This window comes from Perca fluviatilis, chromosome 21 (genome assembly GCF_010015445.1).
Source record: "Perca fluviatilis chromosome 21, GENO_Pfluv_1.0, whole genome shotgun sequence".
Lineage (NCBI taxonomy): Eukaryota > Metazoa > Chordata > Actinopteri > Perciformes > Percidae > Perca > Perca fluviatilis.
In genome coordinates, this window is record NC_053132.1 from 2584917 (window position 1) to 2654960 (window position 70044).

The window sequence follows — 70044 nt, forward strand, 5'->3', positions numbered from 1 at the left end:
CCCTTTTTGAATTTTATATATTCTACCTTTTGTTGAATTACTTTAGGGAACCCAACAATGCCGAGCCACTTTTGGGTTTTCTGGGTTTGCTTTGCATTAGTCTCGCATTGCCAGACCTTCCTCCACAGCGCCGCGGAGGAAGGTCTAGGAAGGTCTGACTAGTCCACAAAGCATTCCTGGATGGGAGAAAAAAAAATTATTGTACATTAATGAGTCCTTTTACGTTTTTTTATGTCTTAACATGAATCCAACATATTATTAACAAATATAAATCCCCACTGTTTACTAACCTATAGGTAAGGTAGTCACTAAGATAGCCATCCACAGATACAGTTCATCCTAAGCATTCACTGTGTGTATGTTTAAGTTATGTATAAAGGCTTTAGGCTGCCCTACACATTATTGTAGGCCTATTTTAATACGCAACTTAATTGTATACAATATATGTAGTAGGGGGTCCCTGCTCCATCTCTCTTTCAGTTAAGGGGGTCCTTGGCTTAAAAAAACGTTGAAGACCCCTGCTTTAAACCAATCACAATCGTCGTGGGCAGGGCTAAGCTCCAGACGGCGCCACGGTGCCTCTGCTAAATAGTCTCAGGAAGGAACTCGTTTTGGTGGAACGTGTGTACGTTCAAAAGTAGTTTTAGTCGTACAACAGAAAACTCCGATTGGACAGATAGTCTAGCTAGCTGTCTGGATTTACCCTGCAGAGATCTGAGGAGCAGTTAGACAGACAGACAGACAGACAGACAGACAGACAAGCTGTTTTCTGAGTCAAACTTTTAAATGAAAAACCTTTTATCAACGTTTTGGTCGTCTTTCTCGACACTTTTGTGGCTTTCCCCGATGTTGTCATTTTTTTCATCGTATGACGACTTTTTCTCGGCCTTTTGATGTTTTTGTGGTTTTTTCCCCCCAAACTTTTAAAGATATATATATTTTTTTTTACATTTGTCACTTTTGACAGTTTTGTGACTTTTTTGTCACTTTTTTTGACATTTTTATAACTATTATGACAGTTTTGTCACTTTCATTGGCCTTTTATTGACATTTAAGTCACTTTTGACAGTTTTGTAACATTTTTGTAACTGACATTTGTCACTTTTTTTGATGTTTGTCACTTTCTCTAAGTTCTTTAATCAATAGTTTTTTCTTCAAATGTTATATAATTGACTTAAACACTCAAATTCAATGAAAGTAGTGAACTGATCATTTATTTAACTTGTTAAGAGTGTTGTAGGGAACCATCCACATTATTTACGTAAAAACCCAAATTTCTGATGTAGAAACTTTATGAAAATGGGTCAAATTTGACCTGAGGACAACAGGAGGGTTAAAAAAAGAGAGAGAGAGAACTTACTTCTGGTCTTCCTCTGGCTTTCAGGAGACTCAAATGATGCTGCTAACTGTTGATCATGTGACTGGGGGCATGTCCCATAGTTTCAGAGGGGAGGGAGTCGGGGGGGAACCTGAGGACACAACTACAATCAGTTCAGAGTTAAATGTGATCTGCTATGTTTGGCTGTACAAAAACACAATGGCGTTAAACCTTGTAGCAGCACACAACCAACAGCTTGATTAAAGCCGCTGACACACCTGGCCCATAGTCAGCCGTGGGACAGTCTGGCGAGGTCGGTGACTCGAGTCTGTTCGGTGTGTCCCGTGCTGTCGTCCGTCCGAGGGGCTGTCGGCCTTCATTTTGGCCGATTTGACATGTATAATCGGCGGGGCGGGCCCTGCCGGCAGTTGGACTCAAATGACCAATCTGATTGGTGGAGAGCTAACCTGGAAATGGGGAGCGGGATGAGCGTGACTAGAGTCTCTCAAAATCTGAGGAAGATCTTTTAAACTGACCTTTGTTGATCTGAAATGAAGACAGATTCAGCAACTGCACACACACACACACACACACACACACACACACACACACACACACACACACACACACACACACACACACACACACACACACACACACACACACACACACACACACACACACACACACACACACACACACACACACACAGCCTATTTCTCTCTTCAAATGTTTCCAGAAACATTTCGGTGAACCATTTTAGTCCAATATGAGATCGTATTCTGAACGAGACGCCATGAAAGTCTGGCTTTGAATTTCCGGAGAAAACAAACCCATGTGACGCGTTCGTCCAATCTGCTGCCGGTTTTCATTTATTTGGGCAACAATCCAGATGAGCGCCGCCTGCTGCTATGGAGACGTATTAAGTCTCGTCTCTTCGGTGTGTTCTCAGGAACTTTTTGGACCACCTCGGGGAGACCGATCAGTCTGACTGGCTCTACTCCGTGTGTCTGGGCCTTTAGAGCAACGTGTCAAATTAAAATCCTTGAGTGTCACAAAGTGGGTGATGCACTCACCACTGGTCCCTTGTGCTTATGTACATTTGTCCATATTTATTTGACACATTGCACATTTTCTAGTCATTTTATATGGTATTTATTTCATACACAACCACAGTTTAGTTTCAGTAAGCCAGTCCTTCCAGAAGTTTTTTTTTGTGAAAATCCTTGATTATGCAGCATGTTTTCTTAAAAAATGCGATGGAATATGCGGGATATTTATGCAATTTTATGTGATGAAATTGCGGGAACTTTGAGCAAATTGAGCAAAAACTGCAAAAAAGTGATTTCTGTAATTATGTCACTTCATAACATTCCCATGGCAACAGGAGCTAAATGGCTGCTCTTGTGTGAAGTAAACGCAACATTTTTCAACTTTCTGCTAAGATATATTATGGAACTTTTTTGCAACGAAAATTTGAAATCATGCAAGCCCCGCATATTTTGCGCGGAAATCGGCAACTTTTGCAGCGAAAGTGCGCCGTATTTGAAAAAAATGTTTTTCTGGAGGGAATGGTTAGATTTATTAAGTTGCAGGTTTGAACAGTTCATTGTTTGGTCTTTATACTCTACCTTTTCTCTGGTCTTATGTTTGGTCCACTGTGCAGATATGTTTGGGGAGGGCCCCCCAGCAGCATGGTGTAGTTATGGTTATAGGCTCGTTGGAGATGAACTGCACCTTGCCTGTAAAGTGGACGACAGCAGGCAGCAACAGCAGAGGGCGGTGACAAAAATCCACTCTCAAGTTGGACAGCTTTCAACTGTTTCCAGCAGCCTTCAGGCTGAACAGGAAGACACAGAAACATCCTGTTAGGTCTGATTCTGATTTGATGAAATGAGCATGGGCCGGTCTCGGTCATCCCCTACCATTATATCACTATGTCTGCTGTACACCTGACTGTCTTATAGGCTGTATTAGCCTTCCTACACAATCTGGACTGTGGTCACAACATCTACTTCTTATAACTTATTCCCTGTCATGTATTATTCTTAAAGTATATCATTTCTTTTCTTGTTTGTCAAGCAATTCTTTTATGCATGTGAGCTATATGTGTGTGTATTTGTTGTGTTATGGTTATCTAAGCTACTGGATGCCTTAAAGTTCCATCAGGATGAATAAAGTATCTATCTATCTACTGTATCTATCTATCTATCTATCAAATATCAGCTTGTACACAGTCTCCAGTCGTTTTTATTAAGAAAGAGTAGCTGTTAAAATGCTCTACATGTGATATCTTGCTAACGTTAATTCTCTCTCTCTCTCTCTCTCTCTCTCTCTCTCTCTCTCTCTCTCTCTCTCTCTCTCTCTGAGCTCTTGTTTTCAGGAGACTCGCGCAGGAAGAAGAAGATCTCGTCTGTCCCTTCATGCGATCAAAACAAAAGCATGCCATCGCTGCATTTAATTATTTATTCATGAGTCTTTGGGACAAATACAGACAGATCTATATAGGAGACGGTTTGGGCTGCAGCAGAAAGGGAGGAGGGACTGAGAAGTTGAGCTGAAGATCTTTTGCCCGAACCCGACAGGACCCGATCTGGACCCGATGGGTTCGGTCGGGTTTGGTCTTAATTTCTATTATTTTACACGGCTCTGGCCGGGCTCGGGCTTGCGCTTTGGGTTGCATGGTAAATGAGCGGTCAGCTGATGCGTTTCGATTAGCGTGAAAATGGATCCTGAGGAGGTGAAACGGAGGCTGGTCTCTGGAGGACTTAGCCGGTTTTTTTGTTCCAACTTCCAAGTGGCCGATAGCCTCCGTTAGTCATGAATAAATGATGTTAAAACATGTATAAATGACTCATTATTTACGAAAGACAAAAGGAGCTTTGTGCGTGCGGCGCAGTCTCTTTTTTCTTTCTCTCCCTTTTCCGGCGAGTGGTGCGTGTGCCCGCTCGCGGTGTGAAGCGCGTGTCCGCGCTATTCTCCGACACTAATGATGCTGATAGACGGCCTTTTGTACAGTCGGGCTGTAAACGGGTTCGGGCTTTTAAAAAGCTGTCACTCAAAATGTACTTGTCGGGCTCGGGCCTTTTCGGGCCGTACTTTGTAAGGCCCGATTACAGCTCTACTGAGAAGTTTTCGATGTTCAAATTTGTTGGCAAAGTCCTGGCTCTTCACAATCTTACCTACTGCAGCTTTAAGACTTGTGGTGTGAACGTAGAGAAGCTAAACAACAGCAAAGAGTTTGTTCCAGTTTCACTTTGACTCTCTGTTTAAGTCTTTAGACACCGACAGAGAAAACTAGGAGAAGAGTGAAGCAAAGGAAAGTTAAAACAAGTCAGTTCAAGTGATGATTTAGACACAAAAAACAGCTGTTTCCAAAAGAATGAAATAAAAAATGAAAGATCTTTTGGTGAGAGTACAGACAGCGTGACGCTGACTGAAGCCAGTGGGAGAGACGCGAGTAAATCTTCGGAGGAGAGAGGAACCAAGGAACCAAGGAAATGTGTTTTAGAGAGATGAGACGTCCTTTCCTCTGAAGCATCACATGAATACATCAGCTGTTTGGGCAGAGATAGCAACTCCTTCAGCTGCACGGCTTCCAGGAAGCAAAATTACGACTCTTAATACTATAGCCACGCCAATACCCGCCCTTCAATCACTACTATTGGCCAGGCGTCCATGCTTGGTAACATAACCCCATTTGTTCAGGTCCTATCCCCTGAACAATCTATCCTAACCTTAAAGGTCCCATGACATGGTGATCTTTGGATGCTTTTATATAGGTGGAGGGTGGGGGTGTGGCCTTGACCAACTGCCACTTTGCTCGTTTGAAAGCCATGATGTCTCTCTCTCTCTCATGGGTGGGCCAAATTCTCTGGGCGGGCAAAGCAGAGAAAGGGGAGGTAACCTTTCCCCTTATGACCTCATAAGGAGAAGATTCCTGATTGGCCCATCTGAGCTTTCATTTTCTCAAAAGGCAGAGCAGGATACCCAGGGCTCGGTTTACACCTATCACCATTTCTAGCCACTGGGGGGCCATAGGCAGGCTGGGGGGACTCATATTAATGTTAAAACACCTTATAAAGAGAAATTTTCATGCCATGGGACCTTTAACCACTCAAGGAGAAACGCCTAACCCCAACCAATCAAGCTGTTTCGTAGGGTGGGTCTTGGCATGGCCACAGTAGGATTCGTAATTTTGCTTCCAGGAAGGCTGCTCTAGCGTTTCTTCACCTATAGACATGGTCGGCATTACTGGGAACGCCGACTAAAACACTGGAACACTGACACTGGGATTTCCCATTTTTTTGGGATCTAAAACGTAATTTCCGTTTATGCCGTGGGGGAATTAAAGAGCTTAGACCTGGTTAGCGGTTGATCTTTACTCTTTGTCATGTCTACGATTGTTTTTTTGGTTAGTACAATGCCGAGAAGTTGCTGTGTGGCATTCTGCACCTCTAATAAGTTAAAAAATCCTGATCTTAAGTTTTGTATCCTGCTGAATAGACGGACGGAGCCGGTGTTAATGCCACCAACGTCGCTGCTACAGTCCGAACTGTAACGGTTACATGAGAACAGTGAAGCAAAGGAAAGCAGCTGTTTCCAAAAGAAGGAAATAAAAAATGAAAGATCTTTTGGTGAGCGTACAGACAGCGTGACACTGACTGAAGCCGGCGTGTGTCCAAACAATCTGAGCGGCTGTCAGTCGGTCCTGACAACGCCTGCTGCAGCCAATGAGACGACAGCTTGACACTCGGGTGGTAAACGGGAGAACAGACTGTCAGAAAACACACGGAGAGGCTTTTAACGTTCAGTAATAAAGATGTCAGTATATCACAGCTCGACAGCAGGATGCTCAGATCTGAGATGATTTAATGCACTCATTATGCTCATTTTCAGGTTCATAATTGTATTTTAAGGTTGTACCAGAATAGGTTTACATGGTTTAATTATCAAAAAACACCATATTTTAGTTGTACTGCACATTGCTGCAGCTCCTCTTTTCACCCTGTGTTCAGAGGTCCGTTCCAGGAAGGACGTTTAACAAACTCTGAGTGTAACCCTGATGTCTGAGTTGATTTACCCTGAGATGGAAACTCTGAGTTTTCGGTTCCAGAACAGCTGATTTGAGTTGGTTCAATCAACTCGGAGTAGGTTCACTCAGGGTTAAGCGCGTGCACAAAAGGCAGTATGAATGGAGCCATGATTCTTCGATTCACCATGGCAACAACCACAAACAAACGGGTCAGCGGAAATACTCATGCGCACAAACAGCGAGTTTGAACATGCATTTCATTAAAAACGTAAGACAGCGGCTGCTGCTGCAAAAGAGAGAGAATTGGTGTGGGAGAAAATTGCTGCTCGAGTCAATGCGTAGCTACACATTCACAGTGTATTAATTTCATATTTAATCACAGTTAACTTATAATATTACTGGTGAAAACTGGAATTGTATTAGGCTACACCTATAATTTCATTTAGGTGCAATCCTGCAGGCGAAAAGGTAAACCATACTAATCCCATTCTGAGGCTGCAGCACCATGATCATTAACAGAACTAATAATGTATAATGATGTATTTCTTTTTAATGGCTCTACTGTCCAGGGAACACTACAAAAATGTTTAAAAAACGTTTCAGAGCGAGTCACACTTTTCTGACCGCTCTGCATACAGTGGCTTTACTATTACTGTATAATCCGCTACACTGTTGTAAAGAAAACTGCCGTTTGCAAAAAACGTAATGCGATACAAATAATCTGTTGGGATGTTAAAGCCTGTCCACGATGGTTGATGTTAGTGATATGAGGACAGATAAGGTATCTACATATCTAATGTTAGTGATATGAGGACAGATAAGGTATCTACATATCTGATGGACTGTGATAAAAAATACCTCTCAAATCGGTTATGTGGAAATGAAAATACATCTATAGTCGGGACTCAATACCGACGTAAACTCTGTGAAGTAATACAGCTTTGTCATCAATGGGATCGTCGACAAAAGGACATGACATGTTTGAGAAAAAAACGTTTTATAATCTGCCAAATATAAACCAATACGTTTTTTTATTCATGCAGATAAAACTGTATTAAAATGCGCCTGATACAGACTGAATGAATGAATGAGGACATGAGTTTGAGACTGAGAGCAACTCAAGTTTTTTCCCCCGTTTCTTGAAGAAAACCTGCTCCCGACCAGGTTAGGTTCACAGGCTCAGTTACCATAGTAACTGACTCTGAGGTTAAGTTACCTCTCTTTCTGAAACAGAAAACCCAGAGTTTCCCTCATCTCAGAGTTAACAAACTCAGAGTTTTCACTAAACCTGCTTTCTGGAACGGGCCTCTGGTCTCTGTTTTAGCTCCAGAGTGAGACATCTCAACTGCTGTAACATCTTTTGTTGGCAGAAACACATGCTCAGTAGCTAGGTAAGGACTACATGAGCTAGCTAGCTGTTTCTCCAACTTCAGTCAGTACAAGGCAGGATTAGCCGGGAGACTTCTTCTAAACGAGGGCGCACTTCCAATTTAGCGTGGAATACCTGCAGAACAGGGACATGGAAGTAGTTCTTTTGTAGAGTATGGTGAACTGTGTGTGTTGTAGCAGTGCTTTGCCATTCAGAACGAGCTAGCATGCTAACGGTTAGCCAGCTCGTTTCGGCTAGTGATGTAGAAAGCCGTGCAGATTTTGACCAGCTCGCCAGGAGACTGAAGGCAGGACACATTCAGAAACCAGATCTCACTCAGAACACCATGGAGGGATGTTTTTCAAAGTCTGTATGTGTGTGGAAGCACCAGAGACACAAAATAACACCCCAAATCACCAGAAAAAGTGATTTTTTCATAAATGGGCACTTTATTGTCAACAAATTGAGATCGCACAGAGAAATAGCACTTAAACCAGCTTAGTGCGATTCCTTTAATGCCAACTAAATGTTCCAGTCTCTAACAGGATTGTATGGTCAATAGTGTTGAATGCAGCACTAAGATCTAATAAGACAAGTATGGAGACAAGTCCTTTGTCAGCAGCAGTTAGAAGGTCGTTAGTAATTTTCACCAGTGCCGTCTCTGTGCTATGATGCTTTCTAAATCCTGACTGAAAGTCCGCAAATAGACTATTCCTATGTAGAAAGTCACATAATTGATTAGCAATTCTCTTCTCAAGGATTTTGGTGAGAAAGGGAAGGTTAGATATAGGTCTATAGTTGGCTAAGACCTCAGGATTGAGGGTGGGTTTTTTTCAGAATAGGTTTTATCACAGCTACTTTAAATGACTGCAGTACATGACCGGTTAATAAAGACATATTGATCATATCTAGTAATGTAGTTTTAACTACGGGTAGTGCTTCTTTAAGTAGCCTTGTTGGAATGGGGTCTAAGAGACAGGTAGATGGCTTAGCTGAAGAGACCTTTAACATTAATTGTTGAAGGTCTATAAGATAAAAGCAGTAGTATATATCAGGTCTTGTCATTCTCTCCAGCCCTCCTGCGCCCAATGGAGAGCTGTTAGAAGCTGAGGGCAAAAGGTGATGAATTTTATCTCTAATTGTTATAATTTCATCATTAAAGAAGGTCATGAAGTCATCACTACTCAGAGCTAGAGGAATAGATGGCTCAGTAGAGCTGTGACTATCTGTCAGCCTGGCTACAGTGCTGAAAAGAAACCTTGGGTTGTTCTTATTTTCTTCCATTAGTGACGAGTAATAGTCTGATCTGGCCTTTCTTAGGGCCCTCTTGCAATTATCAATTTGGGAGCGACTAAAGTTAACATAAAGGTCCTCTGTTATATTAAGGCATGACATTGAGTTAAATGCTGTTGGAATATATTCCTTATATTTAGCTATAGCACTGTCAGACAGGCATCTAGTGTAGAAACTTATTTAATTTCGTATATTCTGGTAGTAAGAATTCGAAAGTTATTAAAAATGGTCTGATAATAAAAGGATTCTGTGGAAATACTATTAAATCTTCAATTTTGATGCCATATTCTAGCACAAGGTCGAGGGTGTGGTTAAAACAGTGCGTGGCCTCATGCACACTCTGACTGAAACCAATTGAATCTAGGAGTGAGTTGAAAGCAGTAGTAAGGCTATTGCTGTCAACGTCCACATGGATATTAAAATCACTTACAATAAGTACTTTGTCTGATTTTAGTACTACACATGATAAAAACTCTGAGAACTCCGATAAAAATTCAGAATATGGACCTGGTGCTCGGTAGACAACAACAAATATAATTGGCTGTACTGTTTTCCGTGTTGGATGTTGAAGATTAAGAACAAGGCTTTCAAACGAGTTTAGTTTGGGTTTAGGATTCATTAACAGGCTTGAATCAAATCACTCCCCCTCCTCGGCCGGAGCCTCTAGGAATTTGAGTGACTGACTGGGAGGAGTCGCTTCATTTAGACTAAAATATTCTTCATGGCCCAGCCAGGTTTCGGTGAGACAGAATAAATCAATTTTATTATCTGATATCAATTTGTTTACCAATATTGCTTTAGAAGACAGAGATCTAATATTTAATAGTCCACATTTGATTTTCCTATTCTGTTCTGTCAGTGCAGTGGTTGTTTTAATTCCAATTAGGTTGTTGAGTATAGCACCTCTTTTGTTTATGTTTAATTTAATCGATCTCAATCAGGGGACAGACACCGTGGTTATGGGATTATGAATGGGTGATTGCTCCAAAGGAAGCACAGAGGAGCGTGTAGCGCTGTATCTCTGATTACTGAGATTATTGATTATAACTGGAACGACATAGCCGGTCTGTGGGTTAGCAGAGTTATTTGTAAAGGAGTGAGAGCTTTTGGGAGAGTGTGTCTGGGCAGTGTGCTTGTGAGTGTTTACAGAATGCAAACCGTAAATCACAGCTTTGAGTATGTATGCTGAAACTAAACTTTGACATAAATTAACTTCCTAACTATTAATCAAAATACTTCATAATTTCAAATATTTGGTATAATGTCATTTAAATTAGTTTTATTGACCATGAATGAAAAAGTGTTGACAAAAACGTTTAAGAAAGCGCCAAAAAACATGGGAAAAGCGCAAAAAAAAGGTCATTTTCAATTTTGACTCAACAGGAAGACAACACAAGGGTTAAATACATCTTTACATTAGCTCTAATCCTCTTCCCTAAATGTACCATTATTAAAAGGCGTTATTGATTCTGCAGGCGTTATTTACCACTGTTGACTCAACACGCATCGAAGCTCCAAAATAACAAGTTAGATCTTTTTTTTTTTTTTTTTAGACGTCCGATGACAAAAATCTTTCATCCGGTTCAAATATAATCAAAACCACCAAGATCTATAAAGTGAATCCTAAAAATGTGGTGTATAACTGGATGAAAAGTCAATGTAAAACACACAGCGTGAGGAGCTTGTTTCCAAAATGCCACAAGTCCTGCAGTATAGTTTTCATTACAAAGAAGACAAAAGTCACCAAGGGCCTTAAATCGTTTTAAATAGCACCATTTTGTTCCATCAATAGCTTGATTGTAGGGTCGCTGAGATGTTAAGCGTCACATTTTGGATTTAAACTGACAGACAGCTCCACAGCTCCACGCATTAGGGCACAAAACGTCCCCATTAGTGCCCATTAACTTCACATCACAGACGACAGGAGAAAAACACACAGCAGCAGAGCAGTCACAGCACATTTACATGCATGACATCCATTTTTAGTTTTTCCCCCTCGTATGGTTTACGGTCGACTGGAGAGCGAGAATGTGGAGAAGAAAAGCTGCTCTCTGACAAGGTACAAGCTTCAAGCTGCAGTGAAAGGAAAACATTCGGAGAAACAGATCCAATTACTGCTGTGAAAGGTTGAATGGATCTTATTTTAGCCTGGCTGTTAGCCTGGTTAGGAGCAGGCTAGCTGTTAGCCTGGCTGTTATAGGGTGACCAGATTTCCCGGAACCAAAACTGGGACACTTTGCGCGGACCGTAGTGACGGTGCACGCACACGCTTTTTAACGTGAACATGTGCCAGCCCAGGTCAGACATCGACACAGACAGTAACTTCATTATTTTAATCGTATGCTCTTCATCTAATAACTGTTTCTTCCTGTAAAATTAAATTGCAGCAACAGCCTTTTTTTCAGTTTAGTGTGAGATTTTTTTCTAAAAAAATACTTTTTGAAGTGTTATTTATTCCAAAAAGCATTGAACAGGATTACTGTAATTCCCTTTTTACTTGTTTTAACAAATTTTCTCTGAGCCGTCTCCAATTGGTGCAAAATGCAGCAGCCAGGCTTTTAACAGGAACAAACAGAAGGGCACACATTACTCCAATTTTATTTACTCTCCAATGGCTTCCAGTAAAATACAGAATCGATTATAAAATTTTAGTTTTAACTTTTAGAGCACTACATGGACAGACGCCTCAATATATCGCAGACATGTTGACCCCTTTACTCTTCTTTCCACACTCTTCGTTCCTCAGGTCAAAAACCTCCTGATGGTCCCTAAAACCCGCCTTAAAACTCGAGGGACACCTGCTCCTTTCAGGCAGTTGCTCCCAAAATTGTGGAAGGCCCTGCCCCTGTCGCTGCGTGTGGCCGATTCGATTGTTTCTTTTAAAAAACAGCTGAAGACACGACTATTCAGACAAGCTTTCGGGTTGACTGAGCTATCATGTTTTTAGGTTTTGTATGATGTTTTTAAATTGTTAAACTTGCATGCAGCAAGATGGACAGATAGAATCACAAAGTGCTTTACATGCAGTAAAGCACTTTGTGATTCTATCTGTGATAGGTGCTATATAAATAAAGTTTACTTACTATATAAATAAAGTTTACTTAACACTTCATTTCCTGCATTCTGGTGAATTTTTATGCACCCATTTCTACCTTTTTCTGAATCAACGTATGCTGCAAATATCTTAATATAAAGAGAAACAGATTACAATCCAAATATAAAAACATAATGGAATATATTGAAGTAAATCTCTCAGGCATTTTGTATTGCTTTCAACTATTTATTCACCTGTAGATTGACTTTTCTAATTATATCTGAGTCAGCACACATGTAGCCTAGGCATCATTTACTCTGTTTTGTGTCTTCGTGTTGATGGCATCAATGTATTGGACTGGTTTGGCTACGATTCCTCTGAAGATTAAACCTTTCACAGGGCTTTCCTCACGTAGAGACAAAGTTACATTCGGGGCTAGACTCAAAACATTCGGGGCTGAAGCCCCGGCAAAATCGGCAGACGCCACTCCTGGTGTAAACCGGGACATTTTAGCGTCCCGACAGGCTTTTGTCGGGACTCGGGACACGAAATTCAAAATTGGGACTGTCACGGTCAAATCAGTACTGTCCCGGTCAAACCGGGACGTCTGGTCACCCTAGGCTGTTAGTCCGGTTAGGAGCAGGATAGCTGTTAGCCTGGCTGTTAGACTGGTTAGGAACAGGCTAGCTGTTAGCCTGGCTGTTAGCCTGGTCAGGAGCAGGCTAGCTGTTAGCCTGGCTAGGAACAGGATAGCTGTTAGCCTGGCTGTTAGCCTGGTCAGGAGCAGGCTAGCTGTTAGCCTGGCCAGGAGCAGGCTAGCTGTTAGCCTGGTCAGGAGCAGGCTAGCTGTTAGCCTGGCCAGGAGCAGGCTAGCTGTTAGCCTGGTCAGGAGCAGGCTAGCTGTTAGCCTGGCTAGGAACAGGCTAGCTGTTAGCCTGGCTGTTAGCCTGGTCAGGAGCAGGCTAGCTGTTAGCCTGGCCAGGAGCAGACTTGCTGCACAGAATAAATCTTCATGGTAATTTAGGTGCTTTTGCTTTCGTGAAACCGATTCAAGGCTTAAGTCATCCAGGATAACTCAGGCTTTATCTGCTATCTAGGTTTCGTGAAATAGCCCTCAGAGGTCTAACTAACAGACTTTGGTTTGCCGTTAACAATGATATCAGGTTGTCTGGTTTTCAGGGCGACTGTGATCGGGCCTCCAAATGCCCGCCTGACTCCCACAAGATGGAGAGACCGAAAATGTGATGATATGAGATGCTTCATCTGCTCTCCGCATGTCATTTCCCACACTAATAGCACCGCTGATTGCTCGAGTGGACATCTTTTCATGCTGGATTGTGAAGAGCCACTTTTGCATAGTGATTGGTTTCTGCACTCAGACTTTACTCGGACGATTTCCTGAGCACAAGCTCCACTTACATTATACAGCGACTCTCGGGCATCTTGCTCTCTGGTGTTCAAAACCAATCTGCCCTTTAGAAGAGAAAAACTCAAGCTGCAGCGGAAAGAGGTCGCCTCACACTGACTACCAACGTATGTTACACCACAAGGTTTCCGTACGCTTAGGGGGAAAAATATCTGTTTATCCCTCCTGTTGTCCTCCGGTCAAATTTCACCCATTTTCAAAAAGTTTCTAAATCAGAAATGTGAGTTTCTTTCAACCAAATTGTCAAAAGAAATAACTTTTCACAAGTAAATGAAATGTTCAGCTCACTACTTTCATTGAATTTGGGTGTTTTAGTCAATTCTATTAGCCTGGTGAGAGCGTCCTGATCTGGCGAGCTCCAGTTTTCTCCTCTCAGATCAGTCTGGCATCTCGAGATAAAGAAAATTTGGAGCCGTTCGCCAAACGACCGACCAATCAGCGTTGGTTTTGAGGCGGGTTTAGGTGTGACACAACGAGAAGTGACTGTTCAGTCTAAACAACGTGGCGGCTTCCACGGATGAGATGAGCATAGCTATCGCAGCAAGTTTTATCCGAATTAGAAAGTATTCCTAAAAAAAAAAAAAACGGCACTGGAGGCTTTTCTCGGAGAAAAAGATGTTTTTGCTCTTCTCCCGATAGTTTCGGCAAGAGTTTGATCTGATTGGTTGATTTGAATCAATCAAAATTTATTTATATAGCACTTTACAAAAACCAGCAGGTATCCAAAGTGCTTAACATCAGAAACACATGTCATACAATAGAAAGAATGAACATAGAAAACAGTAAAATCAGAAAAGGTTACACAGAAACAAAAGAATGAAATTGCCACACCACTGCTCCGTATTAAAGGCCAGACGGAACAGATACGTTTTGAGTTTGCACCTAAAAAGAGCTGCATCTGTGATAGAGTGAATATCAGGGGGTAACTGGTTCCAGAGTCTCGGGGCAGCAACTGCAAAAGCCTGATCACCCCCCCGTTTATACCTTGACCTCGGCACTTCTAAAACTCGCCGATTTGAAGAACGCAATGACCGGTTGTGCTCCCGCAAAGTGATAGACAGATGGTTTATCCAATCAGCTAACCAGGATTTTCACCCCTTCCCAAAAGATCTCCAACGGAAAGATGGATATGCCGCCGGAGTTAGGTTACAATTTTATGGCATTTGAAAAAAAATTGCTGAAAGAACGTCAGAAAAAGCTCAAAAACAAACAAAAAAAAAAAAAAAAACCCGGCAAAAAAAATCAGAAAAAGTGATAAAAAAAACAACTAAAATGTCAAAATGGTCAAATAAGATAACCAAAACACTGAAAAAAAGTCAAAATTTTTACACAGAAAAGATAAGTAGCACAGTCGACAGGAAGACAACAAGAGTTAAGATTTAGAAATATTTCAGACATCAAAAGTAAATGCTGCTCTTTTCATTTAAATGACGTTCAGATTTTTCCCCCGGTGTTTATCGATCGTTTGAGTTTGATTCTTAATTTCTTATCAATTTAAGTTTAAGGATAAAACAAAGCTAAAACAAAAGAGAAGTGTGTGTTAAAAGATTATTCTGAAGAGACCAGAACTCTCTCTTCCTGTTTTACTCAAAACTAAAAGAAACTCACTCTAAGATTATATACTTTATTATTTCACTCTGTCACGACTTTGAGGAAAAAAATTCAAATGGAGAAAGTGTTATTTCTGTCCTTGAGTAAATAAAGGACACACAATCCTTCACTTTATGCAAAAAAGACGTGGAAAGAAAAATGGGACGACATGATTAATAACGAGTGTCTTTAAGTGCGTGTCTGTCCATGTGTGCTCACTCTGCGGCCCGCCGAGGCACACACACAAAAAAAAAAAAAACACAACACACACACACACACACACACACACACACACACACACACACACACACACACACACACACACACACACACACACACACACACACACACACACACACACCTTGTTCTGCTGCCCTCCAGTGGCCAAAATATATCAATGAATGCAGCTTTAACATTGAACAAAACACAAGTTTAGTTAGAGTTAAGAGGAAATCGTTTTTAATTTTAGATCTCTTTTATTTATTTATGTTCTTCCATTTATGTATGTGATGTTTTTTTTTTTTAAATGTTTTCACTGAACGTAGAGCTCTCCAACTGACAATAGCTGGCTATCTATCTATCTATCTATCTATCTATCTATCTATCTATCTATCTATCTATCTATCTCATTTATCTGTGTATTTTACTGGAATATATCACTTTTCACTGACTATTCTGCGCATGGTGCAGCAGTAATAACCTCTTCCTGAACGTTAACACCAAAAGAAGTGGTTATTGATTTCCGGAGAGGTCCCACCCAGAAACCCCCGCTGACCATCACCCGTGCTGCTGTGGAGAGAGGGAGCAGCACCCAATTCCTGGGGGTGCACATCAGTGAGGACCTCTCCTGTACAACAAACACCGCATCACTGGCCAGGAAGTCTCAGGGGCGCCTCTACTTCCTCCGCAAACTGGAGAGAGCGAGAAATATAAATATATACTGATCTGATTACAGCTAAGACAACGTTGGTAGTATTGACGGCAGAATAGGCTCCAGAATATTTCCTTCTGGATCGACAGGTGAAATATTTGAAAATCGATCATTTATAATTTTTTTCATATTACATTTATATCTCCATTTATGTCAAAACCTCGAGACTTTCAAACATCAACATGTCATTTATTAAATGTATTTGTGTCAAAATGACATATCATATAGACATCTTTTCCTGTTCTATGTTGTCTGGAAACGCTTCCAACACGCTGGCGTGTCGCGTGAAAAATAGGCGTCGGTCCTATTTCTAGCATGCACTCGAGCCGTGCCTGAGACGTGTGTGTCACCAGGCAGTGTGCACGCTCTAACCTGTTAACATGGGAGCCCAAATAAAAACGGACACGCCACGCAGCCAGTGGGCAGGAGGCCTAAGACCCTGCAGCGCATTGTGAAGGCTGCTGGGCGGATCATTGGTGTCCCACTCCCCTCACTCCTGGACATCTACCAAACCCACCTCACCCGCAAAGCAAGCAGCATTGTGGGTTACCTCAGCCCTCACACAGCCTTTTCAGCCTCCTACCATCTGGGAGAAGGTGCCGGAGCCTCAGAGCCTGTTGCACCAGACTGGCAAACAGCTTCATGTTGGTTTTAAACTGTATGTAGTATTCCGTTAAGGGATGATGAAACCAGCCTTCTCTATGACAATAAAACCCAACAATCTTCAACCCAGCGGCCTGTCCCCCTTCTCGCCACACTACACCCCTTGTGCATATACTTTACACAGAGTGAGCAGCAGCATTTGTAAGAAACACGGCCGCTGTAATGAAACAGCGAGAGAAAGCGTGGCAGACGATTGCGGACTGACTGATTGTGTAAGAAGCCTAAAAATATACATTATGTGACCACGACTCTGAACTCAAAAGAAAAGACACACACAAACCTTCATAATTTTAACATTGAAGGAGTAAGGCTACTAATCATTTGCACGCATTAACAGTTGCATATTTTGCACTAAAAGTGGGCAGAATGGTTTCAGTTAAGAGCAGTGGTTCGTATATTTTAGACTATTTAAGAACCTCAGGAAGAATAGCACCTGCAATGCAGGAGCTAATGAGGATCCTAAATAAACAAACAAAAACTATCATTTAGTCTGTTCACTTCCTCCTATATTTGGACAGAAAATAAAGACGCTGAAGAAATTGGACTCTAAAAAAATCTAGAAACTATGAAGATAATTAAGTGAGGAACTCAATGCATAGCCTACTGAAACAACGCAGAGAACCGCAGCAGTAACGAGGGGCATGGGCATAATTTACAGGGGGGTTACACCCCCCCCCCCACCAATAATCAAAACTGTCCAGTTCAACCCCTCCCAAAAACCTACTATCATTTCCTTTACATAAATAGAGACATTTGCACCATAACTTGATGCAGAAAAGGCAAAAATGTTGCAGAAAGATTCACCACAATGCAGACAATGAAGGGTTTGGTGTTCAAAATGTCAATTTGGCTCAAAAGCAGAGATCTCAACCCCCCCAATGTTGAACCCAAAGCTACGCCCTTGGTGAGAGGTATCCCCAGGTGGCAGACTCACAGAGTGAGTGGGGTATAATTGTATGAAGAAAAACTTATTTACAGTCTGCATGTGGCGTCTCCATGCATTCCTTGTGAGACTGGCTGTGACTAACTGTGTGGAGAACTACTGGAGCTGTTATCTTGGGTTACTCACCAGGTAACAAACAGCAAGGATGTGTACATGTCTCATCAATAAACACAATGCAAGAGAGTACACAAGCGCTACATATATAGAGCATCTAATTAGGTTGATTGATTGCACCTGAAGGGGGCGGTTCCTTCCCATGCAGGTGCGTTTAATTTAACCACCCTGCTTCAGGTATAGTCAGGTGGTCTCTGTTTGGGGACTTTTAAAAGGGCTTGACCAATCAGCATTGAGTAATGGTCTTTTCTTGTTCAGGTTTGTTTATTAATTTCAAAACAGCAATACAAAAGCAGTTGAAAAATATATGTATAAAAATAAGTTTCCTTTTTTGCTGACATACACAAAATAAAATAAACAAATCAAAGCAAACCAAAACACAACAACCCCCTTACAGTCAGTAATGAGGATTAAATACAAAAATACATACATACAGCATCCAAATTCAGCAAAACATTACAATAGGTAGTCACCCTAACAAAATAGGACATATTGCCAGGACTAGGCCAATCTAGTCGTAGTCAGAAATATGTGAGAAACTAATATTCTCAAAATATAGAAAGAATGGGCCCAATACCTTCCAACATTTTTGAGAAGAACTCCTTGTAGAAAGTCTAATTTGTTCTAATTGAAGGAATAAAGGACATCCGCCAACCAACGTGCATTACAGGTGGGGGGGGGGGGTTCTTAATTTCAATTTAGTTAAAATTAGTCTTTTCACTAATAAGAAGGCAAAGGCAAAAACATATTTATTAGATTTTGATAGGGAAGGTACAAAAGGAGGAGACACCATCTTTAAATACAGACCAACGCTAAAGGGTAACGTGATGACAAATTTATTTATTTTTTGAGCAGTGCCAGAATAGTTTTTTTATTGGAAAATTGATCTCCAATGTTAAAATATCAAATAAACACATCTGACCTGTAATAAAAACCTGATTCATAGGTTATAATAAATGTTCAATGGAGTTCAGTTCAGGGTGATGCTGTCAGCTTTCAGGCATTTTATTATTGCATTTTATATTACTATTACTATTATTACTATTATTACTATTATTATTATTATTATCATCATCATCATCATCATCATCATCATCATCATCATCATCATCATCATTCTATACAAAATCAATTTACAATATAATTTTTTATTGTAATTTATGATTGTTTTTTCACCGTTAGTAGCAGGCATCTGTGCGTCTCCAAAAAAATGTTTGGTGTAAATTTTCCACACATGACTAAATATGAAAACACATATCCAAATGGAGAATACAGTGCATGCAGATGTGGTTTACAGTATGTAACTTCAGTAACTAACTGATGTGATTTTACAGTTGCTTTATGGCGCCATCTTGTGGTATCATTTGATATTACATCTGCATTACATACTCTGCACTGTACCCTGAAGTAAGAGATGTTGGTTGGGCACATCTTAGTTTAATTTAGGAGTGTATTTGGTAGTTTTAGTTTGAGTTAGTTCTTAGAGTGTGTTTTAAAAATAATTGAAAGTAAACCAACTGGCTTGGGCTGGCTAGGACTTGGCTTCAAGATCGTTTTTTTCAGGTTCGAGTTGGCTTCTAGTTAGTGTTGGCTTTGGTATTTACAGGTTTTGATCGAGTTGGCTTTAGGTTGGTTTAGACTTGGCTCTGTGTTGGCTTTGAGTTGTCAGATGCTGGGCAGTTGTTATGCAACTGGGCAGTTGGTATGCGACTGGGCAGTTGCTGAGTTATAGTTTTGAATTATATGTGCCGAGTAGATCTCCCCTCCTGAGTAGCTCTCCCTTGCTCACTCAGTCCCTGAGGTCTTCACTGGACGAACGTCCCACAGTTTAAAGGACATTCCTGAAAGAGATGTACCAAATTAGTATACCTATACCAAAATACATTATTGGGATGAAAAGAGATGAATGAAAACATAAAATTTGAATAGGTGGACTGACTGACATTTACATCCATACAGCTGCTAAGCTGCTAACACCAATACAAAGTGTTTCTATAGATAAAGACAATTGAAAAATATGTCTGTTGTATGCCAAGGACAAGCTGATCAGATCCTAATGTACAATAGTTTGATGAATGGCGGACATTCTTTCAATACTCACATTTCTGGTGTTTCCAGCCATCGATCCTGTAGAGATGAACACAATCCCAAAAGTTATGGATGCCGTTTAAAATATTTGTTTGTTCTTTGAATTAACCAACTTCAGAGTCCTGACACAAGCCAACTGATCTGATGCGTCATATTTTCTCACTTATTTCTGAACTTGCATTAGAGGAAATAACTAGTCAGTGTGGATCAAGAAAAAAACTAGTTTTCACTGTACTGTAAAATCACACATCTGTTCAAAAATTGCAACTGACTGTAAAATGTTTCTTGCTTTTGCTTTGTCAGATGGCATTTTATTGTTTGTGGAAGAATAAAAAAAAAAAGTAGAAACTGCATTCAATGGTTTAAATCACTCATGTGTTGTGCTAGAAGGTAGAACTGTAGGGAAACTCCAATGTGAGGAACACATTAACCTCCCTGTGTTTATTACAATGCTGCTGAACCAGTATGGACTGAGTCTGACCCCCTACTGACCTCAGAGTCTCCAGTCTACAGCTTGGACTCTCCACAAGATTAGAGAGCAGCTTCACGTCTGAATCCTGAAGCTTGTTGTCACTCAGGTCCAGCTCTCTCAGATGGGAGGGGTTGGCCTTCAGAGCTGAGGCCAGATTATCACAACTGATCTCTGACAATGTGCATTTCCATAATCTGAATAAAGAAGAACAATGATGTAACTCATAAGATTGATAAGAATTTAAAAGTTTTAAAAAGATGGAGACTCCAAACACCTGAACCCAACAGGACGCAAGTTAAAAACTAAAATAACAAAAAAGCTGCTATTAATATTAATGAAAATGAGCTGCTACTTTAATAAATATGTAGTGACTTCAGCTCTTAAACTCTGCCAGCTCCATGTGTGGCTCCATTTATACTAACTCATGTTGTTCAGCCAAACAGAAATTAAAAACTCAGTTCTTCAATCTGAATAAAGAAAGTATGACATAGATAAATATCTATTTATAGTCCAATCTGATGAGCAGATTGACTTTGCCATTATGTATCATCATCGAGTAGACTTTCATTTTAAAACCAATATTAGTTCAGAGGATCTTCTGTATACAGTTGAGACCATTTACCAACAATTATAAACATATAAACACTGATATTTACTTTACCAAGTAACAGTGGACAGTTTCTACAGTTTCTTTAACAAACAACGCTTTTGTGAAACATGAAAATATGAACAAAAGGACATGTAGATGTAAGTAATATTTATACATACACTAGGTTCAAATTATAATAAAACATAAGATCTATAACAGTAACAGAGTCACTGAACTTACTTCAGAGTCTCCAGTCTACAGTTTGAACTCTCCAGAAAATAACACAGATGCTTCACTCCTGAATCCTTCAGCTCGTTGTTACTGAGGTCCAGCTCTCTGAGATGGGAGGGGTTGGAGTTCAAAGCTGTGACCAGAGAAGCACAGCTGATCTCTGACAATATGCAGCTCCCCAATCTGAATAAAGAGTAAAGTAATAAACTTTAGAAGACAATGTTCTGCTTTAAATGATTCAATGTTTTATAGAGCTGATTCAGAGCTGAAGGTTTAGAATGTAGAAGTTTAGTAGATGGACACTTCCAGTGGCAGCTTGTCAATAGAAGGCGCTCGGGCGCCGCCCCCATCAAAATTTCAGAAATATAAATGTATATAAAAATAAAATAAAAAATGAAAAATAAAATAAAATAGTTTACTAGTAAGAGCCTCTGCATTTAATAAAAACTGGCTTTAATCCGTTAACTATTTTCTATGTTTCAATAGGTTTCCTCCGGTTTCTTGGCTGCAGGGACGCCGGCCAAATGGCTGTGTATGTGAGTCCTTAAACTTTTGGCCAGGATGTGACCTGAAGCTGGTCTCTAATTGGTTTCTTAAAGATTCTCCTCCGGACGCACCTCGCTGCGTCCCTGGCGAATCAGAATTGGAGACGTTATTTTATCCAATCTGATTGGTTCTCAACACCTGTCATTCAACTCTTCCCCCGGCCGCTACTGGAGAGAGAACACAATAGTAGCGCCAGCAGGTAGCTCTTGTGTTGTTGAAATGGTCTAACCACTTTGATTAAAGTAGAAAACTAGCAACAATAAACAAGGAGAGATTCTTGAAAGTGTGAAAGAGAAGTTATACAACGTCGTGGATTTTCTCGTTGTTTCCCTACTCCATTCTCTGAGGAGCCAGAATGGCCATTTTACCTGCTAAGGGTGGTGGTAGGAACTTCAGTGCACTCAAACTAACCCTGAAACTGGGTTGAACAAACAAAGACTGATTTAGTATTCCCCTGGTTATCTCTATGAAATGAGAGATCTCAGTTTTTGGTTAATTTGGTTTTATATATTAAATTTTCTTTGTTGGGTTTTTGATATTTAAGTTGTGGTTTGAGTACATTTACTGGATCATTTAGTTTAGCCATGCTAGACTTCTGGTAAAAGATTATTTTGATTAGATTATAGATTTCTTTTTTTTGATTAAGATTATCTCAAGTTGAAAGTAGTACTGGTTGTGGGTGCAATTTGTTTCATGCCCAATGTACGAGTTAAATGAAGACAGGAAAAAAAATAACACTACAGTAAAACAAAGTTACTCTTGTTTAACTGTGACTTACTATGTTTGTAACTTGAATCTTGTATTGTCTTGCTCTTTTTAAATACATAGTTGTTCAAATAAAGTTGTGCTGGTTGTTTTGCCCAGTTTCAAAGTACTGCTTTGTATTTACCGGGCAAACTTAAAAAGAGATGTCATTAAAGTGATTGGAGTATTACTCCAATCACTTTAATGACATCTCTTTTTAAGTTTTGGTCCTTTGCACCATGACCTCGAGCCAAAAAGAACCTCCAGAAGCTTTGTTCAGCTGGGTCAAACACAAGTTAGCGTTATGGGTTGAATAGCTTGGTGCAGGCACTAATGGAACCAACTGTGTATCTCGCCATCACTTTAATATTAATGACAACGAGCTGCTACTTTAATAAAGACATAGTGACTTCACCTCTTAAACTCTACCAGCTCCATCAGGGGATCCATCTATACGAACTCATGTTGTTCAGCCAAACACAAATAAAAACCTACAGAAACTGATTTAAGATCAGCGTCAAGTCAGTTTCCAAACATACAGTAAATGTAATATATAAAATAAGTATATAATTGAGGAAATATAAACAAAACCTATTATATTTGTTCATCATCAGTCCCTCTTTGGTCAGTATCATATATCTTCATAAACATGTTGGAAAATAAAAATACTATATATATTTTTTATTGTCTAACAGTTGAAACAGATTATTTATTCATTAGGGCCTCTGCGCTGACAGTGGTGAAAGCCCTATTGAAGCTGAAGGAATTCTTCTTATCCTGGGTATATGAATCGCCTTTTTCAGGGGCTTAATGTACTCAAAAACCCATGAAAATTTGCAGTCGCATCAAGCCTGGTTAAAATTTACGTATTTTAATGGTTTTGGGAATAGGCGCACAAAAATGGATTTTCAAATTAGGTGAATGTGAGCCTCCCCTTAGAGTAGGTAAGGTCAGCCGAGCCCCCCCCCCAAAATCCTGAGCGCCTGCCCTAACCCACACATGCCTCTGCAGTAAATGCCATCTTTTGTGTTTGATGAACAACTGATAAAATGTACTGTAAATATTTTTTAATATTGTATTTGAAGACATTTTATTTCCACAACTTTTAAAAAAATGCATTCATAAACGATTCTTTGCAACAGCAAATCATTTCCAACTTCATGGAGACCTAATTGAGGCTGCTTTTAAAATCATTCATCACAATGTAAATAGGCCTATTCACAAGTCAACAAAACATGCGTAACATATGTCATGATGCGGGGGGTCTGGGGGTCTACCCCCGAAATATTTTGAGCATTAAACACTTAATTTGCTGCATACTGGTGAATTTGTATGCACCTATGCTGGAAATATCTTTATGTAAAGGGAAACAGATTACAATCCAAATATAAAACATAATGGAATATATTGCAGTAAGGCTCTCAGGCGTTCTGTATTGCATTCATCTATTTATTCTCCTGTAGATCTGCTTTTCTAATTATATCTGAGTCAGCACACATGTAGCTTAGGCATAATTTACTCTTACCTTCTCTTTTGCATCTTTGTTGAGGAAGTAACCTCAATTCTACATTATTCATTTTCATTTATTGATAAACCCCTGGACTATAATATTTCAAATGTTTGAGCAAGATTTCTGTGTCCAAAACTTTGTGCACATTCAATCAATACAGTAGATCTCACAACTTCTGACAGACACAGAGCCCTGTTTCAGTCTCTGGTCTCTGAATGAGACACAGTTTAGGGAAGTGGCTGTACGCTGCTCTACATCGGAGGTGGAAAACCGAAACTACGGAAATACGACACATCTGCCGCAGCATGTCGACAGCAGACCGTGTCCTTTATAAACCTGAAGCTGAACAGCTTTTTACAGCAACGTCAGTAAGTAAGCAACGTCCGGTTTTATATTTGTCAGTCAATTTTTCAAAATACATTCGGGGATACACTCAGAACATTGGGCTGAAGCCCCGGCAAAGTCAGCTGACGCTAACACAAGTAGGTGGAGGTGCTGTCATTGGCTAGCACCTCCTTGAAGACCACACACTGCGGTGCAGCGTCGGACCCCGACCAGGTGAAACCTGACTTTAACTCAGGATCATATTTCCTACGTTTGTTGCTGGTTAATGCTGACTTCTGTTGACTTGGGATAAGGAAACACTACATTTTAAAGCATTTTAAACAAGCACGCACATGTATGGGGCGGCTGTGGCTCAGTGGTAGAGCGGTCGCCTGCCAATTGGGAGGTTGGTGGTTTGATCCCTGTCCCTGCAGTCCCATGCCAAATGGTCCTTAGGCAAGATACTGAACCCCGAGTTGCCCCCGATGCTGTGCATCGGAGTGTAAATGTGTGTGAGTTTTTATCTGATGAGCAGGTGGCACCTTGTACGGCAGCCTCGACCACAGCGTGTAAATGTGTGTGAATGGTGTACTATGTAAAAGCGCTTTGAGTAGTCGTTAAGATTCCAAGCGCTATATAATAACAGTCCATTTACAATTAATGTTATGAATAGAGCTGGATACAGAGTTATTTTTTCTTGGCGTTTCCCCCTCCCCTTTGGCTCTTTGACGCCCCCAGGGCCTCACCTACTGAAAAACTCTGCCCTAAACCTAACATGAAACCTGCAATTTTGAATTGAAAGTTGTTTTTTGGCCATTTCCACATGTCATACTTTAAAGAACTCCTCCTAGAGATTTCATCTGATCAACTTCACATTTGGTCTGTACCAGCTTAACTCCGGATTTCCACTGAATGCAGAAGGTCTGCGGATCAGCTCCGCGCATCAATACCCACCAGGTCTGGATTTGTTGCGGCACGGCTGCAGCTGTGACTGACAGCTAAAGTCACGAGGACCCAACGAGATCTCACAAATTCATGTAGAATAGAACCAGAAAACCAACAACAGTTTGTTTCCATCCAGAGGAGTAGAGGGGAAACAGCTCTGTGCTGTTTTCAAGGTGTAGTGCAGGGAAATATGATCAGCCGTGAGCACGCTGGATTTTATTTTGATAATTAAACAGAGGTTTTATTTTGTTTCTGTGCTCGACTTCCTGTCCCGCACTAGCTGCCATGTCCTGAATTGCTGCGGCGCTCTCCGGCGTCCGGCAACAACATCTGCGTATCAGCTCCGGATGGCTGCAGACCGCCGAAGCTGTGCCGGAGTCGGAACGCAGCCATTATGCAGTCAGTGGAAATACACACATTATACACACAATACAAATAAATACACACACTGACTTTAATGGAAACCTAATGACTCTGCCACTGCTCTGGAGCGGATCCGCAGCCGTTACGCAGTCTGTGGATATTGGGGGTAAGACGTTAAAGATGAAAACTTATTAAAAGAGTTTTAATAGGGCAAAAAAATGCTAAAAGTTATAGAGGACCAACTTCCTGTAGGGGGCCATCGAAACAGGAAGTGGGTGTAACTTGAGCGATTGACCATTTGGCTCGAAACTTTTCAGGATTCCGGCCAAAATTGACTCAAATTTATAGCGCCCCCTAGTAGCAACAGGAAGTAGGCCTAAAAGTCAAGGTGCTATACTTTAACAAACTCCTCCTCAAGATTTTATCAGATAGACTTCAATTTCGGTCTGTGTCATCTAAAGACCTTAACGATGAAAAGTTATTAAAAGCAACATTTTACGTCCAACGGTGTGGGCGTGGCGTGGTGGCCATTTTGAGCATTTATCGATGAACGAAGAAGTTGTTGTGACTTTACTGTACATTGTCCAATTTGGCCGAAATTTCTGAAGAGTGACAATGGTCCAGGCCGCAGGACATTTATAGGCAAAATTGACTTTTGTGTAATACCGACCCCCCGCTGGCAACAGGAAATCAGCTTTATATGACAAACATCATCTGATTTACATAAACTTAAAATGTGTGGTCTACATGTGATACTGAGCCGCCCCCTATACCACGCCCCCCTTTCATAATATTTGAACCATTTACGGTAGAGTCTTGTGTGAGGTATCATTGAACTCAGCAGACAGTTTCTTTTTGATTGGTGATGGTTTGACCCCCTATGATGTAGCCACGCCCCCTTTTATAACTTATGACCTGTTTGATGTAGACCCTTGTGTGAGGTGTCATTGAACTCAGCAGAGAGTTCCTTATTCATTGGTGATGGTTTTGCCCGCCCCCCTGTTATTAAGCCACGCGCCCTTTCATAACTGGTGACCCGTTTAAGGTAAAGTGTTATGTGAAGTATCAATGAACGCAGCAGAGACTTCCTTTTTTATTGGTCATGGTATGACCCGCCCTCTATGCTTTGGCCATGCCCCCTTTCACAGCTAATTAACTGTATGTCGTAGAGTCTTGTGTGAGGTATCATTGAACTCAGCGGGGAGTTCCCTTTTCATTGCTGATGATTTGCAGTGTCTGAGTGCCACGCAAATGCACGGTTGCAAGTGAGCGGCGTCCGCCAGTAACCCTGATGCGCACAGAGGCTTGATGGACCGACCAACGCTGCTTGCAGCTTTAATTGTATTTATGGTTTTTATGATCATTCATTCATTTCTTAAAATAAAAACATGATGGGGAATATAAGTCCACTGTTTAAGGTTTAGGTTCAGAGTAATATTTATTAATATATGTTATATTTAAATCTGTAGATCAACATCGCTCTGCTACACTCATTAACCTAAACCACTGGAGGGGAAAACAAGATTTTAGCAGTCTGGATCAGTATAATATCAGCCTAATATCTGCAGTTTAGTGTCACCACAACTTTCACATCATAGTAAATACAGCACATTAGTAAAACATGGTGTCTGACCTCAGAATCTCCAGTTTACAGTGAGGATTCTCCAGAAAATCACACAGCAGCTTCACTCCTGAATCCTTCAGCACATTGTGACTCAGATCCAGCTCTCTCAGATGGGAGGGGTTGGACTTCAGCGCCGAGACCACAGAAGCACAGCCGACCTCTGACAAACTGCAGTCCCTCAGTCTGAATAAAGAATAAATAATGTAGATAAGAATCCATTTCTAATCCAATCAGATGTGTTGAGGTTTTAAATGTGTAGCTCAACATTACTATGTCCTAAACAATAACCTTTTCTAAATTTAGTACTGACTGTCATGGTGTTATTTTGGATCATCATATCAGCAATGATTTGAAGATACAAATCACTTTACAATCAAAGCTCAAACTGTCTGCAGCCTGTTTTTTATAAGCGGTCATCAAATCTTCAACAACATATTTCATATCGCTCACTCACTCTACAGCTTCATCAGTACTGACATGTTCACTGAATGATGGACCACAATGGAGTCTGTCAATGTATGAACCCAGCATGTGAAACCTCATAAGGATTTGAAACTGACCTCAGAGTCTCCAGTCTACAGTTTGGACTTTCCAATCCAGCAGACAGACACTTCACTCCTGACTCCTCCACGAAGATGCAATCGTCACCCATGTCCAGCTCTATCAGATGAGAGGGGTTGGACTTCAGAGCTGAGGCCAAAACTTCACAGTGAGTCTTTGAAGGTCTAAGGCCAGTAAGTCTGTCATGACACACAAATTACAAAATCTGTTACTATAAAAGAACACACTTCAATGATAAAACAGTTTGATGAACATTTGCTCTTCACATCAGTGGTTCAGCTGATCTTCTCTCACTGTGTTTGACATTAATCTCTCTCTTCTTAGTTTTTCCTTTAATCTCACAGATAAATTGAGAGAGTAATAGTTACATTTAGGTTTCCATAATATCCACAGTCTTTCAGTGTGATCTGATCATATGTGTGACTCCACAAAGTGGCCTGAATCAAAGCAGGATTTCATCTTGATTAGAAATCATCTTTACAGCTCAGTGAACAGTTTCAGTTGAAACAATGAGCTCTCTTTACTGGCTACCTGCTGCTGTCAGGTTCATGTCTATAAGTGGAAATTTCAGTTTCCAAATGGAGCAGAAATTAAACAAATCGCTTGACAATATTAGAGATAAAATAATAATACATATGTAATCATTACTATAATGAAATGCGTTGATGTGCATGACATATTTTCAGACTTTTCTTCATCTGAAAAATTTACTCAGCTCACAAACACAATTGCACACACACTAAAGTTACATTATTTTCAATATAATATCATTAGAAAGATGTTTATCAATATAAAAATATAATCAGACCTCTGCTATTGGTGGTAAGTGATACAGATCTTTAGGCAATCTCTTACATTTTCAACTACTGTTAAAATAAGTCAGGTATTACCTGTATGTAGGGCTGGGCGATAGAGAGTAAATCAGATATCACAATATTCTTGACCAAATACCTCGATATCGATATTGCGGCAATATTCCATGGTTGACAATTGGTGCTTTAACAAAAATATCATCACACTTAGATTTTAAATAAATAATAATTGGTAATGTAGATATAATGGAAGGAAGCAGCATATGAAGCTGGGGAAACATGTCTCTGACTCACAGACCATCAGCATCGGATCCCCTCAGGGCTGTGTTCTTTCTCCTCTGCTCTTCTCCCTGTACACCAACAGTTGCAATTCAGGTCACCAGTCTGTCAAGCTTCTGAAGTTTGTGGACGACACCTCCCTCATCGGACTCATCTCTGATGGTGACGAGTCCGCCTACAGGTCGGAGGCTGACCACCTGGTGACCTGGTGCAACCAAAACAACCTAGAGCTCAACCCTCTAAGACAATGATGCTGCACTTCTACACAGCGATCATTGAGTCCATCCTCACATCCTCCATCACCATCTGGTACGCTGCAGCCACTGCCAAGGACAAGGGCAGACTGCAGCGTGGACCAAAACCACACGCCACATCTAAAACAACATCTAGTCTCATATCACAATATCGATATAATATTGATTTATTGCCCAGCCCTACTTGTATGTCTGATTAACGATGAAGTTAACTTGCTGAAAGTACTCATGTGATAATAACTTTACTACTCTGATAACTGATAAAATGCTGCTGAGAAAATTTCAACCTCCGAAGTGTGTTTGTTTCAGGTTTACATGTTGAATAGAATTAGAAGAATAAGCTGTAATATGTAAGTTATTATAAATAATTAAAATAACTGAGTTCATTTACTTCATAGCTAGAAACACAACCAACTGAAACATCAACATATTTTGCTCTCACAGCATTTGAAACAGCTAAAGATCATCTGTGACAAAACAAAGAAGTGACATATCTTGCAATAAATAAGTGAAAGACAATTTAAAAATAATGATAATTTTAAAGTTTGTATTTGAGGAACTAAACTACAAATCGACATGGTTTTTATAAAGTTAATGTCGTCTGGACTTACCGAGCCTTTCTGCAGTTCCTAACAGCTGGAATCAGTCTCTGTCGTGCCCATGTCATTGTGTTGTACTTCTCCAGGTCCAACTCATCCAGAACCTCCTCTGACATCTGCAGTGTGTATGCCAGAGCTGAGCAGTGGATCTCAGAGAGTTGCTTCTTTGATCGGTTCTCTGATTTCAGGAACTCTTGGATCTCCTGATGGACCGAGCGGTCGTCCATCTCTATCAGACAGTGGAAGATGTTGATAATTCGGTCAGGAGATATCCCATCTTTGTCCATCTTCTTCAGGTTGTTGATGGCTCTCTGGATGATTTCTGGACTGTTGTCTGTCTGACCCAGCAGGCCTTCTAAGAGTCTCTGGTTGGACTCCAGAGGGAGGCCATGAAGGAAGCGGACAAACAGGTCCAGGTGGCCATTTTTACTTTTGAGGGATTTATTCATGGCTGTCTTCAGGAAGACATCCAGGGATGGGTAATGGTCATTGTCCCAATCAACAACATCCTCTTCATCATCATCATCATCCATGAAGTCCTTGAGTACCTGTGTGTTCCTGTTGGTGTAACAGTGGAACAGGTAGACTGCAGCCAGAAACTCCTGAACGCTCAGATGAACGAAGCAGTAGACTGTTTTCTGGAAGATCACACTCTCTCTTTTGAAGATCTCTGAACAAACTCCTGAGTACAGCGAGGCCTCTGTGACATCCAGACCACAGCGCTCCAGGTCTTCTTGGTAGAACATGATGTTTCCTTTCTGCAGCTCTTCAAACGCCAGCCTCCCCAGCTTCAGAAGAACTTCCCTGTCAGCCTCCGTCAGCTCCTGTGGACTCGTCTCATGTCCCTCAGCATACTTGAGCTTCTTCCTCTTTGTCTGAACCAGCAGGAAGTGTGAGTACATGTCAGTCAGGGTCTTGGGCAGCTCTCCTCTCTGGTCTGTAGTCAACATGTGGTTCAGAACTGTAGCAGTGATCCAGCAGAAGACTGGGATCAGACACATGATGTGGAGGCTCCTGGATGTCTTGATGTGGGAGATGATTCTGCTGGACAGCTCTTCATCACTGACTCTCTTCCTGAAGTACTCCTCCTTCTGGTCGTCAGTGAAGCCTTGTACTTCTGTCACCCTGTCAACACACGCAGGAGGGATCTGATTGGCTGCTGCAGGTCGGGAAGTTATCCAGACGAGAGCTGAGGGAAGCAGCTTCCCCTGGATGAGGTTTGTCAACAGCACGTTGACTGATGACTTCTGTGTGACATCAGAAACAGCCTTATTGTTTTTGAAATCCAGGTAAAGTCTGCTTTCATCCAGGCCGTCAAAGATGAAGAGAACTTTAGTGCGAGTGAGCTGCTCTGCTGTGAGCTTCTGTAAAGATGGATGAAAAACACGGAGCAGCTCCAGAAGACTGTACTGCTCATCTTTGATCAAGTTCAGCTCCCTGAAGGAAAGAGGAATCACCAGACTGATATCTTGGTTCTCCAAACCCTCGGCCCAGTCCAGACAGAACTTCTGAACTGAGAAGGTTTTTCCAACGCCAGCGACGCCGCACATCAAAACAACTCTGATGTGTTTCTGTTCATCAGGTAAGGCTTTAAAGATGTCATGGCACTTGATTGGATTGGCGAGAAAGATCTTATTCTTGGAAGCTGTCTTGAGCTGCATCACCTCATGTTGGGTATTAACTTCTTCACTCTGTCCCTTTGCGATGTAGATCTCAGTGTAGATCTTGTTGAGGAGGGTTTTACTTCCTGTTTTTCCTATTTCACAAGTTCCTTCAATTACATGTTTAAAACTCGTCTTCTGACTGATCTTATGTCCAAGTACAACATCCTGCAGAACAGGAACTGCCAACAGCGACAGCACTATATGAGAGTTAAAAAAAACTAAAAAAACAAACAACAAAAAAAAAAAAAAATTTTAAAAAACACAAAAATAAAAAAAAAAAAAAAAAAAAAAAAAAAAAAAAAAAAGTACAGAGTCAGATGAATAGGTGACCAAAAAAAAAAAAAAAATAAAAAAAAAAAAAAAAAAAAAAAAAAAAAAAAAAAAAAAAATTCTTACTTGTTTTGGATCTTTTTCCACATTGGGGACAGGAGGAGTCTGAGGTGATGCACTGTCTACAGAAACCGTGTCCACAGCTGGTAGAGACTGGATCCTTCAGGACGTCCTGACACAAAGCACAGCAGGACGGCTGTTCCTCCACAGAATCATGAGTTCTTTTCTTCTCTCTGTGGAGATTAAATATTTATAACACATTACATTACATTACAGGTGACAAACCCACTAGGGCTGTCCTTAACAATTATTTTTGTCATTGATTGATGAGGGACCCCCCCCTTATTAATCAATCAATTTGCGGAGAGAACGGGTGACAGCCTGGGATGAGCAAAGTCTGGTTAGCCATATCCCAGTGTCCGCTGTCTTCCCGGCGAAGACAGCTCGGCTCTGTTCAGTTCTGCCGCTGCTCAAGCAAACACTGTTTGTTGTGTGTATCATAGCAACAGTATCACGTTTGTGTACGTAGAACGTATGTGGTACCAATGGCCCTCATTTATCATTCTTGCGTAGAAACGGGCGTATATGTTGGCGTAAGATTATGCTTACACTCCTCTCACCGCCTGATTTATGAAGCTGTGCGTACCTTTGAAATCCAGGTGTATGCAATACCTGCCCTTGAGAAATGCCGCGGCTGAAAACGATCGTCATTAGAATAACACGCCCCAATATATTCTGGGTTTTGAGGCCTCGCCCCTACAATTCACGACATGGCGAGACGTAATCTGACTGAGATGCAGCACTTTTCAGAGGTGGAGATTGAAACCCTGATATCTCCGGTTCATTTGCATCAAAGTGTGTACTATTTGGCAGCCTGAAAACTGGTATTAAAGGCTGTAGAAAGAATGCGGGATGGAAGGAGATCACTGATGTGGTCAACAGTGTTGCCGTGGAAAATCGGACTCCAGCTGAAGTTTAGCCTATTTAATTTATACATCGACACATTTTTCTATAGTCCTAATAGTAATATACAGGTATACACTTTTGATAAATGAGGGCCATTGTGAGGCGACACCACAGTCGGTCGTCGTTGCTACTAGTCCCCTGCCATCGGCTTGGTGTGTCAGGGTATTTACGAGCGCTGCCAACTTCCTCTATTCTGACGCATGTTAAGCAAATCAACGCATTTTTGAAATCAATGACGTTGATTATGTTGACGAATCGTCCTGGTGTCGGTGACTCTCGATCATTATTGAAGCAAAACGATGCAGTGTGGCTCTAAATATTGAGTTGTCTACTTAGTGGTTAGATAGAAGAGATTAAACTGTATTCCACTGTTTTATTACTGTACTTTACATCACTCACTCATGTAATTATAAAAGAATAGGGTAGATTATCAGACAACATTTAAAACTAGGGATACACCGAATTCAGCTTCGGATTTGGCCGAAAATTTGGCTTTTTGGCTATTTCTGCCTTCGAATTATATTTCCAGTGAAACCTACACTTGCACTATGCGATTTACGCTGGTCGACGTAATTACGCTGCTGTTGATTATGGGAAGGTGTTTACGTAGGTGGAGCGTTCAATGCAGTAGGCTGTGAGGAAGTGGACATGGATCTGGTGAGCAGAAAAAGTTGTTGTTTGTCAGTACTTTCAATCAAAAGAAGGCAATTCAAATTCAGCTACATGTTCAATTTGCAATGCCAATTTGTCTCATGGTGGCTAGGACCCTAAACTATACACAACATGGCCGCTGTTAAAACATCTGGTATCAAACATCGGAAAGAATAGAAGTTGTGCACGAAGGAATCTACAGACAGCAGCCAGAATGCAGCAAATTCAGGTATGGCAAAGGAAGAACAGTCACAGCTAAAAACTGGTGTTAACCAGACGACCATTACCAGCTACTTTATGGAATTATCAGACCTGCCAACCTTGAAAAACGTTTCTGAGTAGCAACTTCTGGTTCTGGTCCAAAATTGGCCTACTATACCATTCCTATAATTCTTTTTCGTGATGGTTTGTACAGCCTAGGCTACACTGAAAAAGTCACAAACACGAACAATATACAGGGTATCCCTAGGATCCTCCAACTTAAAGTCAAGGCTTTTTAAGACCTTTTTTTAAGACCATTTCAAATGAAATTCAATGTCAACTTTGAACTCATTCCGACAGAAGTATGAGGGGAAAATGTCAAATCTGTATAAATTTTAAACCCTAGAAAATAATTATGTACAATTAGGCTACTTGAATTAAATAAAAAAAATTATTTAGATTATCAGTCATATTTAATACAATTTATTTGATCATAACATAATCCAATAAAATAAGATATATTACACTACATAATGAGCACTTTTACTTTTGGTACTTTAAGTATATTTTGATAATACTTTTGTACTATTACCTAGGCAAGATGTTGAATGCAACTGACAAGTAATTTGTAACACTAAAACAATGTTTTTTCTACTTTTACTGTAATAGATGATGTGAGTAAGTCTTCCACCTGTATCTCACCAACAACAGTCGTGCATGAATACCTGCAGCAGTGTTTAACGCTGAAAACACACAGCTCAGTTCAGCGTTTACTTGCAGCTGTGATACAGTAACAGCGAACCTTTAACGTTACCTGCTGGTCACATCGTCTCTAAAATTTTCTTTGGGATGAATAAAGTATCTATCTATCTATCTATCTATCTATCTATCTATCTATCTATCTATCTATCTACCTACCTACCTACCTACCTACCTACCTACCTACCTACCTACCTACAGTGCCTTGCGAAAGTATTCGGCCCCCTTGAACTTTTCGACCTTTTGCCACATTTCAGGCCTCAAACATAAAGATATAAAACTGTAATTTTTTGTGAAGAATCAACAACAAGTGGGACACAATCATGAAGTGGAACGAAATTTATTGGATATTTCAAACCTTTTAAACAAATAAAAAACTGAAATATTGGGCGTGCAAAATTATTCAGCCCCTTAAGTTAATACTTTGTAGCGCCACCTTTTGCTGCGATTACAGCTGTAAGTCGCTTGGGGTATGTCTCTATCAGTTTTGCACATCGAGAGACTGACATTTTTGCCCATTCCTCCTTGCAAAACAGCTCGAGCTCAGTGAGGTTGGATGGAGAGCGTTTGTGAACAGCAGTTTTCAGTTCTTTCCACAGATTCTCGATTGGATTCAGGTCTGGACTTTGACTTGGCCATTCTAACACCTGGATATGTTTATTTGTGAACCATTCCATTGTAGATTTTGCTTTATGTTTTGGATCATTGTCTTGTTGGAAGACAAATCTCCGTCCCAGTCTCAGGTCTTTTGCAGACTCCATCAGGTTTTCTTCCAGAATGGTCCCGTATTTGGCTCCATCCATCTTCCCATCAATTTTAACCATCTTCCCTGTCCCTGCTGAAGAAAAGCAGGCCCAAACCATGATGCTGCCACCACCATGTTTGACAGTGGGGATGGTGTGTTCAGGGTGATGAGCTGTGTTGCTTTTACGCCAAACATAACGTTTTGCATTGTTGCCAAAAGTTCGATTTTGGTTTCATCTGACCACAGCACCTTCTTCCACATGTTTGGTGTGTCTCCCAGGTGGCTTTTGGCAAACTTTGAACGACACTTTTTATGGATATCTTTAAGAAATGGCTTTCTTCTTGCCACTCTTCCATAAAGGCCAGATTTGTGCAGTATACGACTGATTGTTGTCCTATGGACAGAGTCTCCCACCTCAGCTGTAGATCTCTGCAGTTCATCCAGAGTGTTCATGGGCCTCTTGGCTGCATCTCTGATCAGTCTTCTCATTGTATGAGCTGAAAGTTTAGAGGGACGGCCGGGTCTTCATAGATTTGTAGTGGTCTGATACTCCTTCCATTTCAATATTATCGCTTGCACAGTGCTCCTTGGGATGTGTAAAGCTTGGGAAATCTCTTTTGTATCCAAATCCGGCTTTAAACTTCTCCACAACAGTATCTCGGACCTGCCTGGTGTGTCTCCTTGTTCTTCATGACGCCCTCTGCGCTTTTACACGGACCTCTGAGACTATCACAGAGCAGGTGCATTTATACGGAGACTTGATTACACACAGCTGGATTCTATTTATCATTATTAGTCATTTAGGTCAACATTGGATCATTCAGAGATCCTCACTGAACTTCTGGAGAGAGTTTGCTGCACTGAAAGTAAAGGGGCTGAATAATTTTGCACGCCCACTTTTTCAGTTTTTTATTTGTTAAAAAAGTTTGAAATAGCCAATGAATTTCGTTCCACTTCATAATTGGGACCCACTTGTTGTTGATTCTTCACAAAAAATTACAGTTTTATATCTTTATGTTTGAGGCCTGAAATGTGGCAAAAGGTCGAAACGTTCAAGGGGGCCGAATACTTTCGCAAGGCACTGTACCTACCTACCTACCTACCTACCTACCTACCTACCTACCTACCTACCTACCTAACTACCTACCTACCTACCTACCTAAACATTCCACTCACAGTGAAGTCCTGCACGGATCAACAGATGTTAGAGTCCGGCGGCTGCTCGCTCTGTTTGTTATAAGACGCACACCGAGCAGATTGATGCGCTCACAGATCCAGTCATTGCAGATGTTACCGCTCGGTGTTTGGCTAGCTAATAAGTCGTTAGCCTGATAGCTTCAGCTTTGTCTGAAGGCGCCGAGTGGCCAGCCAGGCTCCGACTGACACCGACACATTCCGCACATCCTCCGCTCAGTTTAACCGCTAACCCCCTCAGTACCGGTCAGAGAGGCCGGGCTCCGGTCAGTTTTTAAATTAGCCTACATTAGTAACAGTTAATTTTGTTACGGTATGTACTTAATCCTAGGAAAGGCAAAAAATATATAAGACCTTTGTAACGAAATCCAAGAATGAAGACTGCTACTTCACGTCAACCGTCAACGAGTGAACTCAAAGCAGCCACCCGATTTTCGCATATATAGTTTAAAGTGACAAATCGTATCACTGTATTTTTATGTCAAAATGCTTAACTACTATGCAAAATGAGTACAGGTTGGCAGGTCTGAATTATAAATCTAAAAGGCTACTATTTTGGATATTGATTGGATCTTGAGATGGGGTAAACATAGGCCTATGGTAATTTTCAAAATAGTTTTTCCCACTTGTCTTCCTGGCATAATGTTGCCTATTCTTATTTCTTTTACAGTTAAAATAAAATTAAATTAAAAATACACTGCTGTGGACATTGTTTACTTCATTAATGTGTTTACTGTGTTAATGGACTGAGGATGGGAGGAGGATTTGGCAGAATCTTAACCAGTGGATTCGGTATTTGGCTGAACCCCAAAAATCTGGATTGGGTGCATCCCTATTTAAAACTTAATCATCTTCAGGTCAGTTTACAGTAGTAACAGTCTCTTACTTTGTGTGTGAGGCCCCAGGTTCATTACTGAAGTTTATATCTCTGTCAATGGACCGCTCACTCTTCATAGACAGATAGCTGGGTGTTGGAGACGCTGCTCTCTGTCTGTGGAAACAACAAATCTCATTAAAACTTTTAAAAAACAGAGGTAACATTAATAACAGGTCATATGCTCATGATTTGATAATAAAAAAAATGTTTGTGTTTATAACTTACAATTTAACTTTCTACATAACAGTTTATTTCAGGATTTTCAGTCAGGATTTAGAATGCATAATTGCACAGAGACGGAAAAAATTACAAATGACCTTCCAACTGCTTCAGACGAAGGACTTGTCTCTGTACTTGTCTTATTAGATCTTAGTGCTGCATTCAACAATATTGACCTTCACATGTTGTTACAGAGACTGGAACATTTAGTTGGCATTAAAAGAACTGCACTAAGCTGGTTTAAGTCCATTCTATCAGATCAATCTCAGTTTTTTTAATGTTAACAATGAATCCTCCAGGCATGCTAAAGTTACACAAGGCTCAGTGCTTGGACCAATTCTTTTCACCGTGTATATGCTTCCTCTGGGAAATATTTTTAGGAAACGCTCAAATAACTTTCACTGTTAAATTCTGTTATGATTTAACACTACAAATACAACTGAATTGAATATAGCTACTCTGGATGTCATGCATTTGTATTTTATTCACAAAAGGACAACCACATTAATTAACATTTCTGTAAATGTGCCAGCTGGCTAAATTTCAACTGTAATCCTTTGGCAAGATGTTTTGAGACCAGAGCAACAGGAAGCAAGACATCCGTACAGTTTTAATGTACAGAGTGATGTCAAAAGACACCATTGCCCTGGCCTCCAGCACCACTGTGAGGAATCTCAGAAATATCTTTGATCAGGATATATCTTTTAACACCCACAAAACACAAACTTCAAGAACTGAAGTTCTTTTTTTTGGGCCGTGAAATATAACAAATATATAACTTATTTGACACTAAATAAAATTGTCCTCTACTGTGTTTCTTTATTGTACTCTACTGTGCTCTTGTAATTATAAAAAAAGTATACCTTATGAGTTAACATTTAAAACTAAATCATCTTAAGTTTACAGTAGTAACAGTCTCTTACTTTGTGTCTGAGGGTCCAGGTTCATTACTGAAGTTTATAGGTCTGTCATTGGACCTATCTGTGTCATTCTTCACAGACTGACAGCTGGGTGCTGGGGACTTTGATCTGTCCTCCTGTTCTTGTAATTGACTCATCTTCAAGTCTGAGAGTTGCCTAGTAACGCAGGACAAAACCAACACACACACACACACACACACACACACACACACACACACACACACACACACACACACACACACACACACACACACACAGTGTTATTCAGGCCACGTCCACACGTACCAAAACAATCCCCCATCTTCCCTGGCATCGTTTCAAGAATATTATGGCGCTTTTCCATTACACGGTACCTGCTCAACTCACCTCGACTCTACTCGCCTTTTTTGGATTTCCATTACGAAAAAAAGTCCCTGGTACCTGCTAACAGATACTTTTTTTAGTACCTCCTCAGTCGAGGTTCCAAGCGAGCTGAGGCGAGCCGAGAATGTGACGTGAAACCCTGCAGGCTGCCGATTGGTCGGAAAGAATCGTCACTGATCACTGCATTGCGGCATTAGCGTCCAAACAGATCCATTTGTAAATGACTCACACGTGATGTTGTTTCTGCTACATGCTACATTCACCAAAAACGGAGAAGAAGAGGCGGAGCATACGCATAAAGCTTGCGTGCTGTGTACAAAGACAGCAGAAGAAGAAACCAAACACAAGCTAACTAGTTATATGCCACAGTGCCGTGTCGTTGTGGGCATTAGGACGTATGCATGTTTATGTAGGTGTTATTCTTGTTAGACGTCGTTGCGGGGTAAGAAGTCAAAGGATGTCCATGCGTTCATGATTTTACTGAGTGAAAACGTCACCATTCACGACACTTCCTCTGGGAATCAGAGGTGGGAAACTCCGTGCAGCGGTGGAGACTTTTAGCGTCAATAACGACGACAATGGCACCTGACCAAACGTCCGTATTTTACGAGATGGGAGTGGGAATGTGTTGGAATGCCTCAAAGCTTCTTCATCTTTTTATTTTGGTGCTGTCACTGGTCATCTTCGAGCTTGGAAATGAGAATAAAAAAACGAATAATAACAGGCTACATTGTTTTACAGATATGCTTACGGTGTGTAGTGAAGTCTTTCTAGTTTTTGTCCAGTCATGTTTGTTCTGTATGATCATTAATTGTAGAAAGATGTTTAGAATTAGACATAGCTTATAGAGATTTGTGCATATGGTTGTAAAACATATTCTCACATTATGAATAAGAGTTTGAAATTAAGCCTAGTCCTACGGTAAATTTCCCGAGGAACATTAATTCCCTCTGCTCACTTTTATGGCAAAGTAGGCTAAATAATAATACATTTATATAGTGCTTTACATGGTAGGCTAAAAGACACTTTACAGTAAAACCAGCACATAAAAACATATACAGCAATAAAACCAACACATAAAACAAGCATATTAAAGCAATTAAAACAGAATGTACAACTTTGTAAAAATGTGGAGTGACTAGTAAGTAGATTTTTTTTAATCCACCGTCTGATCCTGGCTCGGCAAACATGCAACCGATTAAGCCGCGATGAGCGGATCACACTAAGTCAAGCTGCGCTTTTTCATTTATCCTGGATATCTTCATTCTACTTTTGTGAGATAGATAGATAGATAGATAGATAGATAGATAGATAGATAGATAGATAGATAGATAGATAGATAGATAGATAGATAGATAGATCTCTCCTGTTTGTCTGCAATATGAGAACTTTTGTCTGCCGATCAAATATGATGTGCTCGCATTACATCACCTACCAGCGGGAGCATTTATTGGCCCAGTGTGGCGCAGTGCATTCTGGTAGTTGTAGGTTTTCTACCTTCGTCTTGAGCTTTCTGCTGCAAAGACAGCACAGTTTTATGAGGTCATCTTCCCAGCAGTGAAACACTTCTTTAAGTACCTGTGATGGAAACACAGGAAATGAAAACAGGGAGGCAACAAATCTTAGAAATGTGGGAACATAGGGCTGTGGGAACATAGGGAGACAACTGGGCATTTTTAATCTCAAAATGGTGTGCACCTGTGTCACCACAGTTTGCGTGTTGAACGACATGTTTCCTAGGAATGGTGTGAAACAGCTTTCAGACATGTTTTCTCTCGTTTGGTGGGTGTGTCTGGTTCATTGGCTGTGTCCCAGGTGTTATCCAATCAGCAGAGAGGTGTGTGTAAAACTAATAAAAAGGCAGAGCTCTTGCACACACAGTAAGGGGTTCAATGCACCCCCGTTTCAGTTTAACCCTCTTGTTGTCCTCTGGTCAAATCTGACCCATTTTCAAAAAGTTTCTATATCAGAAATTTGGGTTTCTTTCAACCAATCTTGTCAAAAAAAAGTAACGTGCATGGTTCCATACAACGTAAAATAAATGTTCACTTCACGCAGAAACCGTCTGAGAGTTACCAAGTAACACTGGACACACACACACACACACACACACACACACACACCTAATATTTTATTGGGCAAAAATCAGCAGATGAATCAATAATGAGAGTATTAACACTCACCCTGCCTCAGACAGCCTGTTGTCCTCTGCTCTGTCGAGTGTAAAATGGAGTCTGGCAGTCTGCCTTCATACCTTTACCTCTCAGTGTCGCTCCCTGTTTTGCTCCTCCTCTCATCAGATCACACTCAGCTCTATTGGCCAAGAATCTGAACACACACAGGGTACACACTTTGTCTCAAAGTTACACACAGTTCCATGAACACTTTACAAGAAGACAGATACAAACATATGGGGTCAGCCCTATTTTCCCAGACCCCTATGTTCCCACCTTTCTAAGATTGTTCTTAAATTTAAGCCCTATGTTAGAGTTAGGGTTCTAAATGTGGAAACTGTGGGCCTAATTTTGGAAAAAACAAAAACAATCCTAGAAATCTGTGAAAATAGGGCTGAGGGAACATAGGCACGCTCCCCAAAAGACTACTGGGCATGTTTAATCTCAAAATGGTGTGCACCGTGTTGCCACAGTTTCCATGTTGAACAACATCCTAGGAATGGTGTGAAACAGCTTTGAGATAGGTTTTCTCAGGTGTGTCTCTGTTTTTTTTGGCTGTGTCCCAGATGTTATCCAATCAGCAGAGCAGTGTATGTAAAACTCGTGGTAATAAAAAGGCAGAGCTCTAACACACACAGCACACACACAGCAGGGGGTTTAACACACCCCCATTTCAGTTTAACTCCCCTTAAAAAAGTTTCTATATCAGAAATTTGGGTTTCTTTCAACCAATCTTGTCAAAAAGAAGTAACATGCATGGTTCCTACAGCGGAAATAAATGTTCAGTTCACACAGAAACAGTCTGAGAGTTACCTAGTAACACTGGACACACACACACACACACACACACACACACACACACACACACACACACACACACACACACACACACACACACACACACACACACACACACACACACACACACACACACACACACACACACACACACACACACACACACACACACACACACACACACGAAAGGATACTTTCTTATAAATCTCAAAATATTCTTTTAGATTAGTTCTACATCCATAAATGTAAATTTCTTAAAGTAAAACTTCACTTTGTTTTCAAGAAAGAAAAGCTGATATATATTAAAACAATTACTTTAGCTCCTCCCTATTTCATTTATTTTCTATTTCATTTCTGTTTATTGTTATTTATCTGGTTAAAAAAGGAATCTCTCTCATCATGTAGCACATATTTTTAAACATATTTGCTCCTTTCTACTGTAAAGACAGCCCAGTTTTATGAGAAGGTCATCTTCCCAGCAGTGAAACACTTCTTTAAGCAGCTGTGATGGCTCAGAAACACAGGAAATGAAAACAGAGAGGCAACATTTGGAGACATTACCTTGGACTCTAGGATGCTGATTTCTATTTTTCTGCCCACTGTATAACAGACTTAATGTTTTATTGGGCAAAGATCAGCAGATGAATCAATAATGAGAGTATTAACACTCACCCTGCCTCAGACAGCATGTTGTCTCTGCTCTGTCGAGTGTAAAATGGAGTCTGGCAGTCTGCCTTCATACCTTTACCTCTCAGTGCTCCTCCCTTCAGATCACACACAAGAACAAACTTTCTCTTAAAGTTACACACAGTCCATGAACACTTTACAGGAAGACAGAAACCGACAACTGGGACACGTTTAATCTCAAAATGGTGTGCACCGTGTTGCCACGGTATCCGTGTTGAACGACATGTTTCCTAGGAACGGTGTGAAACAGCTTTCAGACATGTTTTCTCTCGTTTGGTGGGTGTCTCTGATTTATTGGCTGTGTCCCAGGTGTTATCAGCAGAGACATGTGTGTAAACACCTGGGGTCTCATTTATAAACGTGGCGTACGCACAAAACGGGGCTCAAAACGTGCGTACGCCACTTCCCACGCAAAAGGTTGTGATTTATAAAAAACTAACTTGACGGGAGAATGTGCGGTCCTCCACGCAAACTCTGACCCATGCGTACGCACATTTTGGAGACAAAATAGGAATTGGCGACGCAGATGGTGAGGTGGTGAACTGAAGCCAGACTGCAGAGAGTACATTATTTTTAAGATTGCCTCACGCACATTCACTCCATATCATCCACGTTACCATGAAGATTAAATCCAGCAGTGTTATTTGTGCTTGTACTGACATAACTGTTCCATAAACACCTCCAACTCAAATCTTAAATAAAAATGTGTTATTAACCCTTGTGTTGTCCTTCGGGTCCCAGTGACCTGAAGGACAACACAAGGATTATGTACTTCCCTTTACTTTGTTGAGAATTGCTCTCTAAACCCTGTTTCTTTTAAAGTAAGTAAGTAAAGTTTATTTCTAGAACACATTTAAACACAGTTTAAGCTGACCAAAATGCTGTACAAACAAGAACTAAGGTGCTGTATTAACCCTTGTTTAGAGAGCAATTCTCAACAAAGTAAACGGAAGTACATAATCCTTGTGTTGTCCTTCGGGTCACTGGGACCCGAAGGACAACACAAGGGTTAATATTCAATCTGTGCTGTCTCGCCGTCACATTGTCCGCTACTGTTACGTTGTAGCAGGGCGGAGTAGGGAATGGCGGACCCAAAGTGCAGAGAGAGCAGGCAGGCAGGCAAACGTTGAAGTGGAGGATTTAATAACAAAAAGTGGCAGGACAAAGACTGGAACACTCACAAAATATAAACTGACGGGAAAAACACAGGCAGGAGCAAACTGACGCAGGCACAAACACAAGGCACAGGGAGGAAACACAAGGGCATGGCTACAAAACGATCTGACACAAGACAAGGGGAACACAGAGGCTAAATACATGAGGTGATGGGTAAATCAGAAACAGGTGAGACAACAGGTGAAGCTCATCAGGGCGGGGCAGGACAATCAACAAAGGCGGGAAACAGAAAGCAAAGCTAGACATGACAAGACAGAAGACCAGACTACCAAAATAAAACAGGAAGCAGGACAAACAGACAAAACATGACATAACCTAAATACAGACACTTGACACAACACTAGGCAACACCAGGGATAACAGAACACAGGAACAACTGAAACACACAATACACAGACCAGAATAAAATAACACAACAGGGAACAGAAAGAAACAAAATGCAAAGCAAAACACCGAAACCATAACAGCTACGGAGCGCAGGAAGAGGGGATGGCCCGACTGCATGGAATACAGGATATCATCAAATACCCTAGCATTAGATAACTGCTGAACAGTGTAAATAACTAAATATCTGTCTTTAAAACTGTGCATATATCATCAAATGTCAAAGTCTGGAAATACAGCCGTTAAGCTCTGGCGCAATCGTTACCCTTAATGTCCTCGTTATCAGTCCGAACTTTAATACTGTTGTGACAAAACCTGCATGAAGAAAAGTGTGTTTGCCTAAAACACTTTATTTTGTCTTCAAATTGTATCTCGGTGTGGGGGTACCACTAGTTGATGCTGTGTTGGCAAGGTGTTAACAATCACAAATTGTTGTAAAGATAAATACTGTGGTGACCCCCGTGCATGATGCTGCATGATGGCCCTGCTGGCCCTGCAGGAGGACTACGCTAATGGAAGAATCAGGAGAAAAAGAGACTTCAGGAACCATGATGATGACTGGCTCATATGTTGATTCAGATTCTCTAAAGCTGAGCTCTTGGATCTATGTACTGAATGGGGTCCAGTAGAGAGGGCAACGCACCGGAACCAAATACAGGTCCTCCACTTCTGGCGTAAACCGGCTGTTTCCAGAGGGAAATGTCAGACAGATAATTTTTTTTTAAATAAATATTATATATAATCTTCAACTTCATCACTAAGGCTTGTTTGGATATAATATATAGTTCTGTTAAATCTTATCATATACGTCTGATATATCAAAGCTGTCGCTGAGTGCCGTAATACCTGCCATTTTGGACGTATTATTAATATATGTAGTTATAGATCAGGGTTCCATACACGGTGCAAGAACAGGCCGAAATCATAATTCAATTTGCAGCAATCCCTGAACGTCTGAGAAGTTTTTTGCTTTTTCTCCGCCAGTCATCATGATTCGGTGTAACAACTGCCGGTGTCATTAACATACTGATCAGCATTCACAAGGTGCTTTACATTGACTATTTATGGTTAAAAATGGGCGTGTACAGGGCGGGATAAGAGGCTGATCCACATACGCACACTTAATGTAATTACTTAAGGTAATCTCTGATTTATAAAGGGAACATTGCTTACAGGTGAGTGTTCACACGGTTTTATAAATCAGAATTATTTTCGCCATACACCATTTTGGGCTTTTGGGCGTACATACACTTATAGTAAGGATCCTACGCAGTGTTTTATAAATGAGACCCCTGGGCTCTATTTCAGGTAGAAGGTTTAACAAACCCTGATCTCGGAGTTGATTTACCCTGAGATGGGAAACTGAGTTTTTCGGTTTCAGAACAGCTGATCTGAGTTGGTTCAATCAACTCAGAGTAGGTTCACACGCGTGCACCATCACAATAAAAAGGCAGCATGAATGGAGCCATGATACTACGATTCACCATGGTAACAACCATAAACAAACGGGTCGGCAGAAATACTAAAATTGCTGCTGGAGTAAATGCGTATATTCCAATATTGTGTATATCATATTTAACTATAGCCTAATATTAATGGTGAAATAGTATTGAACCTATAATCTATTTTATTTAGGTGTAACACTACGGACAAAAAAGTACCACGCCTACTAGTCCCATTCTGAGGCTGCAGCACCATCATTAACTGAATTATAATTCATAATCTTTTATTTCAAAGGGTTTACATCATTCACCTGCAATACTGTGGAACTCCTTTTAAAAACGTTTAAAACACATGGTGCTGCAGACTCAGAATGGGATTAGTATAGTTTACTTTTTCGCCCGCAGGAGTGCACCTGAATGAAATTATAGGTGTAATACAATTCCAGTTTTCACCAGTAATATTATAAGTTAACTGTGATTAAATATGAAATTAATACACTGTTAATGCTTACGCATCGACTCGAGCAGCAATTTTCTCCCACACCAATTCTCTCTCTTTTGCAGCAGCAGCCGCTGTCTTGCTTTTTTAACGAAATGCATGTTCAAACCACAGACAGGAGGTTCAAACTCGCGGTTTGTGCGCATGAGTATTTCTGCTGACCCGTTTGTTTGTGGTTGTTGCCATGGTGAATCGTAGAATCATGGCTCCATTCATACTGCCTTTTTATTGGGGTGGTGCACGCGCGTAACTCTGAGTGAACCTACTCCGAGTTTCCGTCTCAGGGTAAATCAACTCAAACATCAGGGTTAGACTCAGAGTTTGTTAAACCTCCTACCTGGAACAGACCCACACACACACAGGTTGAGGTGGAGCTTCCTGTAAAGAATTATATTATTTGGTGATAATTATAAAGATAATATTAGATTCTGATTTATATTCAGTATATTTTAGACTGATTGTTTTTTATATTGTATTTTTGTCTTTTGTAGTTTGAATTGACTTTACAGAGTTGTTATGATTTATTGTTCTGCCTCATTTATGTTTAATTTTGTTAATTTTTGTTTTTTTTTAAAGAAAAGTTCAGTTCACATCAAAGAAAGAAAAAATGTGAATGCAGTTTAACTCTGTAAAACATGGTGCATAGTTTAGTTTGTGTTTACAGGGTTAAAATAGAAGATTTGTTGTTTAAAGACGAATTCTATCAACTTAGTTGAATAAATTCATATTCAAATAAAGATGAGAAATTCCAATAAAATAAAAAAAACAGAACTTTCAAAAATACAGTTGACATATTTTAATGTGGTATTTTGGAGGAACTACTGACAATTTTTATCAATTCTCAAGTTGTCAAAAATTGTCACATTTTCCACCAAATCTCTGTAAGAAATGGTATGATATAAACCCAAGAAAGAATGCAAAAACTTATGAGACATAAAACATTAGACTGGCCATCATATACTTCCATCGCAATGTTCTACGCCCTTAAGGGATTTCAAACGGGGAGCGCCACTTGTTGTGTGGATCTGCGGGGTCTACTACGCTCCTTATGTGAACAAACAGGCGGACAACGCTCCGCGATAAAACTCCAGGCTTCATCTGTCCCTAATCACAGGCTGATTTATATCAAATATTGTAAATACTAGTCTTTCCTTACCACCGACTGTTTTATGGGATTGCGCCCGCTCGTTGCGTCGCCTGTCAAACTGCCCGCGCCTCCCTACCTGGCCGCTGTGCCTCTCATTGAAAATGAATTACGAGGCGCGGCATTCACTGCCCGTATGAAAAGGCCTTTATACACTCTAAACCTTGAATAGGCGCCTTACCAAAAACAATGATTATTACGGATTTATGACATCTAGTCAGTGGCGTTCGCATGACTGAGCAGTGATTGTTTTTTGACATTTTGCATTGCAACATGTAATAAAATATTCAAATAAAATAAATGTAAAGCCCCAAACCATTTTAAGAGAAAGAAACAAAAATAATTTATGACAACACGAATGTCTTAGCCTACTAGGTGGGAAGCATCAATGAAATACTATTATTCAAGAGTTACCATGTTACAGCTTAAAACCAGGTCATGTGTATTAAAAGGTGCTGTAGGCAGGATTGTGAAAATCCACGATTTTAAAAATAGCCTCGTTACTCCTATTTCAGTTCGGCTTGTTTTCATTCCAGCTTGTCATCGTTCAGAAAAGCACACAAAAAAAAAAAACCTATCCAGATAAATCACTCCATCCGGAGAGAGTGAATGTGATTGTGGTTGGATGAGAAGTATAAACATATACCATTCTGACACCCTATTGGTTTGTACGCGATCCATCGCACCTGCACAGACCGGTGCTAATACGGCACCGGTGCCTTAACGACCGTTATCTACCGGACCGAATAGAAACGTGGATTTCGGTGCCTTATTTAGGTGCCACTTAAATGCCTGCGCTTCTTTCTGATGCTCCGAAAACGGACGTTAGAGGGAACTGAAACATCACCGCACAGGACGCTAGCTAGTTAACACTACACTTGACAGCAGGGAACGTTAGCCTAGCGTTAGCAGCTAGCAGCTGGAGTAAACAGTTAAAATGCTGACAGCTAAACGGTGTAAAGTGTGACTGTATTTCACTGGAGAGGACTCTAACACCAGACTGTTGCTGCAGTTTTCTGAAAAACACAGAAGAGATGTGTCACCTTTTTCAGCCCTTCTGAGTTTGCACGTATGATTTTAATATAACATTATAGTCATTATGGCCTAAGGGCTAAGCTTTTGTCCTTTTTCCCCCCTTACATTACTTTTATACTTTAAGTAGTTTTGAAACCAGTACTTTTACACTTTTACTTGAGTAAAAAGCTTGTTGATACTTCAACTTCTACAGAAGTCTTTTCAAACCCTAGTATCTATACTTCTACTTGAGTAATACATGTGAATACTTTTGACACCTCTGATTGCATTGCAATAGATGTACAGGTGTAGTGGATAAAGTGGACACTGAGTGTATATTACTGACATCAAGAGAAACATAACAAAGTTACAGTATACATGGACTGGTGTAAATGTGTGGGGATTGACCTGGACTGATGCCCAGCCTGAATTATAGTCCGGCCCCGGCCATCTCTGTTCACCTTCAGGCTCTGGACGAGCAGACACGTCTGTTGTCTAGTTCTCTCTGAGTGTTGATTACATGCATCAGGTTTGTCTTGGCAAGTGTAGATAGAGACAATTAAACTTACAAACTCCTAAACTGAAGTAATATCCAAACAGGGAAAAACCAAGGAACACGCAAGGCCCGGGAAAAATAAAAAATGAACACAGAAGTACGGGGAAACACCAGGAACACAGACTACAGCAGGAACAGGAGGCGACTTCTCAAATAAAAGTATGAAGACGAACCAACAACAGACACAGAAAGCACAGAGACTAAATACACAAGGTAACGAGGGAAGAAACGAGGGACAGGTGACATGAGGGCTGATGAACAGGTGGAACACATCAGGGCAGGGCAGACAATCACAGAGGCAGGAAAACACAAGGCAGGAAGTAAACAAGACATGACACAGGAGAAACAGAGACTACAAAATAAAACGGGAAACTAAAGCATGAAACATACAAATGGATGAAACCGGGTAAAACACAACAGAGAACAGAGGAAGACAGGACAGAGTTAACATGGAATTAAACCTCCTGTTGTCCTTGGGTCAAATTTGACCCCTTTTAGAAATGTCTAAATCAGAAATATGGGTTTCTTTTTAACCAAATTACCACAAAAAAGGATGGATTCCATACAATGCTCTTTACAAAAACAACTGATCGCTTTCATTGAATTTCGGGTGAAAATTGAAATTGTTTCAAATCAGTATCTTGACTAAACTCATCCACTCACCATACGTTGCTCTGTTCTTAAATATTAGTCAAAGTAATTCATAATTTTGGCTTTTTTTAACTCAAATATTTGGTATAATTCTATATAAATGAGGTTTATTGACCATGAATTCCAAAAAGTAGTGTAAAACTAGTGGTAGTAAGTTGGTGTGAGTGAAAACAAAGAAATAAACGAAAAAAATTAAAATGTAAAATGTTGAAAAAAGGGTAAAAAAATAAAATATTAATCTTTTTGATCCGAGACAGCGCCGGCCCGAGCCTTTTGGGGGCCCTAAGCAGAATTTGATTTGATTTGTTCAGATTCATAGCTTTTTGCTTTTTGCTTTATTAAGGTAGTGATTTCATGCAACTACTTGGGCTTCAGGGCCAAACAACACATTCAATCCCACATGACTTCATGTTCTCTATTTATCCTAATAGGGATGCATATTTAGATTTTTTTTCTTGACTGATAGCTCGCCCGTGTCAACCTCTTATTAACAGTTAACAATAAGCCGACTAAGTCCAAGTCCATCCGTCTGGGAGAGTTAGCAGCCACAATGTTGCGTACGTTGCTGTTGACACATGCAGCAACTTTCCCAGTCCCCAAGTCTCCACCACCATCAGTTAGTTTAGCTGCATGGTTGTCAGCTGTGGGTCTGCCTCACATACTCTGTGTTAGTAGGAAGTAGGGCTGGGCGATAAGGCCTCAAAAAAAATCCCTGATTTTTTCACAAACAAATCTGATTCATGATTTAAATCGATTCACCCCCTACTTAAAATCAATCTGCAGATGACAAATAAATGACAAGATCTCACACACACACACACACACACACACACACACACACACACACACACACACACACACACACACACACACACACACAGCATGTATACCATTAGGATTATTCATGCCAATTTTATGTAAATATATTGGTTTGAGTGTTTTCCCTACCATTGTATTGGCGCACTCCGTGAAAGAATGACAAAATGATATTATGCTATATATTCAACAAATTATATAATTAAGCTATATATTCAACAACACTAAACGGATGCGTGAGATAAAGCTGTTTTCACACATACAGGTAATTCACTTCTCGTTCCTCAGTAAAAGTTCAATTCATTTGGGCTTTAGTCTGCAACCTTGCCCCCATTTTCACCTGTTGCTGAGTAACGTACATTAACATGCCATGGTCTCATGAATGAAGCATACCTGTAGCAAGCTCCATCGTAGTAACTAGCGGTAAAAACAAAAACAAAAAAAACATTGAAGAGGAGCTCCGTGCTACAGAGCGGCGATTGCTAGTTGTTGTAAGCCGCTGCAGACCTCCGTCACAGCTCGGTCGTATCTGCGGCTTTTAGTGGATGTGTTGATGTCAGTACCCGATCCGTTCCACCTGCACAATCCGTTCTGCGCATGTGCAAGATGACACGTATGCCATGACGTAGGCGCAGATGATAATGCTGCGTTCATGCCACCTCGAAATAACAGGCACCGCCCCACTGGTTACGTTGTTTCTTCAGCTAGATTCAGTCTAAAATAACGTTAGGTCAAACTTAATGTGAGAAGCAGCTACAGCTACATTAAGACTTTACAGTAATAACAATAAAGACCAGTATTGAGTGATTGTATTTTAAATGAGCACAAGTAAAGTAGAGCTGACCTAACAGCTGTTATATATGTTAACGTTTATTTTCAAGTTTTATTTTGAGGGTCTTTTAAAGTTTACATGCTGTCTCAGCTAGCGGTTAGTTTAGCTAACAGCTAATTCGGCTAACGTTAGCTTAACTGTGGAGGCTAACGGCAGACCGCTGCAATCAGCTAGTGGTCCGCCGAATTAACCGTTAGCTAAACTAACGTTAGCTTCCCGGTGGAGGCTAACGGCAGACCGCTATAATCACCTAGCGGTCCGCCGAATTAACCGTTAGCTACCGCTATAATCACCTAGCGGTCCGCCGAATTAGCTATTAGCTAACTAACGTTAGCTGGAGGCTAGCGTGTGAACATCTTGCGCATGCGCAGAACGGATCGTGCAGGTGGAAGCGGTGCCGTTATTCCAAGGTGGTGGTGGAATGAACGCAGCATTATCATCTGCGTCTACGTCATGGCATACGTGTCATCTTGCACATGCGCAGAACGGATTGTGCAGGTGGAACGGATCGGGTACTGACAGTACAGATCCACTGGTGTCGGGACGTCATATAGCCGTGAAAGATTTTCGTCTACTTCTACTGGATAGTCGCGTCGCGTTCAACGCGATTTATTTGCATAAAGCTGGGCATCGGCCAGCTTTTTGACGAGCAGCATTTTTTCAAATGTAGCGCCGCCTTCCCGGAATGCTTTGCAGGAGCGTTGAAGTCGCTTGACGTCACCCATAGGAAGAGAGCGGGGCGCGACGCAGTTTGAAAATCTTTTAAACTGACCTTTGTTGATCTGAAATGAAGACAGATTCAGCAACTGCACGGCCTATTTCTCGCTTAAAATGTTTTCAGAAACACATTTCGGTGAACTATTTTTGTAAAATACGAGATCGTATTCTCAACGAGCCGCCATGACACTCTGTTGAAATTCTCGAGTAGCCACACCCACGTCACGCGTTCGTCCAATCAGCTGCTGGTTAGGGGCGTGGAGCATCAACCACGGCTATATGACGTCGCGACACCACCCGACAGTCGTGTCGCAAAAGTGGATCTGTACCGTTAGAGCTTACACACTGCCGGCGTGAGACGCACGTCTCGAGCCGCGCCTGAGACGCGTGCCCGCTAGAAATAGAACCGACGCCTGTTTTTCACGCGAGACGCGAGCGTGTTGGAAGCGTTTCCAGGCAAAATAGAACAGGAAAATATGTTTATATGTCATTTAGACACAAATGCATATTAATAAATGACATGTTGATGTTTGAAAGTCCAGGTTTTGACATCTATGTAGATATAAATGTACATCTACATCTATAAATGTAATAAAAAATTTCAGAGAAAATATTTTCAAATTTTGCACTGGTGGTCATACAGAATGAAATATTCTGTAACATATTTTGCAGTCAATACTTCCGACGTTGTCTTGCTTTAATCAAATCAGTAGGCTAGATATAAAGGGTAGTAGGATAGGCTACGATAACAACGTGAGTGACGATCCAACATCAGATTTACAGCTACACTAAGTTGTTCAGACAGCCCACTTACCCATTTTTCAGAGTTTGAATCTGTCGGCACTATGTCCCGAGATCAGCCCTCCCTGTTACCTCGCAGCAGGAGCAGCGCTGCGTCAGACACGCTTCTGGTGTGTAGGACACAGAAAAATCCATGCAGCTGAGACGCAGCTGAGACGCCACGCTCGCGAGACGCGTGCAGTGTGTAACCGGCCTCAGAGTTCCTCAACACCGGGTCCGTGGTGCTCCGTCAGGTCACCGGTAGTTCGTGGTTCAGTTATCCGAGAATAGGTGACTTTGAGCCGGGTACAGAGCACAATGAGTCATTTCGGCGGATATTACGGTTAAGTAAGTAATGAAACGTGTAATTAAGAAAATAACTAATATTAGCCGCTGTCACTGCCATGTTGTTTGTGTATCTCCATGGCTAACGCGCGCGGGGGGGGTGGAGGGCTGGGCCCATTTGAAACTACGGGAGCCCAGATGGGACAGTCGGCGAATGTTAAGAGGAAAAAACAACACTCAATTGGGGGCCCCCTGGTGGCCGATTGGGGTTCTCCCGCTGGCCCATAAACCTTTTTAGGGGCCATCCACATGGAAACGTTTTTTTTTTTTTTTTCGTTTGCACATGTTTTGCATTGTTTGGGCCGACCGTGCAGATGAATCCTGTATACGCACTGCCTGAAAACGCAGGTTTTTTGAAACCTGGTCTCAGGGTGAAAAAATTCGAAAACGGCTCTCGTTTGGCTTCGTATGGATGGTGAATACGGATACGACCCGTATCGATGATGTCATCGCCACACCCCTCGACCTCTTACCGCACTAGTGCTAGTGCACGGCGGTAGTGATGTGCGATACCACTTAATTCCTATTTGATCCGATACCAAGTAATACCCAGGCTGGTATTGCCGATACCGATACCAATACCAATACTTTTTACGTATTTTATTTGTAGTGTGATGTGACAAATAGGCCTAGTTTAAAGTAAAGTAAAAAAAGTAGGCTGTAGTCTTACCAATTCCAAAGTAGGCTATAGCTGCATAATGACAAGGCAATAAACTACTCTCATATTATTTAATTATAAAGAAAATCTCAGAGACTCGTACAGTAAAACAGGTTGAAAATTACACACAAATAAAAAAATGTCCACACACAGCATCACTGCTGTCTTTACAGCTAAAATACAGCCAGACATGACTCCTTTTGCGGTCAGCCATAGTCACTCTGCAGTCTGCAGTCTTCGTAGCGGGAAATTAAAGAAGGGCTGTTGCAGCGGCCGGCTCCGTCACAGAGCCGCAGTGCACACACAACTGACCGGCGGAAGGAGAAGTAGTTCCTTCCCCTAACCGGATATAATTAGACTTTTCAGGTGACAACAAGTTACTTATGATAAGATAAACACTCACTCCAAATTACTGAGTTTAAATATCAATCTTTTTATATGAGAATCGATACTAGAGCAGGAGACGTTGGGATCGCAAATATCGATACTTTAGTATTGATCCGCACATCACTACACGCCGGTCACACACGACTGCGGTGAAGCTAAGCGAGCATATCCCATCTCCGTGGTCAAACCAGCTCACTTCATTTAAATACTTTGTCTCTGCTCCTTGACACTTCCCTCTGCCCTGCCGGTCCTGGATTCTACACAAGATATATTGCTAACGTTATGTAGCCAACGTTAAACATTGCTAAAGTAGCTGACCGCTACAGCTGCGACGTAGCTAACGTTAGCTGCTATGGTTGTTTATAAAGTGGAAGTAGACAACTTAGCAACTAGCTAGCTAATCTGTCTGTTTATCAACTCCTTGAACAGATTATAGTAACTTTTACCACGGCTTATTGTAGAAAGGCTACTGCAAGAAAACCGTAGATTATCAAAAAGACATCATTCATGGATCATGGATGTTTGTTTGACTGACGATGTTAGCTAGCTGCTATCTAGCGCGCTGCAATCATGTCCGATGGCAGACAGAATTGCAAAATAAAAAGCAATCCAAAAGCACATTATACAATGTAAACAAATACACGTTTTCTTGCGGCGGCCTTTATAAAATGAGCAGTGGTGAAAGTTATTATAGTCCACGGATGTATTAAGAGAACGTTAGTCTAGGTAGTCATGTTATGATGGGAAGTGGAAGACACTATGCTCTTCTCCGTTTTTTGGTGAATTTCTGTAGCAGAAGCAGCGCCGCCTATAGGCCTGGCATATGAAGTAGTGTATTGAGTCATTTCCAAATGGATTCGTTTGGACGCAACTATTCTTGAAACAAATCCAGGGAAGACGGGTAAAAAAAAGATCGTTTTGGTACGTGTGGACGTGGCCTTGGATAGAAATACGTAGATACCACCTTCGGCTTGTGAAATGCGTCTGTGCTGTCGCCATTTTAGGACAGACATCTGACCCGTTTCATCCATCCAAGAGTTAGAGAAGAAGACAGAATTTTGTGCAACGTTTGTGCTGCTTTTGGATGTTCAGGCAAAATAAATGACAAACTTATTAACATGTTACGGAATAACATTTCACAGATGAAAAAGGTCTTTTACAATGTTTTACTGTTACTAATGTGTTGAGTTATTATTATTTCAGCAATAATTTCTTATATTTGATGCATCAAGTAAAAATATGTAATCCAGTAAAATTCTAAGTTATTCAACTGTCTTGTTTTCTATTGGAAAATTGATCACCAATGTTGAAATATCAAATAAACACCTCTTACCTGTAATAAAAACCATATTCATAGATTATAATAGATGTTCAATGGAGTTCAGTGCGTCTCCAAAAAGTCTGTGGTGTAAATTGTCCCACACATGAATAAATATGAAAACAAATGGAGAATACAGTGCATGCAGATGTGGTTTACAGCAGTGGCGGATTGTGGAACGTGATAGATGGGTGGTTCTGGATTAAGTCAAGGTGGGCCTGAATCTAGGGTGTCCTGATATCAAAGCCGTTTTTTTCCGAATCCAGGAAATTATACTAAAGCAGCAAAGTCTTGAGTTGCCTGATGAAACATTAAAAACTGTTCACAGGGCTTAAAAGAGAAAAAGGGAATTAATTATAGAGCGGGCCTTTAGATTCATTCCCGGTCTACATTTCCTGTGGAAAACCTCTATAGGAGTTTTGGTGCAGAGTTTTGAAATTCATGTATCACCATCCACCCCTAGCCCCACCCACCCCGTCCCAAATTTCTCATCTGGTCACCCTAGCCTGATCACCACTTCACCAAAATTTATTACATTATGGTAGCCTATCCAGAAGCACCACTAAAGGGACATCACATCACACATGAAACAAGTATTCATAAAGATTTGTTTATTAGCCTACTTATTTTGTAGTTTACATTTCATCTGCTGTCAAAACTGAGCTAAATACATAAGCCTATAACATAGGCTATGGCTACCGAGCCAGGAACATATCATTCACAAAAAGGCAAAATTGTAGCCTATAGGGCAGATCAATTAGAGAGCACGTAGCTCTAACAAAACAACAAAAAACAACTCTCTATTCAGAGCACATTTAAAGGAATGACATGTTAATGAATATTCAGTGCCTGAACAAGAGGCTGAGGTCAACCCCAACGTACATAACATAAACTTTAGCTCCATTAAATAAGCAACATCCAGGCCCGCCCACAGCTCCACGTCTGGTTTACAGTATGTAACTTCAGGAACAGACTGATGTGATTTTAAAGTTGATTTACGCTGCCATCTTGTGGTATCATTTGATATTACATCTGCATTTCATACTCTGCACTGTACCCTGAAGTAAGAGATGTTGGTTGGGCACATTTTAGTGTAGTTCTCAGAGTGTTTGCTAGTTTTAGTTTGAGTTAGTTCTCAGAATGTGTTTTAAAACTAACTGAATGTAAACCAAAATTAGCAAACATACTCTGAAAACTGGCTTCGTGCTGGCTAGGACTTAGCTTCAACTTTGGGTTTTTTGGGTTCGAGTTGGCTTTGGTATTTACAGGTTTTGATCGAGATGGCTTCAGGTTGGTTTAGACTTGGCTTTGTTTTGGGTTTGAGTTGGCTTTGAGTTGTCAGATACTGGGCAGTTGTTATGGGACTGGAAAGTTGCTGGGTAGTTAGTTATAGTTTTCAATTATATGTGCCGAGTAGCTCTCCCCTCCTGAGTAGCTCTCCCTTGCTCACAGTCCCTGAGGTCTTCACTGGACGAATGTCCCACAGTTTAAAGGACATTCCTGAAAGAGACTTACCAAATTAGTATACCTGGACAAAAATCCATTATTGGGATGAAAAGAGATGAATGAAAGCATTCAATTCAAAGACGTGGACTGACTGACATTTACATCCATAGAGCTGCTAAGCTGCTAACACCAATACAAAGTGTTTCTATAGATAAAGACAATAGAAAAATATGTCTGTTGTATGCCGAGGACATGCTGATCAGATCTTAATGTACAATAGTTTGATGAATGGCGGACATTCTTTCAATACTCACATTTCTGGTGTTTCTCAGCTGTGATCCACTTGTTACTGATCCTGTAGAGATGAACACAATCCCAAAAGTTATGGATCCAGTTTAAAATATCTGTTTATACTTTGAATTAGCCAACTTCAGAGTCCTGACACAAGCCAACTGATCTGATGAGGAAATAACTAGCCATTAGTGTAGATCCCCCCAAAAAAAATCACATGAAAACAAACTCTACTTTTCACTCTACTGTAAAATCCCACATCTGTTCAAAAGTGCTACTGGCTGTAAAATGCTGCTTGCTTTTGTTTTGTCAGATGGCATTTTATTGTTTGAGGAAGAATTAAAGAAAAGGAGAAACTGCATTCAATGGGTAAAATCACTCCTTTGTTGTGCTAGAAGGTATAACTGTAGGGAAACTCCAATGTGAGGAACACATTAACCTCCCTGTGTTTATTACGATGCTGCTGAACCAGCATGTACTGAGTCTGACCCCCTACTGACCTCAGAGTCTCCAGTCTACAGTTTGGACTCTCCACAAGATCAGAGAGCAGCTTCACTTCTGAATCCTTAAGCTTGTCGTATCCCAGGACCAGCTCTCTCAGATGGGAGGGGTTGGCCTTCAGAGCTGAGGCCAGAGAAGCACAGCTGATCTCTGACAATGTGCATGAACTCAATCTGAATAAAGAATAAGAACAAGAACAATGATGTAACTTAGACAATGTTCCTGCTTGAACATCCTGCTTCAGAGCTAAAGAACTAAGCACCTGAACCCACCAGGACGCAGGTTAAAAACTAAACAAACAAAACAGCGGTCATTAATATTAATGGCAACGAGCTGCTACTTTAATAAAGACGTAATGACTTCAGTTCTTAAACTCTGCCAGCTCCAACAGTGGCTCCATTTATACTAACTCATGTTGTTCAGCCAAACACAAATAACAAAACCCAGTTCTTCTATCTGAATAAAGAATGTATGACATAGATAAATATCTATTTATAATCCAATCAGATGAGTTCAGGTTGTAAATGTGTAGCTCAACATTACTATTTCCTCTAATCAATGAGCTTTTCCCTAAAATGAGGAGTTTGCCATTGTGTATCATCATCGAGTCAGGCTTCTTTTATTTTACTTTGAAGTTAACAGAAACCCAAAAAATATTTTTTTGATTTTTTTTTCATTCTTTCACTTTAAAAACAATATTATTATACAAACAACTCTTTTGTAAAACATGAAAATATGAACAAAATGACGTGTGGATGTAAGTTATATTTGTACATACATTATATTTAAATGTTAATAAACATAAGATCCCTAACAGTAACAGAGTCAGTGAACTTACTTCAGAGTCTCCAGTCTACAGTTTGAACTCTCCAGAAAATCACACAGCTGCTTCACTCCTGAATCCTTCAGGTTCTTGTTGTATCCCAGGTCCAGCTCTCTGAGATGGGAGGGGTTTGACTTCAGAGCTGAGGCCAGAGAAGCACAGCCGATCTTTGACAAACTGCAGCTCCCCAAACTGAATAAAGAATATAACAAATAACTTTAGAAGACAATGTTCCTGCTTTACATTATTCAATGTTTAATAATCTGTTCAGAGCTGAAGAAGGTTTAGAATGTAGAAGTTTAGAAGATGGAGACTCCAAACACTTTAACAGGATGAAGGTTAAAAATGCTCAATGGTGTTTTAAGCCCCCAACATCTTCCAGGCAGCGCTGCGACCATTGACTTTAAGGTACCAAACCCTAACCTTAACCCTAACCACTGCCTAATCCTAGTGCCTTCCAGGCAGCAATCCCTGGAAGGAGATGTTGGGAGCTTAAACCACTGATAAACGTTAAAATAAAATAAACAAAATCTGAATGAAAATAAGTTGGCTTGCTTGCTAGGAGGTTTAGTTGTCAGTTCAGCATCATCTGTATTAAATAAAAGAATCACTTCATCCGATGTTTAAAGTGAATAAAATGGTCTACACAGCCTACTTACTGGAGTTGCACAACTACACAAATCATCTACAACTGTACAATATTGGTTATATTGTTTGGGGTTGGCCAGCTGAGGCCAGAGAAGCGCAGCTGATCTTGGACAGACTGCAATCACCCAATCAGAATAAAGAATAAGAACACTGGGCGGCCTCTAGCTCACCAAGTAAGAGCGTTCGCCCCATGTTGGCTGAGTCCTGCAGCAGCGCAGGGTTTGAATCCAACCTGCTTCCCTTTGCTGTGTGTCATTCCCTATCTCTTTCCCCCCTTCATATCTATCCACTGTCTAATAAAGGGAAAATTATCTAATAATCTTTAAAAAAAAGTATAAGAACATTGAGTATGTTTACATGCACACCAATATTCCACTATTATTCTGAAAATGGTCACGTAAACAGCATATTTTCAGGTTGGATATTCCGAAAAAAGGCCTTTTTATGAATACAGCATTTTCAGATTAAGACGAGGGATATTCCGGTATTATTCAGGTTTTAGAGACATTCTTTGAACAAATGTACAGCGCATTCGGAATATGTGTCTTAATCAGGGTTTTTTTACCCCAGGTTATGGCCTCTTGCCTGTTTACGGCTTACAGTCAGCTCTGGTTGCTATACACAAACCAACCAGCCAACAGTTTGCAGGGCTGCAGACCCGATAAGAAGGTGAAACACAGCTAATTTTAAACATTATCAAAGACTTGGATAACACCAGCTTTTTGGATATGTGCATATCTTTTCTAGAAGCTGGTTGAAGGAATGAAAGAGGGACGCTGTGTTGACACGCTCCAACAAGTCCTCCACTGCTGGAAAACTTAGAAAAAAATCGTATTTTGCATGGCTACATGTATACAGGAATATTACTGGAATATTCACTTTCATTAGCCATATAAACAGCTTAGTTTCTGAATATCGTTTTTTTTAAAAAAAAAAAAAAAAATTTTTTTTAATAAAATAATTTTTTTTTATTTTTTTTTATCCTCTTCGCTTCAGAGCTAAAGAAGGTTCAGAATGTAAATGTTTAAAACATGGAGACTTCCAACACCTCAACCCAACAGGATGCAGGTTAAAAACTAAAATAACAAAACAGCTGTTATTAATATTAATGACAACGAGCTGCTACTTTAATAAACATGTAGTGACTTCATCTCTTCAACTCTGCCAGCTCGAACAGTGGCTCCATTTACACTAACTCATGTTGTTCAGCCAAACACAAATAAAAACCCATTTCTTCAATCTGAATAAATAATGAATGACATAGATAAATATCTATTTATAATCCAATCAGATGAGTTCAGGTTTTAAATGTGTAGATCAACATTACTATGTCCTAATCAATGAGATTTTCCCTAAAATGAGCAGATTGACTTTGCCATTGTGTATCATCATCGAGTCAGGCTTCTATTTTATTATTTGTGAAACACTTAATTTAACAGAAACGAAAGAAATGTTTCTACTTCAGAAAGTAAACTTTCATTTTAAAACATATATTAGTTCAGAGGATCTTCTGTATAGAGATCAAACCATTTACCAACAATTATAAACATAAACATTGATATTTACTTTACCAAGTAACAATGGACAGTTTCTACAGTTTGTTTAACAAACAACTCTTTTGTGAAACATGAAAATATGAACAAAAGGACATGTGTGGATGCAAGTTATATTTGTACATATATTATGTTCAAATGTTAATAAAACAAGATCTATAACAGTAACAGAGTCAGTGAACATACTCCAGCGTCTTCAGTCTACAGTTTGAACTCTCCAGAAAATCACACAGATGTTTCACTCCTGAATCCTTCAGGTTCTCGTTGGAACTCAGGTCCAGATCTCTGAGATGGGAGGGGTTTGACTTCAGAGCTGAGACCAGAGAAGCACAGCTGATCTCTGACAAACTGCAGCCCCACAATCTGAATAACGAGTAAAAGAAGTAACTTTAGAAGAAAATGTTCCTGTTTTAAATGATTCAATGTTTAACAATCTGTTCAGAGCTGAAGAAGGTTTAGAATGTTAAAGTTTAGAAGATGGAGACTCCAAACACCTGAACCCAACAGGATGAAAATACAAAAAGTTAAAGAGCTGTCATTAATATTAATGACAATGTGCTGCTACTTTAATAAAGACGTAGTGACTTCACCTCTTAAACTCTGCCAGCTCCATCAGGCGCTCCATCTATACTAACTCATGTTAGTATACACAAATACAACCCCACAGAATCTGATTTAAGATCAGAGTCAAGTCAGTTTCCAGTTTGTCAGGATGAATTTTGAGGGAATGTAAACAAAACCTACTATATTTCTTCATCTTCAGTTTAAACTTTTCAGTCAGTATCATACGTTTTCATAAACAGGTTGGAAAATAAAAATACTGACTATATTTGTATTGTCTGACAGTTGAAACCGAGATTATATATTCATTGTATATATGTTTTTATGGTTATTAATTTCTTAAAATAAAAACCTGATGGAGAATATAAATCCACTGTTTAAGAGGTTCAGAGTGATATTTATTAATATATGTTATATTTAAATCTGTAGCTCAACATCGCTCTGCTACAGTCAAACTAAACCACAGGAGAGAGAAACATATTTTAGTATTAAGATACTCAGTGAGGATCAGCATAATATCAGCAGTTTAATGTCACCACAACTTTCACAACATATTAAATACAGCCCATTAGTAAAACATGGTGTCTGACCTCAGAGTCTCCAGTATACAGTGAGGATTCTCCAGAAAACCACACAGCAGCTTTACTCCTGAATCCTTCAGGTTCTTGTTGTTACTCAGTTCCAGCTCTCTCAGATGGGAGGGGTTGGACCTCAGAGCAGAGACCACAGAAGCACAACCGATCTCTGACAAATCGCATTGCCTCAATCTGAATAAAGAATAATTAATGTAGATAAAAATCCATTTATAATCCAAGGACTGATGTCAAACCAAATTTGATTTCTCTACTTTCTGTTACTTCAATTGTAAAAATACTGAAAATTTATGAACCTAGTATGTGAAACCTCAGTCAAGGATTTGAAACCGACCTCAGAGTCTCCAGTCTACAGTTTGGACTTTCCAATCCAGCAGACAGAAGCTTCACTCCTGAATCCTCCAGGGGGTCATTGGCAGTCATGTCCAGCTCTATCAGATGAGAGGGGTCGGCCTTCAGAGCTGAGGCCACAACTTCACAGTGAGTCTCTGAGAGTCCACATTGAATAAATCTGTCATGACACATGAATTACAAAATCTGGTATGAAGAGCACACTTGAAACACTTTTGATGAACATTTGCTCTTCACATCAGTGGTTCAGCTGATCTCTCAGTGTTTGACATGAAACAATAATCCTCTCTCTCTCACCTGCAGACTGTATTCTTAGTTTTTCCTTTAATCTTGCAGACAAAGGGAGAGAGTAACAGTTACATTTAGGGTTCCATAATGTCCACAGTCTCTCAGTGTGATCTGATCCTATGTGTGACTCCACAAAGTGGCATGAATCAAAGAATAATTTCATCTTGATTAGAAATCATCTTTACAGCTCAGTGAACAGTTTCAGTTGAAACGATGAGCTCTCTTTACTGGATACCTGCTGCTGTCAGGTTCATGTCTATAAGTAGGAAATTTCAGTTTCCAAACAGAGCAGAAATGAAACAAATATTAAAGATAAAATAATAATACATACTGTATGTAATCATTACTATAATTAAATGTGTTGATGTGCATGACATATTTTTTTAGACTTTTCTTCATCTCAAATGTATTCAGCTCACAAACACAATTAAACACAGACTAAAGTTACATTATTTTCAACATAGTGTCATTAGAAAGATGTTTATCAGCATGAAAAATATAATCAGACCTCTGCTATTGGTGGAAAATGATACACATCATTAAGCAAACTCTTACATTTTCAACTAGTGGTAAAATCAGTCAGGTATTACCTGTATGTCTGATTAATAATGAAGTTAACTTGCTGAAACTACTCATGTGTTAATAACTTTACTGCTTTCACTGATTACTGATAAAACACTGCTGTGAGAAAACCTCAACCTCTAAAGTGTGTTTGTTTCAGGTTTACATGTTGAATAGAATTAGAAGAAAAACCTGTAAAATGTAATAGTTTTAGAAATAATTTAAATAACTGAGTTCATTAACTTGACAGCTAGAGACACAACCACCTGAAACATAAATATGTTTTGCTCTCACAGCTCAAGATCATCTGTGACATAAAACAACTGATATATTTTTGCAATAAATAATTGAAACACAATTTGAAAATAATGATACTTTTAAAGTTTGTATTTCAGGAACTAAACTACAAATCAACACAGTTTTATAAAGTTAATGACATCTGGACTTACCGAGCCTTTCTGCAGTTCCCCACAGCTGGGATCAGTCTCAGTCGTCCCTCATCTGATGTGTTGTACTTCTCCAGGTCCAACTCATCCAGAACCTCCTCTGACATCTGCAGCATGTAGGCCAGAGTTGAGCAGTGGATCTCAGAGAGTTGCTTCTCTGATCTGTTCTCTGACTTCAGGAACTCTTGGATCTCCTGATGGACTGAGCGGTCGTTCATCTCCGTCAGACAGTGGAAGAGGTTGATGGTTCTGTCAGGACAGAACCAATTACTGTCCATCTCCTTCAGGTTGTTGATGGCACTCTGAATGATTTCTGGACTGTTGTCTGTCTGACCCAGCAGGTCTCCTAAGAGTCTCTGGTTGGACTCCAGAGAGAGGCCATGAAGGAAGCGGACAAACAGGTCCAGGTGGCCATTTTTACTTATGAGGGATTTCTCCATGGCTCTCTCCAGGAAGACATCCAGGGATGGGTAATGATCATTGTCCCAATCATCAACATCCTCTTCAACATCATATTCAGGATCATCATTATCATCAACATCCAGGAAGTCCTTCAGTACCTGTGTGTTCCTGTTGGTGTAACAGTGGAACAGGTAGACTGCAGACAGAAACTCCTGAACACTCAGATGAACGAAGCAGTAGACTGTTTTCTGGAAGATCACACTCTCTCTTTTGAAGATCTCTGAACAAACTCCTGAGTACAGCGAGGCCTCTGTGACATCCAGACCACAGCGCTCCAGGTCTTCTTGGTAGAACATGATGTTTCCTTTCTTCAGCTGTTCAAACGCCAGCCTCCCCAGCTTCAGAAGAACTTCCCTGTCAGCCTCCGTCAGCTCCTGTGGACTCGTCTCATGTCCCTCAGCATACTTGAGCTTCTTCCTCTTTGTCTGAACCAGCAGGAAGTGTGAGTACATGTCAGTCAGGGTCTTGGGCAGCTCTCCTCTCTGGTCTGTAGTCAACATGTGGTCCAGAACTGTAGCAGTGATCCAGCAGAAGACTGGGATCACACACATGATGTGGAGGCTCCTGGATGTCTTGATGTGGGAGAAGATTCTGCTGGACAGCTCTTCATCACTGACTCTCTTCCTGAAGTACTCCTCCTTCTGGTCGTCAGTGAAGCCTCGTACTTCTGTCACCCTGTCAACACATGTAGGAGGGATCTGATTGGCTGCTGCAGGTCGGGTAGTTATCCAGACGAGAGCTGAGGGAAGCAGCTTCCCCTGGATGAGGTTTGTCAACAGCACGTTGACTGATGACTTCTGTGTGACATCAGAAACAGCCTCATTGTTGTTGAAATCCAGGTAAAGTCTGCTTTCATCCAGGCCGTCAAAGATGAAGAGAACTTTAGTGCGAGTGAGCTGCTCTGCTGTGAGCTTCTGTAAAGATGGATGAAAAACACGGAGCAGCTCCAGAAGACTGTACTGCTCATCTTTGATCAAGTTCCGCTCCCTGAAGGAAAGAGGAATCACCAGACTGATATCTTGGTTTTCCAAACCCTCGGCCCAGTCCAGACAGAACTTCTGAACTGAGAAGGTTTTTCCAACGCCAGCGACACCGCTCATCAGAATGACTCTGATGGGTTTCTGTTCGTCAGGTAAGGCTTTAAAGATTTCATGGCACTTGATTGGATTGTCGTGGAGGATCTTCTTCTCGGAAGCTGTCTCGAGCTGCCTCACCTCATGTTGGGTATTAACTTCTTCACTCAGTCCCTTTGCGATGTAGATCTCAGTGTAGACCTTGTTGAGGAGGGTTTTACTTCCTGTTTCACAAGTTCCTTCAATTACACCTTCACAACTTGTCGTCTGACTGATTTTATGTCCAACTACAACATCCTGCAGCCCAGGAACTGCCAACAGAGACAGTACAATATGTGAGTAAAGAAAAAGGTTCTGAGAATCTGGTGATTATTTTAGAACAACACAAAAAAATTAAACATTTTTAATTTCATGATTTTTTTGAAAACTCTTCATGTCTGTGCCCTACAACAAAACAAGAATAATCTTGTCTTCAGACATGAAGGCATAAGCAGACAGATGGACATTCTTACTTGTTCTGGATCTTTTTCCACATTGGGGACAGGAGGAGTCTGAGGTGATGCACTGTCTACAGAAACCGTGTCCACAACTGGTAGAGACTGGATCCTTCAGGACGTCCTGACACAAAGCACAGCAGGACGGCTGCTCCTCCACAGAATCATGAGTCCTTTTCTTCTCTCTGTGGAGATTAATTCTTTATAACACATTACATTACTTTACAGGTGAAAAACCCACTAGGCCAAGCAAGACATCCAATAGTGAAGTGAGTGAGTGAAGTCATTAAGACACCACCTCCAGCACCACTGTGACAAATCTCAGAAATATCTTAGATCAGGATATATCCTTTAACACCCACAAATCACAAACTTCAAGAACCAACTTTCTTTTTTATTTTACCTCTATCTTTAAAGTTTCCTGAGATAACTTTTGTTATGATTTCACACTATGGGCCCTTTCTTGCACCCAGCTAGCGCAAAGCCCGACGCAAGGTTTCTGCTAGTTTAATACAGAAGCAGTGTTCAATTTTCCTGTCCAGCGCCCACGTCGTTTAAATAGCAAATGCACCTGCGCCAGGAGCTTCACGCTGTACGCTTACATTGTTAAAATAGGACCCAATAACTAAAATTGAACTAAATTGTACTGAACTGAACTGTCTTCTACTGTGTCTCTTCACTGTACTCTACAGTCCTCAAGTATTTATACAAAAACAGTATAGATTATCAGACATTAGAAACTGAATCATCTTCAGGTCAGTTTACTGTAGTAACAATCTCTTACTTTGTGTCTGAGGGTCTAGGTTCATTACTGAAGTCTGGAGGTCTGTCTTTGGACCAGTCACTCTTCACAGACAGACAGCTGGAGACTGGAGACGCTGATCTCCGTCTGTGGAAACAACAAATTTGTGTTTACAATTCCATCTCCAAAATTTGTAACTTTCTACATAACAGTTTATTTCAGGATTTTCAGTCAGGATTTAGAATGCATCACAGCACAGAGACGGCAAAAATTAGAAATGACCTTCTAACTGCTTCAGACAAATGACTTGTCTCTGTACTTGTCTTATTAGATCTTAGTGCTGCATTCAACACTATTGACCATACCACTAGAGGGAGGAGTGAGGGAGGAGCTGGTTACACTATACACCCCCTGCTTTATCGACGATTTAAAAATCAACGAGACCATAATCCCAAAAATTAACATCATTCTGTGTTGCAGAAGACTTAAAACTTGCGATAGGCACCATAAACTCATTATGAAGATGTATACTGAGGTAATAACTCGAGAGAGAAGTGGGTCACTTTCTCATAGACTTCTACAGAAACCCACCTCTTTTTGCAACCGCAGGTGTCGATAGAGGAAATGAAAAATTTAACAGGTGACCATGTGTTTTATGATATATATATATGCCGTCTTCGACCGGCAATCTGAGCTCCGGCGGCAGCGTCTCTTCCCCCGGGCAGGAACACAGCTTTGCCTCGCTGCTGCGCCGGTCCCCGCTGATCCAGATCGGACCGGCCAAAGACAGAATGGTGATCAGGAGGATCTTACACGTAGTCCGGGACGACCTGTAAGTCGATTTCGGCGGGATGTTCCACTGCGTTTGTCGGCGGCCGGCAGACAGAGAGAAGCTACGGCGGGGCAGCAGAGTCCGTCTGCGGCTGCAGGATCTGGAGCTCAGTGCCCGCTTCCTGGGAGCCAAAACCGACACCACGCAGCTGGTGACCCGGGCCGAACTGCTGGGCCCGCTGGAGAGAAGGGAAGCCCGGGAGAACCAGAACCAGGACTCAGTGGAGCGGACTGTCACAGCCTGCTGAAGTTTAAATCAGAGGTTTCCTAAAGGGAGTCTGGTGGGACTCGGAGTGTGGACGACGAAACATGACTTTAAGTCTCGTTTGATAAATAACTACATGCAGAAATAAATGAATAAATAGTGGAGGAGTGAGCCTGGACATTTCAGTCTGTTTAAACTTCACTTTGAAGCAGAAACTCTTAGTTCAGAAGGGTAGTATGGGCTGAAATATGTGCCACCAGAAACTGAATTTGAATCATTTATATTTGAATTTGAATTGCTAATCTTGAATAATTGCATTGAAAAATTGAATCTGAATAGTATAATTTGAAATTGAATGTATTCGTTTGTAACTGAAGTCCAATAAAATTTGATCTTCACTGAAAATTGAACTCTCTATATATCCTCACATTCAGTTCTCACTACTCAGATTCAGATCAGCAAATTCAATTTCAAGTTACTGAGACAGACATCCGGGTACTTGGAGGATGAAGGAAGAGCAATCGAGCGCAGATCGATAGATACAGTTCAGTGGCGCAGGATTAGCACTAAAGATGCCAAACTGTTTTTGGATGTTGGAACGAAAGAAATGACAAAAAACAAACAGCAAGGGATAACAGTTCACAGGTGAGAATGTGTTTTATGATATATATGGCGCCTTGGACCTGCAATCTGAGCTCCGGCGGCAGCGGGAGGTGGAGAGTTCCGTGGCAGGCGGCAGCGTCTCTTTCCCCGGGCAGGAACACCGCTTCGTCTCGCTGCTGCGCCGGTCCCCGCTGATCCAGATCGGACCGGCCAAAGACAGAGTGGTGATCGGCAGGATCTTCCACGTAGTCCAGGACGACCTGTATGTAGATTTCGGCTGGAAGTTCCACTGCGTTTGCCGGCGGCCGGCAGACGGAGAGAAGCTAAAACGGGGCAGCAGAGTCCGTTTGCGGCTGCAGGATCTGGAGCTCACTGCCCGCTTCCTGGAAGCCAAAACCGACACCACGCTGCTGGAGGCCCGGGCCGTACTGCTGGGACGGCTGGAGGGAAGGGAAGCCCGGGAGAACTAGAACCAGGACTCAGCGGAGCGGACTGTCACAGCCTGCTGAAGTTTAAATCAGAGGTTTCCTAAAGGGAGTCTGGCGGGACTCGGGACTGTGGACGACGAAACATGATTTTAAGTCTCGTTAAACATGCACATGATGATAAAGCTACACTTTTAAATCACAAACAAAACTAACTTTAATATGTATATAAACGCTCTAAGGAAGGAGACAAACGATCAGATATTAGAGTTGATTAAAAATACTCAAATAATAATTTACTATTTTGCGTTTTAATGTGGCAACATCTTGTATAAACTCAGGGGACTGACTCTTACATCACATTGTATTGCAGGCTTGCTGATGTACAAAGTAAACCAATGCAATTCAAATGTTTAAATTAATTAACATGTATTTTCAAATATGGATAGTCACAATATTTTGCATGCAGTAGGCTAGACTAAGGTAAGTAGCGATAGTTCATTTTAAGTTTACTTAAGTGGAAGAATGTGACTAATAAACCTAGGCCTACTAACACCAGGCATTACATTGTGAACATTGTGAACAGGTAGATTATATTATCTATGAGTCTCTGGGTCAAGGCGAGGCTGTGCTCCAAAACTTAGGTGCTGATTGGCCAAGAGGAGTCCTGTGTATCTGAACTCTACCTATCGCTCTGCGCTCGATTGCTCTTCCTTCATCCTCCAAGTACCCAGATGTCTGTCTCAGTAACTTGAAATTGAATTTGGTAATCTGAATTGTGAGAACTGAATGTGAGGATATATAGAGAGTTGAATTTTCAGTGAAGATCAAATTGTATTGGACTTCAGTTACAAACGAATAAATTCAATTTCAAATTATACTATTCAGATTCAATTTTTCAATGCAATGATTCAAATTAAACAATACAATTTCAAATTATGTGATTCAAATTCAGTTTTTCAATGCAATTATTCAAGTTTAGCAATTCAAATTCAAATATAAATTATTCAAATTCAGTTTCTGGTGGCACATATTTCAGCCCATAGGGTAGTTTCTGTTTGGACTCAGATCTGTGAACCGATCATAACAAATATTCTTTGTATTAACAAATTAATTAGTCCCTTTGTTTTGTATTCGATAGTTCATCTTAAATTTACTTAAGTGGAAGCAGTATATAAAGCTATGAAGTGGAAGAATGTGACTACTAAACCTAGGCTTACAAGCACTAGGCATTACATTTTGAACAAAGTAGATTATATTAATATCTTAAATTTTCTCGATCATAAATACATGTCTGACCTTTGGAACGAAATACAAAAACTAGAAAATCGCTTGAGATTGACAATATATGGTGATTTTATTTCCGTTAGCCCTTTGCCTACATTGACACTGATGCATTAAAGAGGAGTGACTCTCCTGTTCCAAGAAGGCGGCTCTGTTGATGCATTCGTTCCAATGAACAGCAGCAGCCAGGCGACATCTAGTGTTTATATCTATGGGAGTCTCCCCCTGCTGGAATTCAGACAGAATGCAGGTGTAAGGCACATGCGCATTTGCAGCACTTCGCCAAACCAGATGCTTTGTCCATTAATATACAGTATATGTTCTAGACTGCTGGGGGAAGTCTTATGACCCATGGAGCTCCTCTCTCTCCATATTTGTGCATTTATGTCCCATGAATGCATGTTATTGACTTTGAAGCTTCTTTACCGGTGTCCTTATGCTTTCTCACAGATTTTGTTGGATTGGGGTGGCACCTAAGTTGTGTTTGCAGTGGCTACAGTAGTCCTGCTCGACCCCCTGCTACTACCCTATGCTGCTTTGATCAGTACATATACTTTACTGCCACAAAAAAACAAATTTCAAGAATGGCCTCTTTTTTTCACCATAAAGTGTCCTGAGATAAATTCTGTTATGATTCAACACTTTAAATAACATTGAACTGTCCTTTATTGTGTTTCTTTACATTACTCCACTGCGCTATTGTTATTATAAAAGAACAGTATAGATTATCATTAGAAACTGAATCATCTTCAGGTCAGTTTATACTAGTAACAGTCTCTTACTTTGTGTCTGAGGGTCTAGGTTCATTACTGAAGTCTGGAGGTCTGTCTTTGGACCAGTCACTCTTCACAGACAGACAGCTGGAGACTGGAGACGCTGATCTGTCCTCCTCTTCTAATTCACGCATCTTCTCAAGTCTGAGAGTTAACCTATTAACAC

General features: G+C 40.7%; 2 protein-coding genes across 17 annotated transcripts in view; both read right to left on the reverse strand.

Annotated features, from left to right (window-relative positions):
- Window positions 1–17961: 17961 nt before the first annotated feature.
- Window positions 17962–50334, reverse strand: LOC120550713 (protein NLRC3-like). Of its 10 annotated transcripts, none has more exons than XM_039787448.1 (14): window positions 50281–50298; window positions 42191–42282; window positions 40730–40874; window positions 39982–40124; window positions 38187–38339; window positions 37054–37158; window positions 31718–31884; window positions 29670–31518; window positions 27713–27892; window positions 27162–27335; window positions 21106–21279; window positions 20297–20470; window positions 19818–19843; window positions 17962–19557 (listed from the first exon to the last, which is right to left on the reverse strand). In XM_039787448.1, coding segments are annotated over exons 5-14 (2985 nt in total). In that variant the 5' UTR covers window positions 38321–38339; window positions 39982–40124; window positions 40730–40874; window positions 42191–42282; window positions 50281–50298; the 3' UTR covers window positions 17962–19555. The 10 variants fall into 10 exon arrangements, with proteins under 10 accessions (XP_039643382.1, XP_039643384.1, XP_039643386.1 ...); XM_039787450.1 differs by lacking the exon at window positions 50281–50298 and adding an exon at window positions 48273–48617; XM_039787452.1 differs by lacking the exon at window positions 42191–42282 and having other exon boundaries at window positions 50281–50334.
- Window positions 50335–55520: 5186 nt separating this feature from the next.
- Window positions 55521–70044, reverse strand: part of LOC120550714 (NLR family CARD domain-containing protein 3-like) — a 17367-nt gene continuing 2843 nt past the window's right edge. For 2 of the 7 annotated variants that reach the window (XM_039787459.1, XM_039787458.1), the window contains 11 exons: window positions 69888–70043; window positions 65800–65904; window positions 65034–65215; window positions 62990–64832; window positions 61675–61851; window positions 61338–61514; window positions 60373–60549; window positions 58001–58177; window positions 57162–57335; window positions 56685–56725; window positions 55521–56424 (listed from right to left, as the gene is read on the reverse strand). In XM_039787459.1, the coding sequence (XP_039643393.1) occupies window positions 56423–56424; window positions 56685–56725; window positions 57162–57335; window positions 58001–58177; window positions 60373–60549; window positions 61338–61514; window positions 61675–61851; window positions 62990–64832; window positions 65034–65215; window positions 65800–65904; window positions 69888–70012 (3180 nt within the window). In that variant the 5' untranslated portion in view covers window positions 70013–70043 and the 3' untranslated portion in view covers window positions 55521–56422. The remainder of the gene's footprint in view (window positions 56425–56684; window positions 56726–57161; window positions 57336–58000; window positions 58178–60372; window positions 60550–61337; window positions 61515–61674; window positions 61852–62989; window positions 64833–65033; window positions 65216–65799; window positions 65905–69887; window position 70044) is intronic. The other 5 variants (XM_039787463.1, XM_039787461.1, XM_039787464.1 and 2 more) reach the window with 5 other exon arrangements.

Excerpts from the sequence above, each read along its gene's own strand:
- LOC120550713 (XM_039787447.1), bottom strand. The coding sequence starts at position 40,313 with ATGTCTGAAAGCTGTTTCACACCATTCCTAGGAAACATGTCGTTCAAC. Across the intron at positions 31,519-31,717 it reads TGGAAAAAGATCCAAAACAA|TGCTGTCGCTGTTGGCAGTT; the intron begins GTAAGAATTTTT and ends ACTCTCATATAG. Across the intron at positions 27,893-29,669 it reads AGGAACTGCAGAAAGGCTCG|ACTTACTGGCCTTAGACCTT; the intron begins GTAAGTCCAGAC and ends GTGTCATGACAG.